This window comes from Fringilla coelebs (genome assembly GCF_963513975.1).
Source record: "Fringilla coelebs genome assembly, chromosome: 5".
NCBI lineage: Eukaryota > Metazoa > Chordata > Aves > Passeriformes > Fringillidae > Fringilla > Fringilla coelebs.
In genome coordinates, this window is record NC_140033.1 from 3,652,416 (window position 1) to 3,722,988 (window position 70,573).

General features: G+C 47.9%; 1 protein-coding gene across 4 annotated transcripts; it reads left to right on the top strand.

The window, feature by feature from the left end:
* Nucleotides 1-9,630: 9,630 nt before the first annotated feature.
* PFKFB3 (6-phosphofructo-2-kinase/fructose-2,6-biphosphatase 3) lies at nucleotides 9,631-30,097 on the top strand. 4 transcript variants are annotated; one of them, XM_084206542.1, is made up of 17 exons: nucleotides 9,631-10,358; nucleotides 14,708-14,833; nucleotides 15,132-15,228; nucleotides 15,459-15,525; nucleotides 15,659-15,733; nucleotides 16,037-16,093; nucleotides 17,731-17,855; nucleotides 19,287-19,494; nucleotides 20,332-20,478; nucleotides 20,606-20,710; nucleotides 21,713-21,842; nucleotides 21,987-22,049; nucleotides 22,207-22,271; nucleotides 23,774-23,944; nucleotides 24,997-25,019; nucleotides 26,790-26,840; nucleotides 28,180-30,097. In XM_084206542.1, the coding sequence occupies exons 1-17, from the start codon at nucleotides 10,280-10,282 to the stop codon at nucleotides 28,184-28,186; spliced, it is 1,596 nt and encodes a 531-aa protein (XP_084062668.1). In that variant the 5' UTR covers nucleotides 9,631-10,279; the 3' UTR covers nucleotides 28,187-30,097. The 4 variants fall into 4 exon arrangements, 3 of the variants coding, with proteins under 3 accessions (XP_084062668.1, XP_084062669.1, XP_084062670.1); XR_014616183.1 differs by lacking the exon at nucleotides 26,790-26,840 and having other exon boundaries at nucleotides 23,774-24,477; XM_084206543.1 differs by lacking the exon at nucleotides 26,790-26,840.
* The last annotated feature ends 40,476 nt before the right edge of the window (nucleotides 30,098-70,573 follow it).

Here is a 70,573-nt window from a genome sequence, read left to right on the forward strand (position 1 = left end):
CAAATTCTGTAGATGTTTTTAAACAATTTTAGAGTTTTTTTTCTTTCCCAGCCAGGTCTCCATGGCATAGAAAAAAGTAAATGACAGACACAAATGAAAATCATCTGCTTGGACTTAAATGCACTGAAATCATTGCCCTGTAAGTGGAAGAATTTTAAGAAAACCATGATAAGGAAATTTGGTTACTTAATTTCTGCATTCCAGCAATCTGTGTGATCTGATTCCAGTGATTTGGGTCCAAAACTTGGTTAGGAGAGGTGTTGGGAAATTGGAGGTTCCCTGGGAGAGACTGTGCCTGTAAGGAACTCCAGCAAAAGATACGAAAACAAAACTGGCCCTTACTATTCTAAATTTCAGCTTGCTGACCACACACTTTCCCTCTTACCTGTATTTCACAGACCTCCTAAAAGCAGTGCCTGCAGGTCTCAAGTTTAAAAGCACAGGGCACCACTCTGGAAAAGTGGGACACTTAGACCTCACCTTGTGGTTTCCACCAGCTGAATGGAGAGAGGAGCCCTTGGGGAGGCTGATCCAGGGAAAAGCTCAACCCCAGGGGTGGTGCTGGTCCCAAAAGTGGTTCTTCTTGGCCAGAGCTGAGGTGTGTGGGCCACTGTTGGGCAACCATAGTCTGGATCATGCCAGCCCCGTGAGGAAGCAGGTTGTCCACGGGGCAGACGCGCTCACAAAGGCGAGGTGTGCGTGGGAAGATCCTCGGCACGTACGCGATTTCAACACGCAGCTCCTCACCAAAGCTCTGCTCTGCCTCCCTGCATGGGGCTCTGGACTGGGCAAGGACTTGTGTTTTGGGTCACCTCGTGCTGGAGGGCGCTGAGATGCGTGTGGAATGGTTTTGGACACAGCTCTGAGGTTCCCTCCGTGCTCAGAGGACACAAACTCCCCCAGGACACGTCTCATCCTGGTTTGCAGTCAGAACCCACAGCAGGGCAGCTGAATTGTTCCCTGTGCAAGTGAGTGCCCATTTCTCTCCACAGGTGGTAGAAGTGGTCAAAGGTGACCAATTCCTTGCAGACACCCCAAAATTACATAAATCCTTCCCAAGCTCTACCCACAGCTTTGCTGTGGATGGAGGCAGCACAGCAGGAGCTGAGAGCTTCAACGCCTCCTCCCTGCTCAGCATCCCTCAGGGGAGCCTTTCCATCCGAGCCTCCCAGGCAGTGCACATCCTTCTGGGATGCTGCTTCAAAGGGCCCTGTATCAGGAGCCAAACTGATTATCAGCGGGGGTTGAGACCTGACATAAAAAAATACCCTTTATCCTGGGCTGTGATTAATCTGCTGCCCGCCGCTGCCTACAAGCACGTCCCCCTTGATGATCAGAAACACAAACCCATGCTCTCCCCCAGAGCTTCGTGTTTTAGGTTTTTCTGCATTACTTTGAAGAGATTCCCCAGCATCTCTGGGGTATCTGACTTCACCACATCATTGCCTGCAACTTCTTAGACGCTTCCCTGTCACCATGACGATGCTGAGGTTGTCACTGGCCCGGGCTTGTTACATAATGAGGTGAGTCAGCCGCAGAAAGGCCACAGCCTTTGCCATTGTTTGATTTAATAACCTGCAATGACGAGATAACGATCCAGGCTCTTAATGAAAGGTGGGTGGTAATGAGAAGTTAGGAAACAGTTCAATAGCAAAGTCCGCGGGATAATGACAGGCTGTGATTTCCGGAGGGTGATCACGGTCCGCCGTAAATGGGCTGAACAGACTCATCATCCGTGGGGGCTTCGCATCCAGCACCGAGCCCTGCAGGCAGCAGACCTGGAGAGCTGCATCCCACGTGCATCACCGGGCTGGGAATTAAGTTCTTCGTGAGCACAATCAACTGCAGCCACTGGGCACCTCCATGAAAATAAATCCTGTAACAGTGTGCTCATACAGGAGGGCTGGAATTCTTTGTTCTTCCCATCAGATCTCCAAAATGCTGCATTGCTTTGCAGCACTGTGCTGGTTTGGGCTGGGACAGGTTGATTTTCTCCAGACTGGCTGCTCTGGGGCAGCAGAGTAGCTGCTCTGTGACTCTGACTTGTGGCCAAAACAGTGTTGATAATACAGAGATGTTTTTGTTTTTGCTGAGCAGGGCTTATATAGAGTCAAGGCCTTTCTGCTCCTCACCCCACCCCACCAGTGAGGAGGCTGGGGGGGACGAGGAGTTGGGAGAGCAAGGACAGCTGACCCCAAACTGACCAAAAATATGCCAAAAAAAATCCGATTTTGTCGTGTTTAGGAAAGGAGTGATGGTGTTTGCCTTCCCAATCCACACTATGTGTGATGGAACCCTGCTTTCCTGGGGATCACTGGAAACCTGTGGGAAGTGGGGAATTAATTCTTTGTTTTGCTTTGCTTGTGCACGTGGCTTTTGCTTTGGCCATTAAACTGTTTGTACCTCAGCCCCTGAGTTCTCTCACTTTTACCTTCCAGTCCTCTCCCCCATCCTACTGGGGGGGGACTGAGCGAGTGGGGCTGAGAGCTCCCAGCCGGGGTTAAACCATTAAAATCCCAAATTAGGTCTGGTTCAGGTGTGAGCACAGGGCTGTAATTCTGCTGATTTTCCCGGAGAAGGCACTGTGGCAGCACATGCCAAGTTCTGCCGGCAGCAGCAGGACAGGGAACATCTGATCTGGCAGCCCTGTAAACACACACTTTTCTCTCAGAGCAGCAGGATTTTTCTGCTGGATCAGTGCCTTGTCGCAGGTGGTTGTGGCCTCTAGATTAGGGATGAGGTAACCTAAAGTCAAGTTCAACATCCTGTGGATTTACACCCTAAAGCAATCCCAGGATTTTCAGCGGGGAATTTCACACCTTAAAATAACAGTGCAAACAGGGAAGTGTTTCATGTAACTAAAAGTACCTGGGAGTAGAAGGCTCAACCCAGTGTCAGGCTAAAGTGAATATTGTCTTTTCAGAAGCTCTGACAATGCCAAAACCTGAATTGTGGCTCTCTGACTGATCTGCACTCTTTGACCCTTGCTATTAGGACCAAGCCTGAACTTCTGCAGCCAGGTTTTGTTTCAAGGAGAACCAGTATTAAATTCCTGAGATGGAATATCCTAACTTCTTGCCATTTAATTACCCCCTAACTACTTTTAGAAACCTGTCTTTCGTAGAATCACAGAATGGCCTGGGCTGGAAGTGACCTTTAAACTGATCCAGCTCCAACCCCTGCCATGGCCAGGGACACCTTCCACAAAAATAAGTTGCTTCAAGCCCTGTCCAACCTTGGACATGGATGGGGCAGCCACAACTTCTTTGGGCAACCAGTGCCAGGGCCTCACCATCCTCGCAGTAAAGAATTTTATTTATAATATCTACCCTAAATTTACCCTCTCTGCCACTTAGGGAGTCAATTATCTTGATGGTTTAGCCTATTTATGGGGTGAGTTTTGTTTTGTACTAGTCTTGTACGGTCAGGAACTTTCACAGGACATTGCTCAATCCTCCTGGACCAGTTTCTGAGCAGAGCTGCCAGCTTTGAGAAATGTCCCTGCTTTAATGGATGTTTGCAGCTTCAGAGCGTTATCTCCAAATTATATTTTTTGAGAATTGCAGAATATAATTATTTTTAAAAATTACAAATAAACCTCCTTTCTTAAATATGAACCTCCATCTGGGAGGCTCCTTTGGGATCATCAATCCTGGCTCATGGACACACATTGTACTCCTCCCCATTTTTGGTCTTAAGATTTACTGGGTCTTCCCAAGGATCATCCAAGACACCTTTGGAGGCAGCCACCTCTCTGAGGACAGCAGGGGAAACCTTGACTGATTTTGCTTTTATTTTGATGAACTGAGATTGAATGCAGGCTCTCATCCTTCCTTCTTCCCCATATTCATCAAAGCCAGGCATTGCATTTATACCTCCCATTTCCTTTCCTGCTACCCCTTAACTCAGCCAATTATAACCAAACACCTCTAGTTAGGGCACAAATCCAACCACTCAAAAGAAAATAAGGTTTGAACCCTTGTCTTCCTGTCTGAAGAGTTAAAAATTAAAAGAAATTAAACAAACAAACAACTTTGCAGAGTGTTGACTTCAGGAAGAATTTACTGTCCTTCAAAGAGTTCCTGCGTGGCTCAGAGTGTGGCAGTGAAACCACACAGGGAGCTCAGAGCAGAGGGCTGAGCAAAGCAGCGGGTTCCCAACCTGCTATCAGCTGCATGAGGCTGAATTCTGCATTTCTGCAACCCCTTCCTGGCTTTCCCTGTCCCTGGGCTGCCAGGAAAGCAAGGCCAGCCCTGGGTGCAGTGTTTGCCAGGGGCTGATAGCGGGGTGAGCGATGCCCTGCGCCTTTGTGGGGATTTCCCACAAAGCTCAGCCCTGCTTTCTCAATGCCAGAAGCTGAATTTCCCCCCTTTCTCTGCCTGTGGTTATTTTTAAGCAAAGCTGCAGCCGCAGGCAGGCGTGTGGCAGCCCAGCGGTGTCCCAGCGCCCGGCTGCCGGCAGCAATGATCGGAATTCCTTACAGCCGGCAGAGGAAGGAGTTTCATGAGCACATCAGGTGCAATTAGAGGGTGCAACAGGCTGAAAACTGCGCGGCTTGTCCGCAGCCAGGAAGGAGAACGCGTGTCTGCACTGGCGGGTGAGAGCAGGGAGAGCCCCGGGGCGCACGATGTTCCCTGCCCTGCCCGCATCCCGCACCCCGGGCAGGGCTCAGCCCTCCCTGCTGCCCCCCTGATTTCCCCCCCCCCCACCTTAATCCCTGCAGGAAACCCTGCCTGGGGTCATTTTTTGTTTGGAGAGGTGTCCTATTTGTGGCACAGAGTTTGTGCCGGCACAGGATCCCTGGCAGTGTCCAAGGCCAGGCTGGACAGGGCTTGGAGCAACCTGGGATAGTGAAAGGTGTCCTTGCCATGGCAGGGGTGGCACTGGATAATCTTTTATGTCCCTTCCGACCCAAACCATTCTGGGATTCCCTAATGGGTGATGTTGCTGTCTGCAAATAATATCACAAAGAGATGGTTTGGTTTCTCTTCCCCTTTGCGGCAGGAGGAAGAAAAGCAGCGTGAGACTGCAAGAACGGGGAGGGGGGGGTGAGAGGCGAGAAATGAGGAAGCAGAACACAACTTGTTTAGAGGAGGGAAATAAAAAACTCTTTTTCATGGCAGAAACACCTCGATCCATTACAGGGACAGATGCAGGAGCTCTTGGTGTCCCTCTCGGGCATCAGGAGCTGGGCGGGATGAGGGAGAGGGAGCGGTGGTGATACAGGTACAGTTCACACTTCGCTCCTTGTTTATTTATTCCTGTAACTGAAATACCTGCCAGGGGCGAGGGAGGCAATTGAAAACTGCAAGCGCAAAGGACCGTGAACTCCAGCTGCCTCTCCAAATCCAAACATCTTTATCAGCCTGATAAAAATCAGACATTTATCACCCTCCCAGCCACGAGGCTGACCCGTAGCAGCTTTTTCTCAAGTCCTTCCAAAGAAAGCGCCATCAGCAGTGAAAACTACTCGGCATCCAGCCGGCAAGGGGAGGGGTCGGGCAACCACTTGGTTTCCTTCCTGACATTTCTGAAAGCATCTAATTCCCCGAAAAATATTGCAGAGAAATTTCTTGGCTTCTTCAGTATCCCACCTTTTTTTTTTGTAAGTGCAAAATTTAGCGATTTTTGTTGTTGTTGTTGTTGCTGTTGCTGCTGGTTTGTTTGTTTGTTTGGTTGGTTTGATTTTTTTTCCCTGAAAACCATGTAAATTCCCCTTGGTCAGCCCAGAGGAATAAATTTTTCAGTTGCAAGAAAATGTCATTAACTCACTAATAAGAGTCTGGGCAGCTGCTGCCTGGCTTTTGCAACCACCCTCCCGGGGTAGGGAGCACTTTGGAACAGATTTAAACTGGATGAGAGTAAATTTAGATGGGATATTAGGGAGAAATTCTTTCCTGTGGGTGTGGTGAGGCCCTGGCACAGGGTGCCCAGAGAAGCTGTGGCTGCCCCTGGATCCCTGGAAGTGTCCAAGGCCAGGTTGGACAGGGCTTGGAGCACCCTGGGATAGTGGAAGGTGTCCCTGTCCACGGCAGGTGGTGGGATTGGACGATCTTGAAAATCCCTTTAAACCCAAACCCTGCTGTGATTTTGAACTTTGTGCCCACATTCCAGGCTGGTAAACCAAGGCCACACTGGAAAGTGCTGCAGATGAAGCTGCCCTGACATGAATGGAGCACAACGTGTGGCTGCATCCACACGGAGATGCACACACTGCTCCCAGCCACCCCCTCCAAATTCTAACCATGCAAAGAATTCCTGGATGTGTGACTGGGTTCCCACCAGGCATCTCCCCTTCCCTGCACATCCAAAGGAGAGGATGTGTGTTGCACTGGATGTAGGCAGGAACGTGACTGGTCCTTCCCTTCCAAGTTTCCTTTAGAGGGAATCAAATAAATAAATTAAAAAAAAAAAAAAAAAAAAAAAAGACATACAAAGAGGAGGGTGAATCATGGTTTAGTCAGAGTTGGTGCTGGCATTTTGATGCCGGGGGGAATGTCAGGGAAGGCTGGCTGGTGACCAGTAGGTTCTTCCAAAAGGGATGGAGAATGAAGTCTGGAGCTGTTATTTTGGGATGCATCCAGAGCCTAATGCCACTGTTCAGGATGGGTTGCTCCGTGAGTTTGACGTTGGAGCAGCAGTGGAACAAAAGAGGGAATTGAGAGGTTTTAGTTTTGGTGTTTTGGAGAAGTTTGAAGACTGTAGACCCCATAAGAGGTGGGTATCCCATTCTCACAGAAATGGAGTTTTCCCCCTTCCCTGCCAGACCTTCCCTTTTTGTACTTCCCTCTCCCACCCCTCTGGACCTGCTGCATTCATCCCTTGGACACTCATGGTCAATTTTTTTTTCCTATCTACCCCCAAGACTTTCATATTTCAAACCCTGGCATTACATCCATCCCCCTGTCCCTTCTCATGTATTGAATATCTGCCAGTTGCTGACTGCGGTGTGTATGGCTCCACCTCCAGCCTGGCTGATTCCCCCCTCCACCCTCTGTCCCACAGGGAGGCTGTGGGACAGCATCACGGGCTGTCCCATGTCCCTCTGTGCCTGTGGTTGCTCTCCAGGAGCTGACACATCTTCCTGACAGCACTCAGGCTGCACCAGTGACTTGATTTCCTGAAAAATCGCTGAGCTAAGCACCCCTTTGGGCTTCTTATCACAGCAGCTGCGAGCAACATTTTATTTACCACTCCAGGTGCTATTTTTAGGAAGCTGGGATTTTGCATAGCACAATTTGGGAGGGGGAAAAAAATAATCCTCTGAGTGCACCCAGTGCCATCCTGCTCCCTGCCCTCTCCCCGGGGTGCAAGTGCCTTAAAAATAGAAGTGCTTCTTCCAGCTGACCTCTCTCGGAGCAGCTGGGTGCTGGTGCCTTTGAAATCCAGGCCACTTATTTAGGAGTTGAAGCTTTCCGCTCCAGTTCTTTAGGAGTTTCTAAGCCAAGAGTTACTAGGTGGATCTAATTTGAAGCGACTGTGATTTTAATTCAGGCAGGGTTTCGCTTTCGGGCTCCTTTTCATGTCGTGGGGGTGGTGATTTGCGAGGTGGGAAAGAGCCGCGAAGAGGGGAGAGAGCTGCTGGGGGAAGGGGGATGATGCCTGAATTCCTTGTCCTGTAAAATCATGTGATTTTTTTTGTCCTCCTTCTGACTCATGCTCTAGCTGGGAACCGGCTTTCTGTTGCCCTACGTGTGAGAAGGATTTGGGGATTTTGTGCAGAGTGGTCCAGGGAGGGCTGTTGTGCCTGACTCCCATCCCATCCCTGCCAACTGGAGCACTCGCAGCTCTCTCCCATCTTCCTTCCCACATCCCAAATCTCTGGTTCTTTTCCAGCTCCCTCATAGTAGCTTTTAAAAAATTTTCTTTTTTTTTTTTTTTCTTTTTGCCTGTGAATATTTTTCCCTTGTGTAGGAGAGGGAAAGATTGTGCACTTTTTACTTCATCTTGGCTCCATGTAAGGAATTAGCCAGAAATATCTTCCTTCTAAATGTGTTATAAAAATACAAGCCTTTGCTGCCAGAGGAGGAAAATGCCCTGAGTAAAAAAAGATTATTGAACATTTTAGGTATCTGAGATGCTCCTTATCAGGCTTTAAATTTTGAAGCAAAATTTGCTGTATGAAACACCATGAAAGCAGATGCTCCCACCTCTACAGCTCTTCCCACCCGTGACACATTCCCATATTTCCCTGCTGTGGTAAATTCCCAAAATCCTTCCAAAGAGACCCCCTCCATGCCAGGTGGGATCATCTCCATCAATGCTGGGGGACAAGGGGGTTTGAGCACCTGCGTGTTTGGCATTTGGGCGTCGTCACAGGAATTTTCAGGGTGGTCCCAACCTCTCTGTGCTGCAAACAGAGGCTGTGTGGGGGTGTCAGCATTGCTGGGGTGCAGTTTGCAGCCTAATTTAGATTGGAAACATAACTTGTAGGAACCTGGCGAGTGGATTAAGACATTTAATAAACTAATAAAATAATGCTATTATTATCATTACTATTATTAACTTTTAGTTTTATCATTTATTGCATATGAACACGACATCATTAAGAACAATTAAATTATTAGGGAAATGATGAAATAATTAAAAATTCATGAAAACATTAAATAATAAACAACAAAACGAGATAATAATATTAAAATAATATTAATTTTAAAAAATATTGATTAAAAATTAACATTATGCGCCCGTTTGAGAGCAGAGGCTCCCCGCGGAGCATCCGCAGCGCCGCTGGCGGAGGGAGGCGGGGAGGCCCCGGCGCGGAGCGGCCCCGCCCGGGCGCGGAGCGGGGCGGAGCAGCCGCGGTGGCCGCGGGCGGAGGCGGAGCCGCCGCATCCCGGGCATCCCCTCCGGGGGAGGCGGCTCGGTACCGCATGTGCGACGTGAGCGACGTGCAGGAGCGCAGGGCCGGCATCCCCCGGCCCCTCGGGACCCCCCGGCATCCCCCGGCCCCCCGGGAGCCCCCGGCCCGAACCCGCTCACCGCGGAGTGAGGGGCGCAAGGGGCGCGCCGGCGGGCCCCCCCCCCCATCCCATCCCTATTGTACTCAGGGTTCTTTTCTCTTTTTTCCCCCCTCTATTTTATTTTTAAAAATTGTTTTTATTTTATTTGTCTCTAGTTATTTTTTTTTATTTTATTTTTTATCTTGTTCAACTTTATTCCCAATTTTTTTTTTAGTTTATTTCCTTTTCCCTTTTTTATTTTCGCCTCTATTCCCCATTTTATTTTCTTAATTAATTTTTTTTTCTCCTTACATCTTTTACTCCTTTTTTATTTCTAAATTATTTTTTAAGAAGTTATTTATTGTCGAGTTTTCATTTTCCTTTATTAAATAAAAAAACCCCCAGTAATTCAATTTTCATCATTTTACATCATTTTACATCGTTTTCCCTCGTTGACTGAAAAGACGCGAGAAAGGAAATCGAGCATTTATTTAACCAGAAATATTTCAGTCTGGGGGTGCCCTGCGCCCCCCAAATTCCCGCGGAGGGGGAGGGGTGGGTGCCGCGTTCCCCCCGCGGAACAAAGCGCGTCCTTTGTCCGCGCTGCAGCGCGGGGCGCGGCCGGCAGGGGGCGGCAGGGGCCGCGCCGGCATCCCCGCCTTCATCCTCCTCCTCCTCCTCCTCCCTCTCCTTCCCACCCTCCTCCTCCTCCTCCGCGGCGCCGCAGCGCCCGCCCGGCCCCGGCCCGTCCCGCCCCGCCCCGGAGGCGGTCCCGGCCTGTCGGGATAGAAAGAGGCGGCGCGGCGACTGCCGGCACATCGTGAGCGGAGCCGGCCCGAGCAGCAGCCCCGATTGCAGCAGCACTCCTTCCCCGGCTGCCTCGCGTGGAGATTCTCCTGCCTTTCTTCTCTTGCTATTTTTTTTTTTACCCGATTTAAAAGGGAGGCTTGTTTTTTATATTTTTTCTTTTTTAATATCTATATTTTTACCACCCCGTTTTCCATCGCGGTTCGCAGCGGGGCTCGCCGTCGCTCCTTCTCAGCGCGCAGCGGCTGCGCTGGGGCCATTCCTGCCCGGCTTTGTGCCCTGCAGACCCGGCCCTCCTCTTCCTCCTCCTCCCCCTCCTGCCGTAAAACCTTCACGAGGCTCGCAGCAGCATCCGAAAGCGCCGCAGCCGCTCGCTCAAACCACCGACTGTAACAAAAACCCTTTTTATTATATTTTTTTATCATTCATTTCCCCCACCTCCTCCCCCCCTCCCCTTTTTTTATTCTCCTTGTTCCTCCCGCAAACGCATCAAGGTGGACGCGGAGCGCAAAAAGACCTTTGTTTTAAAAATGCCCATGGAGCTGACGCAAAGCCGCATCCAGAAGATTTGGCTTCCCAATGACAACCGCCCGGCGCTGCCCCGCCGCTGTGAGTACGGGCACGGCAGCATCCCGGAGGGAGGGATGGCGATTGGCATGGAGGGATGGAATGGGATGGATGGGGAGCTCTCCCCTTTCTCTGCGCACCGCGGCGGGGCTCTTTGCAGCATCACTTCTCCTCGGCGTGCCCCAGCATCCCGGCGGTGCCTTCATCCCAGCCCCAGCATCCCGGCGGTGCCCGCATCCCAGCCCCAGCATCCCGGCGGTGCCCGCATCCCAGCCCCAGCATCCCAGCCCCAGCATCCCGGCGGTGCCCGCATCCCAGCTCTGCCATCCCGTGACTCAGTCTCGGCAGGGCAGGAAGGTGCAGCCGGCTGTCACATGGCCCCGCAGGATGCGGGGAGGTGCCGGCACACGCGTGGCCCCATTTCCATTCTCCGCTGCCAGCGCTGGGATTAAAAGGGAAGGGAGCAGGTTGTTCACCTCGCAGCCGGGGTGCCAGCTCAGCTGGATTTTCACCGTGTCAAGCGGCTCGCCCGGGGGATTTATTAATGGTAGAAGCATGAATGGTTTGGGTTGGAAGGGACCGTAATGATAATCTCGTTCCACAACCCTCCTGCCATGTGACAGGACACCTTCCACTAGACCAGGTTGCTCCAAGTCCTGTCCGATTAGTGTGTTAATTTTTTTTGGGAGGTGGAGGGAGTATTAGGACAGTGTATTTAGGGGGAAAAAAATCCCAGCCAGACACCAGCCGTTTGCAGTTTACAATTTAACCCTGAGGGGATGAGAAGGCAGGTGGAGGGGAAAGCAGAAATCAGCGCTGAAACTTCTGCAGTGCTTTCCCCTTGTCCCTGAGGCTCGGAATATAAAAATGTTTGGGTCATCCCGGTGTTACTATAAACCAAATTTTGAATCGTGATCCAATCAGAAAGCTCAGGAAGCTCCTTTAGCAGCTCCACTGCCAAGCTGCCAGTCGTGCGACTCCCTACTCTAAACGAGCCTCGCAGGAATGTGCGGAGCCGGGATGGAGGGGGTGGCACTCGCCGCCTGGCGAGAGATGGAAGCGGCTTGGGTGAATCAGTCTTTCCGCTGCTTGCCTTCATCAGGCGTTTAAAGTCGCTTCCGATGTTTATTTACCTTGGCTGGAAAGTTTCCCCTTCTCAATAATAATAATAATTTTTACAAACTAGATATGCAGTGAACTTGCCAGATGCTGTTGCCCGTGGCTGTGGGTCAGGCACCCTGGAGCAGATGTTGGGATGCGCAGCCTGTGCCGGGCAAGGGCAGCCCTGCAGCGGGAGCTGCCGAGGAAATGGATTTCAGCAACAGGCTGCACATCTGGGTAGCCGAGGGGCTTTGCTTAGAGTGGGGTAAAACGTCTCCCGGCTTAATGCTTTGCACGTGTGTCTCTGTGGCTGGATTTTTCTCAAGGACTGGCACCTTTGAAAGAAATCCCTTGTGCATGCAGTGGTTTTTTGCCACTTCGTTCGCCGGGTTTCTCAGCGAGAGCTCCCTTTTGGTAGCGGAAAAAACTAACATATTTGACATATTAAGGCACCGCGGGGCTTATTAATAACACAATGTGGCTTGTAATAATATTTTTTGGGGTGGGACCAAGCCACGCTGTGCAATGTGAGAGGAGGGTTTTTAGGCTTTTTTTAGGTAACTCTTTTTTAACTCGAGGTATTTCAAACGCGAGGTGCTATTAATTCCTCAGCAGCAACAAAGAGCGAGGGCTGCCAAGCCGGGTGGGAGGAAGGGAGGAATAACGGAGACCACTTCCAGCGTGATGCCTGGAGGGAGCGGGCGCATCCCGGGGAGCATCCTCTGGAAGGGCGCATCCCGGGTGTGAAATAACCAGTCCGATGGTGTGCTGCCTGGTCCGGGGGAGGCTGCAGGGATTCCTTCAGCTGCCCTTTTGACGGCGATCCATTAAATTGCTGTCACGCCGCACGTCTCTCACGTAGGGGCTGGGAAAGCGGAGCCGTCGAAGGCGCTGGCTGGGCAGAGCCGGGCGAGGGGAGGGGGATGCTCCGGCGGGGAAGGGGCTGCCCCTGCCTCTCTCCATCCTTGTCGCCGCCTTTTCCCGTCCCTCGGGCTCGGTGGGTGTGGGACACACGCCGGGGATGTTCCCGGTCGGGGTGGCGGTGGCAGCGGTGCCACGCGTGCCTGCGGTGGGCAGGGCAGGAGCAGCGGAGGTGCCGGGATTGCAGCGGGAGGAGGCTGGGAAAGGGCAATAGGACTGACAGAACGCGCAGTCTGGGGTTTTGGGGTACGCTTAGGAGGAGACAGTGAAAATGCTTGAAGTGGGAAGGTGGGTGTTTTATCCAAAGCAAATTTACTTCCCTTTTGGGCTGGGTATTCTTTTTTTTTTTCTTTCTTCTTTTTTTCTCCTTTTCTTTTACCCGTTGGTGAAGCTGACTTTCAGGCAGATAGCAAAAGTGATAAACTCCTTTTAAATACTCTCCGACTGAACCTGAAAGTCATCCCTGCCCTTGACTTACCTGGTTAGATGTGGATAAGGAGTAATGAATATGTATTGAAATCCCTGATAGCTTCCCAGCAGTGGTGAAAAGAAATGATGAATGAGGCCTTTGTGAAAGACTGGGAGCAAAACACTGGGTTCTGTTTCATCCCTGATGCAAAGTCTCCCTGAGACTTTTGGTTTGGGCTCAGATTCCTGATGAAAAGTTGCTCGCTGATCCCATGGTGTTTTGGGAGGTGCTTCCCAGGTGCCGGCCCATTCTACAAGGGCAGCAAAAATCCTGAATTCGGGGTGTTGAACTCTTGCAGCAGCTGCCTTTGGAGGTGACACGTGTGTGCCCACACAGTGCCAGCCCTGGGGCTGTCACAGCTGTCTGGAGCCACGGGGACATGAACAGTACCCAGCATTGTCCCTTTACTCTTGGAGTGCCATTTAATGGCCCCAAATCCTCTTGGCTCTGCTCTTTGAGATCCTTTGTCTACTGGCAGGTAGGGAAAGGAAGAGTTTCCTTATTCAGGTATTATCCCTTCCTCCTCCCTTTATCTAATAATTGTGTGGGGTTTATGCAAAACAGACTTGCACCTGTAGCTTGGATGAGGAGGTGAGATTATTAGAGGGGGAAAAGTATTTTTCTTGGTATGTTGCACTGCTCCCTTGTGCCCCAGCACAGAAAATTGGCACTTGCTGCCAAAAATCTTTGGGAGCTGCCCTGGGGTTTTGAAATGCAGCAGTGGGCAGGGGGCAGGTTGCACAAAGGGGGTGTGAGGGCAGCTCCAGCCTGGGGAATGAAAAAAAAAAAAAAAAAAGTAACTATATTTTAGGTGGTTTTTTAATCTCTTGCCTGCTGAGTTTGCTTTGGTAAGAAACTCAGGAAAATGATGGGTGGCTCTTCTCTGCCATCCGGGTACCAGTGCCATAAATCTTCTTTGTGGCCTCAATTTGGTTTCTCCAGCTGCTGGGTTTATTTATTTTCTCAGAAGGGGATTTACTTTGCACGTTCTGTGGGTACCTCTCAGTTTGCTGGTCCTTTCCTGATCCACACTGGCAAAAACCTCCCCCAGCCCTGTGTGCATCCCAGGGAGCCCCTGGCATCCCCAGGTCCCACCTTCAGGCAGCTGTGACAGGCAGGCAGAGCTCTCCACCCAGGCCATAATTAAGCTGGGTTTTATGGCTCTGCCACCAGCCACTGCATTCCTTTCCTATGAGCTCTCTGTGCTCACCGGGTGGATGGAAGGGTGGCTGAGAAATCCCCTGCAGGGTCCTGCAAATGCTGCCTCTGGGTTTTCTTTCCAGTTGTTTGACATGGACCCTCTTCACCACAGCAACAACAACAAAAAAACCCCACCAACACGAAAACAAAACAAAACAAAAAAAATCACAACAGCCCAGCTTGGGTTTATGAGGAAAAAAGGGATAAATCACTTGGATACCTGCCTTTAAGTGCTGCTAGTTCTGTGGTTGTCTTGCCTTGTTTGTCTTCAGAAAATCCAGTTGTGTGTCAGCTGGAAATTTAGTCACATATTTTGGGAGATGCTTTCTGTGGGTGAAGATCTGGACCAGAGCTGGTATTTCAGCACAGACGGGTCCAAAGTGCTTGGCTATCCTTGAGCTTTTCATGGAATTGCCAAGCCATTGGAATGTGAAGTTGTGCTTGTCTTAAAAAATTTTTAAAAAATTATATCATTTTGGTTGCAAATGAGGAAACTGAGGCACAGAGTCTCTCCAGAGACCCTGGCCCAGCTGCTGGCTCTTTGCCTACTTTGCACCCATCAGGATTTTCTTGCTGTGACTTTCACGTTTCCTCCAGCTGCTGAAGGACGTGGAAGGAGTCTGGATAAAAACAAGTGCCTTGTTGGGGTCCATGCAGGGTGAGCTGGAGATTTAACAGCTCCTGTTCTTTTTCCTTGCAGCCTGTGGGCCTCAGCTTGCCAACTCCCCCACTGTGATAGTCATGGTTGGCCTCCCAGCCCGTGGCAAGACCTACATCTCCAAGAAGCTGACTCGCTACCTCAACTGGATTGGTGTCCCCACAAAAGGTAAGGCCTGCACTGGCTGCCAGGGGCAAGCAGGAGGTCTGCTCCTCAGGAATTCCTCTAGATCAGTGCTTTGGGAGGTGGTGGGGGACCTTTCCAAGATCCCACAGGCCAAATATAAATATCTGTGTTTTCATATCCCGCATTCTCCTTCACTTTGAAGACCAAGGGATGCCCTGAGGATGTAATTTTGTGGTCCCAGCTTGCTTTAAGGGCAGAAGCTACACTGCTGGGTCATGGCCCTACACTGCTGGGTCATGGCCCTCATTTTGATGGTTTGTTTTTTCCTTTTCCCACCCAGTTTTCAACGTGGGGGAGTATCGCCGCGAGGCCGTCAAGCATTACAGCTCCTATGACTTCTTCCGTCCTGACAACGAGGAAGCCATGAAAGTCAGGAGGTGAGGGTTGGGCACCCTGACAGAGTTACCCACTTTGGGGGTGATGAACAGACAAGTTGGGCTCTGAATTTGCCCAGGACTTGAAATTCGAAGTTGGGCTCTTAATTTCCCCTGCCTGCTCAAGGAGGAGTCTGAGGGCTCCAAACTGAATCTGTACATGGTTGGTGACTTCAGGGTGACCTCCACACCCAGAGGACACCAGGGCCACACGTCTGTCCCCTCTCTTGCAGGCAATGTGCCATGGCTGCCCTGAGGGATGTGAAGCTGTACCTGACGGAGGAGGCCGGGCAGATTGCGGTGAGCTCCAGATGTGCTCCGGGGTTTGGCAGCTGTGCTGACCCCAAAGCTCCTCTGCAGTCCCTTCTCTGAGGAGGGGCTCTCTGGGAAGCCAGGCCCTTGTGGTGCTAATTGAGAGCTTTTGCTTTTAAAGGTGTTTGATGCCACCAATACCACGAGGGAGAGGAGAGGGATGATCCTAAACTTCGCCAAAGAGAACGGGTTCAAGGTCAGTGCCATGGGGCTGATGCCTGCATTGTGAATTCCACTGTAGTGTAACGTTGGTGTATCTTCTCTAACTCATGTGATATCCTCCTGCTGCTCCTGCCTGAGGGAGATTTCACTGCTGGGTTTGATTAAAAACAAGAAACTCTTCCTTCCCTGTACCGAGCCGTGGGGAAGGAAGGAATGGCAGCGGGGCAGAGGGAGAGCTCTCTGGTCCAGCAGGGAGGAGGTTGGGTTGAGCAAGGAGCTGGCTGAATGTTACAAACCTTGTTGGTGGCTTTCAGCTGAGCTTTGCTTTGCTTCTCAGGTGTTCTTCATCGAATCTGTCTGCAACGATCCCAACGTGGTTGCCACCAACGTCATGGTAAGTGTGGCATGGTGGGAAGATCCTGCTTTTGCTTTCCCCTCACAGAGAGGTAGGAATGGCATCACCTTCCCAAGCTCTGCTCTTCTTGGTGGGCTTCAACCACCCTGGTATCTGCTGGAGGGACAGCACAGCATGGCACTGCCAGTCCAGGAGGTTCCTGGAATGCGTTGGTGACTTCCTTCTCCAAGTGACAGCACCTCTCCTTGTGTGCTCTGTGTTGCACCTTGTTGTCACCAACCAGGAGGGGCTGGTGAGGAATGTGAAGCTCCAGGGCATCCAGTAGCTGTGAAGGAGATGTCAGGAGAGCAGATTTTGGCCTGGAGTACTGTGGGATAAAAAGCCCAAGAAAACTGGTTCATCTTCAAGGGTCATCTTCTCCAAGTTCAGCTGTGATGCAGCCATCAAAAATGCCAGGATGGACAAGGAGCACCTGGACAAACTCAAGCACTAAAAGGAGGCCTGCAGAGAGAGGATGGAAGCAAGGACAGGCAGCCTGGGAGGAATACAGAGATTGTCTTAGCAGCCGGGAATTGGGTTGGGAAAAACAAAGCCCTGACAGAACTGGGGGACTACAGGTGTTTGGGAAGATAATGGAGCAGATCATCCTGGAAACTCTGCTGAAGCACATGGAAGATAAAAAAGGTGTTTGGAGACAGCCAACATGGCTTCACTGGAGGCAAATTGTGCTACCAGCCCAGGGGTGAAGAGTGTCTTTTGCTCCTGCTGGGAGCTGTTATCCCACTGACCAACTTCTTGGGAGGTTGCATACAGCCTTTTCTACAACAAAATGCTCAGTTTGCTACTTCTTTTTCTTCCCCCAAGCTGGATTTTTTTAAAAGGATTTTAATCCCTTTATTTGGAAACTAATGCTTGAAGGGTGAGGAAATCAGCTCCTAGCTGAGCGTGGGATTTTGCTCCACAGGGAACTGCAGATGAATGGTGCTCTTAGTGCTGGGATCAGTGTGGAAAATACACCCCAGGCCTGGATGCTGCCACATGTGTTGATCCATTGTGTTATCCTGTTGGTTTCAGGACTGCTGGTGAATTTACCAGTGTGTAATGCTGCTGTTCAAACCCAAATCTTTAGGAAAAGCAGCCTGTTAGATTAGTTCAGGCAGGACTTAGTCCATGAGGGTTGTGGATATTCACACTGCCTGTTTCTAGGGTCTTTCAGCCCAACAGCTTGCAGCAAATAATGCACAGAAAGGGATTGAATGCTGCCATCCCACTGTCCTGCTGCTGAGCTGGGATAAGCATCTTGTCTAAGTCCATGCACTTCCCTTTCTCAGCTTGAATTTGAACCTGATGGGGTTTTTTTTAGCCATTAGGAACCTCAGTTTTCCTGCTGTTGTGTGATGATGTGCTAGCCCAGCTTCTGGGAGGATGGGAGTGGATTGATGTGTGCCTGTACTAATCATGCAATGGTTGATACCAAACTCTCCCACCTGATGCTTGGTTTTGGGTTTAATTTGCTTCTTTTCTGCCCTGTGATGAGTGATGACTATAAACCAGTCATCACTGTGTTGCAGCTAATCACTGGATCTTGGCAGGACTCTGAAATTCCAGATTAGCATTGTCTGGCTTGGAAAGCTTCCTAACCTCTCCTTGTGGCATGTTGTTTTTTTCTGTTGCAGGAAGTCAAATTATCCAGCCCAGATTACAGGGACTGTAATTCCACTGATGCCATGGAGGATTTCATGAAGAGGATCAATTGTTACCAGGCCAGCTACCAGCCCCTCGACCCTGATGACTATGACAGGTAAGAGACCTTGACTTCTGAGCTGCCTTGAGCACCTGCCCTCTCCCAGGAGAGGAGCAGTGAAGGGTGGAGCTGTGTTTCCCTCTGTCTTCAAATGCCTGACTGTGCTAGAATGATTTATGGCCCAGCCTCACCTTGAATTCAGTCCTTTCATAGGAAGATGCTGCTTTCCCCAGGCCCTGTGCCAGGGAAATGGGCACTGATGCCCTGCCAGGCTCTTCTGGGCTAGGATGAGCTGTTTTCAACCTTGTTCTGCAGGTCTAAATACAAAGGCTTTGGGAAAGCACTGGAGTTGGAGTGGTTGAGGTGCTTTTCTCATTGTCTCAGTTAAGGGAAGGGAGTGCTTGGCTCCAAGCACAGGATTGAGCAAGCCCTGTGGCTTCTGCCTGGTGGCTGTGTGCCTTGGAAGAGCTCTGCTGTCCTGCCTGACTCTGCAGGCACCTCCCAGCCCCTCCACTGCTCACAAACACTTGTGTATGCCCTGTGTGGATTGTCCCTGTCCTGGGAGGAAGGAGCATGTTCCCTGTGAGTCCTGGATAATCCTCTTTGCTGCTGTAAGAGGAGGGGTGGCAATGACACTGCTGCTATTCAGCTCTCCATGAATCCCCATTACCTGTTGGCTCCCTGCTGAAAATAGCCTGCAGGAAATCCTTTGAGCTGGGTGATTACATGGACAGAGATAACTCACATGCTTTGGAGAATGACATGAAAGCAGGGAAAGGCAAAAGTACTCCCTGGAGAAATTGTAAACCTGTGTGATACTGGGGAAACCAGAAGGAAGCAGCTACAAGAGAATCATGCAGGTTGAAATTGTGTGTGATGCTACATCTGGTATCACAGCCCAGATGTTTTCAGCTGGTGTTAACTGAAGTGACATTTATAGAGGTTATGCCTGTGCCAGAAGAGAACCTGAACATCCAAAGCAGAATATTGAAAAGAATATATTTTTTCATGTTGGCCACTCTTCTAGTATTTATATTAATTAATTCAGTATATTGTAATATTTTGTTTTGTTTTAATCAATGCAAATTATGTGGGACTGTGATTATTTTGATTTTAATAAATAATACTAAATAAACTGGAGGAATAAGTTGACATTGTGAAATTACTTAATTAATTTTCTTATGCTCCCTATCACAGAAGCAATACAGAGCTATTGGGCAAAAGAAATTGAGATCCCTAATCTGTGCATTTTATTAATTAAGATTTTCATCTCTGTTTAAAAATAAAATTTATTTTTTGTCCTTTCAAGAAAAATCATTTTATGGAAAAGAGGAAAGACAGAAGAATGAAAAGCAGAAAGTTGTTATTTTGCAGATTTGAGGGGGTCTAAGTTGGAATTAGACCTTATCATTACAGAAAGGATGAGGAGTTAAGAAATATTGGAATTATTGCATATATGTACAATAAAGAGTCTCTGTCTGTCCCCAGGGAACTTTCTCTCATCAAAGTCATCGACGTTGGCCGGAGGTTCCTGGTGAACAGGGTGCAGGATCACATCCAGAGCAGGATTGTCTATTACCTGATGAACATCCACGTCCAGCCCCGCACCATCTACCTCTGTCGGCACGGGGAGAGCGAGTTCAACCTCAAGGGCAGGATTGGAGGAGACTCTGGCCTCTCCAACAGGGGCAAGAAGGTGAGGGAGAAGGAAAATGTTGAGGCTGTGCCTTAAGTTAAATGTGTGAGGGATGGTTACTCACTTTTCAGGGTTTAGGAAGGTTTATTAAACCTCATCAAAAATACAGAAGACTCTATACAGAAAAAGGTTACGGCACCAGGAGCAAAGGATTTTCCCTGCCATGTGCTCAGCCCCCTCACGATGGAGATTTTCCCTTTTTAACCCTTTAACCCCTTCCAAAGTTCTGTCCATCAACCCCTTCTTCACTACTTTCCAACTTCAGAAACAGAAGTGGAAAAAGAGAAAAGTGACATTCCCACTGGTTTTGGCATTGTGGTGCAGTGAGCCAGCTTGCACAGGTCTGGATGTGTGGTATCAATGCACTTAAACTTCAGCTCCTGCAAACAGGGCTGCAGGTTCAGCTGGGACACAAACTCTTCTCTCTAGCTTTAAATCACCAGGTTTTCCATGATTCCAGCAGCCTGCATCCTCAGCAGTGTGGGTTTGAGGTTCATCTGGCCAGCCCTCCCAGGTGTCCCTTGATAACAATGCAAGGGGGTACAACATAACTATAAATCCATAAAACTTTTCTTAACCTGTATCCATGATGTTTGTCTGTTAATTGTGAGAGTCAACCATTGCATCACTCATCTGTCACAAATGCATGTTTGATGACAGCTGGGCTGCTGAGGGTCCATCTGTAGCTCTTGGGGGTCAATGGATGTGGCTCCCTTCCCCTCAGAGCAGAAGGTTGATCTTTCTGCCTGTGGAAGGCAGCTCTTACTGGGAATAGGGAACAAGCCCTGCTGGGAAGCTGTGGAATGGGAATCAACCTCTTCTTTCTATGTCCCACAGTTTGCAGTGGCACTGAACAAATTTGTGGAAGAGCAGAACCTGAAGGACCTCAAAATTTGGACCAGCCAGCTGAAGAGGACAATCCAAACAGCAGAAGCTCTCCAGCTGCCCTATGAGCAGTGGAAGGCACTCAATGAAATTGATGCTGTGAGTATCTGTGCAGCCACAACAGCTGGATGGGGCTGGCTCTTGCTGAGCAAGAGAGAGCAAGGTTTTGTCTGGTGGCTGTGCTGAGAGCATGTCCAGTAACCTGGTGCTTGTCCTGCCCTGGCAGGGTGTGTGTGAAGAAATGACCTATGAAGAAATCAGGGAGCAGCACCCAGAGGAATTTGCTCTGCGTGACCAGGATAAATATTACTACCGTTATCCTTCTGGGGAGGTAGGTCTGCAGAGACATCTCCTGCAAAGTCTGCAGGACTTGTACTTTAAATGTGGCCTTTGTTCCCCTCATTGTGTCCTCTGCTTTTGAGCAGAGGAGCAGTGGGAGCTCCAAGAAACTGGAATTAAAGAGAGCAGGGCTCATGTTTACCTCTACCTTGAGCTCTTGTGAAATCTTGGCATATGAAGATGTCACTAAGAAAAATGTCACTTAACAAACAGTCCAACTGACTTTATAGCAAATTAACATGGAAAGGTCTCTGGAGGTTTCTAGTCCAAACTCCATCTTTATATCTGCTCACATTTTTGTGCTGCCCTATTTTTCTTTCCTTTCATTTCCAAAAAAAGTAATTTTCACCTTGTTCTCAGTATCATTCCCTAAGGGTTGATGGTAACATCTCTGTTCCTGGCAGTCTGCTTTCAGGGTGTGACACAATGAGGTGGGAATTGACATCAGTTCTGGATGATACTTTAGGCTGTGAATTGAGCTAATTGTCCCCAATTTGAAAGTCACACCCATAGACATTTCAGAAAAATCTTTTGGGACATCCTCGTGACCCTGGTGGAGCCCAGTGGTATCTAACAGAAGAATATGTGGGGAGTTGAGACACCAACTCTGGGTGTCTGGGGCTCCTTCTGCCTGCCTGTCATGGTTTTTATGAGGTCCTTCAAAACCATGGGGTTTCTCAGGTTGCTCCAGACTTCTCAGAACTTTGAAATCCTGTACCAAATCAAATGTCAAGATGATGGAGAGGCTCTATCTTCAAAGGCCTTGTTGCTTACCTTAATTAATTCCCCAGGCCTGAGCTGTGATTCACTGAGATGTGAATGCCTCCTTCTCTGACAGGAGAATTAGGAGTTCCAGAGTAGCCTGGGGATGAGGATTTGTCTTCAGCAGTTTGTTGGTTTGCTCAGAGGCATGAAATCAGGAGTGTACCAAGACAAGGACTGTTGTTTCTTTGGGGTGCTGGTTGCATTGATCCCGTGCCTCCCCCTTTTCCAGTCCTACCAAGACCTGGTGCAGCGCCTGGAGCCAGTGATCATGGAGCTGGAGAGGCAAGAGAATGTCCTTGTCATCTGCCACCAGGCTGTCATGCGCTGTCTCCTGGCCTACTTCCTGGACAAGAGTGCAGGTGAGCTCCTGTCCCTGGGAAGAGGATTGGTCCTGCTGGAAGAGGGATGATGGATACAGCTCTGGGCTGTTCACATCCTGGAGTGTGCATCTCTTTGGTGTTGGGATGAAGGTGTCTGAGCCTCCTGCTTTGCTGTCTCTGCAGATGAAATGCCCTACCTGAAATGTCCCCTGCACACAGTGTTGAAGCTGACCCCAGTAGCCTATGGTGAGTGAGACCATCCTAAACATGCCATGAGGTTGGCTTGTACCTCCTGCTGAATCCTGGCTGGCTGGGAGAAAAGCAGGGATCTGTGGTGGGGCACTTGGGAACATCCTGTGCCTGTTGGGCTTGCTGATCACTCTCTTTGTGCTCCTCTCTGCAGGCTGCAGGGTGGAATCCATCTCCCTGAACATTGAAGCAGTCAACACCCACAGAGATCGGCCAGAGGTGAGTGTTGCTTTTCCCTGGAGCTGTCCTGCGGTGTCCCCCTCCTGTCCCCTGTGGTCACCTGGCAGTGGGAACTGCCAAATTATGCCTGGGGTGGTGGGCATGGGGAGATTGCTCAGCTGGGTGCTTGGAAGTGCTGCTGGAAGACTGGGAGCATCAGAGGTGTTCTTGCTCTGCTAAGTCATGGCCAGCTGAGGGTTTTCCAAGGGAAAAGGACTGTTGCATGTTCCTGCTTCCCAGTGTGTTTGTCCAGGGAAAACTCCTCCCTGGTCTCTGACTTTCACCTGCATGGTCATCCACTGGCCCAAGCAGGGAGTGGAGCTGTGGATGAAGAAGGTGACTTCTCCCAGGTCTCCCACTTGGCTGGCAGAGCCTGGGCTCAATGCTTGCCCTCCCTCTGCCTCTGAGGGTCTTTTCCTGGCATGCCTGTGGCTCTCTCCCATTCTGCAGGGTGGGAGGTGGCAGTGCTGGGGATGCTCTGTGGAGGAGACCCCTCCTGTGGAGAAAAATTCCTTAGGGTTGGGTCTGTCTGCCAAGTGCTCCACTGGAGCTCAGAGGCCAGAACTGGAGGATGCCAACTCAATGTCAGGGCTGTGCAGCCACACAGAGTGGGCCACACCTGGCAGCACCCATGTCCCAAGATGCTGGGACCTTTCCAGCTTGTGCTTAGTGGTGGAGCCCAAAATGATGCTGAACAGTTGGGGCTGTCCCCTTTTGGCCCACATCTCCTTTCCTTTGCTTCCCCTGTCAGGTGGCAGCACCTGAGCTGCCTGTCCCTCCCTGCAGCTGTGGGGGGAAGCCAGTCCTTCCCCCTGCATGAGGATACTGATGCCCTGCTCTGCCACCCTCTCTGGGGATGGCAGCAAGGCCTTGGGTAGGACAGGGTGAGACAAGTGCCAAGTGCTTGGGTGCCCCTGCTCAGCTTTGCCTCCATCCTCCCTTGCTTGAGTTGGAGCTTGGCGTGGTGCTGACCCTCGCTGGCTGCTCTGCCCCCGTGTCCCAAATCTTCCTGATCAGCCTGGGCTGGCTCATCTTCCCTCTTCTTGCTTTCACTCCTCTCTCTGGGTGGAGGGACCAGCTTCGAGGAGGAGACAGATGGGCACCTCTGTGTCCTGCAGAGTCATGGCTTGATTGCTGCTGGGTGTGTTCAGCTACCTGTAGGTACTTTTTTTTTGTCAGCTGAGACTCAGATGAGAAAATCTGTCTCATATCTGAGTGCAGAGCCATTTTTTTTCCCTCCCCTCCCCTTCTATGCTCTTAAGCATTTGCATCAGGGTTTTTATTTTTTTGGTGCCCAGAGACTTTCGGTGCATCCTTTGCTCATGGACAGTGACTGTGGGGAAAAGCAGAGGCCACTTTAAGATGACAAAAAAGACCAAAAAACCAAAACAAAGCAACTTGCTTCTTTTTTTCCCTTTATAACTGTCGCCTTCTTCCTTTTTCTTTATTTTGCTTTATTTTTTTATATTTACTTTTATTTTCTTTGTCTCACTTTAATTTAGGAAGCAAAGAAGGGACCTAACCCGCTCATGAGACGTAATAGCGTTACCCCTCTAGCAAGCCCAGAGCCCACCAAAAAACCTCGCATCAACAGCTTTGAGGAGCATGTGGCTGTTTCTCCTGCCCTGCCAGGCTGTGTTCCTCAGGAAGTGCCCACGCAGATGCCGGGACAAGTTAGTTGAACTCTTCTTTTTTTTTTTTTTTTTTTTTTTTAATTTCCTTTTTGTTTTTTTTACTTTTTTTTTTTTGTTGTTGTTCTCGTTGTTTTATTGTTTGTTGTCCTCCTGTCACTCCTGAAGCTGAGGAGCTGCTTGCACTTGTCGTAACCTGAGCTGCTGTCTGAGATGCATCTTCCTCCCACGGCTGCTGTCCCTCCCTGCCTTGGGTCCCTGTTGATCCTCTCTTGGGTTTTGAGAGTGTCATCAACTTCCACCAAGCTCTAGGCTGCATTAATCATTAATTTAATGCCCTCACCATCCAGCATCTACCTCCTGAGGGGTCTCCTCCTTGGAGTGAGCAGGAACAAAGGGCTCGTGCCTTCCTTTCCCCCAGGTGTGCTTGGCTCTGTTGTAGACCTGGGCCTGGCAATAAAGCAAATGCTCTCGTGCCTCTCTGAAGGAGGAGCTGCTGCCAAGACTCATCTTTGGTTGGAAGGGTCTCCTTCAGCCTGGAGCTGTAGGCAAAATGGACCAAGACTGAGTAGAAGGTTCTTGGTGTGGTGAACCTGGGTGAAACCCTGTGGGTAGCTGCCACGGTGCTCATGTGTCCTCTCCTGTGTCACCCACCCATGAAGGGACATAGGAGAGAGGCTTTGCTTGCTGCTCACTTTCCCAGGCACAAACCCCTCTCCTAAGGAGTCCTATATAATCTATAGGAGCCTTTGTCATGCTGCCCTTCCCACCAGCTGCCTGTTGGGTGTGGCTGCCTTGCCCAGCCCCTCTCCCTGTTTGTGTTGGTGTGATGATCCCCTCCTTGCCAGATCCCAGGCAGGTTAGGAATGGCTCTGTGCTCCACCTCTGCTCTGCTTGGTTGCTGCTTTGCATGAGCCTCCCAGGACAGCTGGGTCTGTGTCAGCTCCCAGGGCTCTGCTTGGGCTGGTTGAGCCTCACAAAAAACCTTTTGCCAGCTCTGGCTGCTCAGTGCCCCTCGCTGCTCTCCGCTGTCCTCTGCCCGGTGTGGCACAGAGTTACTGACACCTCTCTCTGTTCTCTCTGTCTCTCTGCAGCCTTTACTAGGGAAGGCATGCCTGTAAGTACCCTCTTGCCTCTTATTCTCCCTTTCCACCCTTTTTTTCATGTCTCTTGCCGTCCTGCTGGGTTGTTCTGTCGTTGCAAAATCAGGATGCGGTGTGGATTTCTTGGAATAAATATTTTTTGCTGGTTTGGGGAGGGATTTGTTTTAGGAAAGGTGAACAGGAGACTGTGGGTGCTGGTTTGTATCCTAGCTGGATGGAATGTCCCAGTTTTGTTGTGAAATTAAGCAAATTATGGCTTTCACTCTGATGGTAATGCTGCTGGGTTTTCCTGGAGCTGCCTCCTCTGTGATAGCATGTTGTACTGTAGGTGAGAGACCTGGGTGCTTTGCCCTTCCTGAGGGCTCTGAGTTGTGAGTGATGGCACCAGAGAGGTATCTGAGAAGCTTCTGACCTTCTCAGGAATGTGTTTTCTGGAGCTGGATGATCCTGGGACCAGCCATCTGCAAACTTGGATTTTGGAAACAGTCAGCCTAGATGTTGTGGGCAGAGTGAATGGAAATTGTCTTTCTCTAGCTCTGTTAAGAAAGCAAAACATCATGAGCATTTGATGCATTAATTATGAATACTCAAGGCTCTGGCAGTTTGGCTTAGGGCTGTTATATCCCCAAGGAACAGGACAGCCCCTGGATAAATTTGAAGCCTTTGGACTTGGTTAATGCTGCAGTGAGATGAGAGCAGCAGTTATGAGCTCAGAAGACTGGGAAGACTTTGGGGCTGAGCTGCTCCTGGGTGCTGTCCAGGGGGTCCTTGTGCCCTCTGAGGCCAGTTTAAATCAGCCTGTGAGCATCCCTGGCTTGGGTTCTTTTATGGGCTGAAGATGGAGGGATCTGCTCTACCATGGCCAGGCCAGAGCTTAGCCCTGCTTGAGCTGTTGAATCTCATATTTCTTCCCCTTTTAGAGTAAACATTTTTGAGAAAAGGGAAGTTAGGACTGTGGCACTTGGCTGTGCTGGTGGATGGGTTAGGTGAGATCACTGAGTGTAGAAGCTGAGTTGCTCAGCATGGCCTGCATGCCTGTGATCCTCCCCTTGCTGCTCATGGCTACTAAAGCCCCTGAGGAAACCTGATCCTCTTGGGTTGCTCTGAAAGCATTTTAGTTTTTATCCATCCTTCCCTCCACCCTTTTCACCTCTGTATTGGAACAAGAGGTACTGCATGCCTCGGTGCTGGGTGGGAGGCTGAGAACACACTGGGGTGTTGAGTTTGGGGGATGGCTGTGTCAGATTTTGCTGGAGCAGGCAGTGATGGTTACCCACACCAGGTGTAGGCTGGCAGCAGCAAGTTTAAAATCCCCAGCTGCTGGGAGTCTGTCTGCCCTTCCTAGTGTGGGACTTTGTGTCACCCATGGGGACATGCCAAACCCAAGGCTTGGTGACATTCCCACTGCTGTTGGCTCTGGGTGGCTGCTGCCTTGCACACTGGTTTGTCCCTCACTGTCACCACCTGTAAGGGGCTGGGGAGGTGGAAGGTGCCTCTATCACAACTTGAATCATGAGCCTGGGGTGGTACTGGGAGCTTCACTGCATCAGCCCTCACTGTTGGGGTCTGGACCCCCATCCAGGAGGACCAGGGGACAGCTGGGGACATGGCTGAGCACCTCAGAGTCCTCCTGGCTGTGGGATTGAGCTGGCTGGGGGTGGTGGGACTACCTGGCGTGATGATTTCTTTTCCTTTTGCTTGCTTTGTGATCCAAAGTGCACTTTTGAACAGTCACCTGATTCCCCCCTCCCTTCTTCTTCCCTTCACTTTTCATGCTTAAAAAGAAGACCCGTTTGTCACTTTCTCAAAGTTTTCTCTTTGCTAATATTTCCAAGGTAAATGGCTGTGGTGCATGTGGCTTTTCCTGACCCTCCTCCTGTCTCCTTAGACAACAGAGAGAACAGCTCAGCCCGCTCTGCCTTGTAGTCTGGCTGGGAGTCCTGGTGCTTGTAGGAGGCAGCTTAGGCAGTAAAAGCATTAAAAATACCCAACAAACCAACAAAAAAACTGCCAAAAACCCAAACCAAACAAAGAAAACAAATTTTAAAAAAAGAGAATCCTTCCTAGCTGTTTCCTAGTCCTTTTTTCCCCTACCTTGTTTCATGTAGTTCTGTGAGTTGGGCAATGTCCTTGTGGTCCCCTGGGCTTTTCCTGGAGCAGATCTCTCCTGGGGGCTGCTCCTGCTTGTGTGTAGCTGGTTGTCTCTGGTTTTGTGGTCCTCACCACGTGCTGGTGGGTACCTGTTGTCATCATTCTGTACCAGGGCTGTGTTTGGAGCATCTCTTGGGCCCATGAGGCCCATGGAGTGTCACCAGGGGAGTTGTGCTGCTGCTCTACCTCTGGTGATGGGTGCTCCTTGGCATGGCCAGCGGGAGCTGCCTGTTCTTGGCATTGCCAGGGATGGACAAACAGTGGCCTCGTCCTTGGCAGGCAGGGGGGACACTGCCCACCCTCAAGGGGAGCGAGAGAGAGATGTTTAATTGGGCTGCTTGAATCACTGTGGTCCCCTGTCACCTTGCCTTGACCACAGAGCAGCTTCAGAAGTGCAGGCAGGGTGGGGTGGGAGGGTGTGGATACTCTCAGTTCAGTCAAAGAAAGAACAGAGAGAATTTCTCCCAGGCCAAGCCTGGGAAACTTGGAGAACAGAATTAAAACAATTATTAGCTCTCCTTCTGCAACTGTTGTTTATAGCCATGGTTCTGCAGAGTGTGCTGTTCATAGTCACCAATAGTGTGACATATAGAAACACAGAACAATGAGGTTGGAAGAGACCCCTAAGATCATCAGATCCAACCTGTGCCCTGACACCTCAGCTGGACCACAGCACCAAGTGCCTTGGCCAGTCCCACTACCCTTCATTAAATTGCCTTCTGACCCACCTTCTGAACACTGGAGCCTTTCATTCTGTGCTGGACTCAACAGCATCAGGAGGGGTTCAGCTCAGTTTTAGGGCTATCTAAATTGTAATCCCTGTAATCATAGCCAGGCAATGCTTGAGGAGGGGCTGAGCAGTGAGTCAGTCACTGCCTCTCCCCTCGGCTGGGCAGTGTCCTCCCCTCTGTGATGGGTGCTTTGTGGTGACCCGTGCGTGGCTTTGTCCCCGTGTTCACATGTTCCTGAAGCTGCTGCTGGGCTGGAGCCTGACCCCAACACCTCCTTCCCCTCTCATTCCAGAACATGAACAACTCCCAGAAGCCGTCGTGACTCCGTGGGCACCGCTGTGAGGCCGCCGGCGCCGCCAGCTTCCCATCCCATCGCCATTCCCGAAGCTTGCTTCCAACCCAGGTGGGGCTGGCTCTGCTCCCCCTGCCCCAAACCCAGCACTGCTCAGCGGGGAGGGATGCAGGAGAGCCCAGGAGGAGCCCAGCTCCCTGCCAGGGTCACCACCAGCTCTTCAGGCTGCAGCGTTTGCTCTCCTCTCCGGCATCCTGTTAGGTCGTAGCGAGCTGTAAAGTGCTTCTGTAGTGCACAGGAGTTTAATTTTCTTCTCTTTTCAGTGGTTTTTGATCTTCTGTATAGATGATTGGTACCCACCTGTCTCTGGGTGGGGTGTGTATATATGTGGATGGTGCGGGGTTAGTAGAGAAATAGGGGGAAGGGGGGTGGGTAGAAGGGTTTTGCGTTTCTTTTTTAATTATTAATGTTGTTAATTACTTTTGAATAAGCCCCTAACATGCTGTGCTGCAGTCCCTCACCCACACTACAGCTGGTCACACATGCCAACCTGGCTCATGCAGATCTGTGAGCACCAGGAAAGCAGCTGTGTGAACTCCTTCACTGCAAGAACTGCTGGGTTTAATAAAGAAAAACCAACCCATTCTTTCACTTTTTTTAAAAAAAATCAACATACCTTAAAGGGGTTTGCAAAGAACGTAGATCTGCTGCTAAAACTGGTGAAAATATGCCTGCAGTGCATGAGGAACCATGCCAGCAGGGGCTTGGGTGATGCTTTCATCTTGGGGAGCACCCAGGGACAGTCTGAGTTCAGGCATGGGATGAATTCTGGGGAGGCTGGGCACTGTTTGAGGTGCTGTGCTGGTACTTCATCTCCCCTTTCTTCTTTTTTAGATGGAAGTGGAGGTATTGGGAAGGGTTTGAATCCCTAGGCTTAGATGAATTTTGTAGACACACAGGTCTCATGGAGGTGGCCAGAGGTCTGGCTGGGTTGCAGGAGTCCCTGTCTGACTGCAAAGAGCCACAAGAAGGGACAGTTTTGTCTGTATTTTTTAAATTTTATATATACATGCACACATGTGTATGTGTATACTTAGAAACTGCTTGGTTTTTGCACTTTATTTGTGGCAGAAGCAAAACTACTTTATTTTTTTTCCTAGTTGTGCCCCTTAACGGGGGAAGCCTGAATACAGGCAAATTTTCTGTTTGTTTTTAATTGTATTTTGCATGCTGAAAGCTGGGACTACAAAATAATAGCAGTTACAGTGTTTGAGGTGGAGGGAAGAGCGAGGACCTGACTGACTCCATCAGCCAACTCCCAGTGGTTTGATCCATAAGATCCCTTCTTGGCAGCCTGTCCTGAGCTGGGATACAGCAGTTAAAAATGGCAATTAACCACTCATGCTTTGTGCAAAAATCTGTGGATTTTGGATTTTTTAATTTTTTTTTTTTTTTTTAGGGTTCTGGGTTGGGTTTTTTTTTTTTTCTCCCACCTATGTGCAGCATCTTCTCCATGCCCATCTCATGGTTTTGGTTTTTTTTTTGCTGGAGGTGAAGGGAGCCCCCGCTCCTGCAGCACTAGGCTGGGGAACTGGGGGTGGGCAACCCTTTGGATTCATCCTTCCCACGGCATCCCCCAGTGTCCTGCCTAGGGAGCACCATCCCCAGAGATGGGACTGGAGAGGTTGGGTGGAGAAATGATCTCCTTGTGAGTGTGTGCACGTTTTGGGGGTGGGTTTGGTCTGTTTTTTTTTCCCTTTGGGAAAAGGTGAACCACAGTGCCTCGCGCTTCGGCCTCGCGCTCGGAGCGGCACCGACGGCGGGAGGGCTCAGCCCGTGTCCCATGGGGTGACAGTCCCTGCCTGTGTCAGCTTGTGCATAGGTGTATCATATTCCTGTACAGATAAAAAACAAAGAACACTCCCCCCCACCCTCTGCTTTATTTCTGCTTTAACAGCCTCATTAAAAGCAGACTTCTCCCTCCCTTCGTGCCCTGGGTGGCAGCTGCGCTTTGGGTTTCTCTGCCTTTCAGATAAATGAATGTTTTGGGGAGGCCACTCACTTGGCTCTTTTCAACTTCCTCCTTCGTGTGGGGAGTTTTATCTCTCTCCTCCCTGCTGCTGCAAAAAGATAAGCCAGCAAATACAAACGTGACGTCTGGCTGCCCCGAGATCAATCCTGTACACGTGTAATTGCGCGGATATTTTGGTGTGTGTTTGTGTGTGTATATATATAAATAGATATAAAAAAACAAAAATGAAACAAAACAGAAAAAAACCCCAAAATGGCACTAAACTTTCATCCTTTTGTAATAATAGATGTCTCAGTAGGTCTACCTGAACCTGAAATTTGAACATGGTGTTTTTTTCCAGCATTGGGAAAACTGCTCTCCTGAGTTCCTCTTGTGCTGGAGGGGTTGGTGGGATGGTGTCAGCCCTGTGCCATCACAACTGCCCCAAAGAAACAGCTGTCCATCTTTTTGGTTAACAGAGCCAAGGACTGGGCAGTTGATGCCACAGCCAAGGCAGATTGGCAGAGAGGACATGTCAAACCACACCAATGATTTCTTCCCCCACCTTTCTTTTTTTGCTCTCTGGTTTTCCTTTGTGATACTTGAATTTATTTTTTTAATTTTTTTTTTAAATAGCAAAGCGCTTTTTATTTATTTAATGTATACTGCAAAGCTTGGAGAGAAGGGTGTAGTTCCTTGGGATTACTTTTTTTTTTTTTGATTTGTGGTATGTTAACTGTTCTGTATATACATCTGGAATAATTGCCTGATATAAAGCTGTGCCAGCTTAAAACAGGGTATGCCTTTCAGAAGTTTGTATATTTTGCAGTTGCTGGACCAATAAAATATCTTGTTGAAATACAGATGTGATCTGGCTCTTCCTTGTGTCAGAGTTGATGCTCTCAGGCCCTAAGGGTCACTCTGTGCTGCCTCACACATGTGTTCCTGTGCCTCATAAGTAATAATTCTCATAAAAGAGAGATTATGGATGCTTCATGCCTGGAAGTATTCAAGGCTAAGTTGAAGTGGGCTTGGAGCACCCTGGTCTAGTGGAAGGTGTTTTTCAAAACACCTACTTAGAACAAGCAAATGCCCCCCAAGCTCTACATGCTCCATCACTCTTGAGTAGAAAAGTGATGTACTGGGACTTGTCCTGCCTAGATCTAAAGCTAGGGCGCATATTAGGCAGGACCAGGCATTTATTCAAGCCTAGTCTAGTTGTTGAAATTAAATACCTGGGTGCTGAATGATGGGCTGGACACAGCTGTCCCCTGAGATAAGGTCTGTGCCCTGAAGGCAGGAAAACAGCAGCTGCAATTTAAGTTCCCTGTAAACCTGTGTGTGGGATTTTTATTAATTAATATAATATTAATTTATTGTTCCAGAGGAAAAAGTGGGAGAAGGTAGGGAAAGGTGTAATTTGATGTGATATTTGGGAGCACAGCTTGGGTGGATGCCTGCTCTGTGATTAGAGGCTTATCCCACCATGGGAGTTGTATCTATAAAAGCTTGTGGGGAGCTAAAGGGGCTGAAAGGTGGAGGGTGCTGTGCATCCCAGCTCAGCTGCTTGGTTTGGCTCCTGCTGGTGAAGTGCAGCCCTTGCTCTGCTCTCCCCTGGGAGCTTTTTGGGGTGCACAGGGATCACCTCCCTTCTCCCAACTGCTCTGTACTCCAGGCCTTCTCACCAAGGAGGGTGTTCTCTCATTTTAAATGAGATTGAGGCATCTGCAGTAATATTTTTCTATGCTGAGGTGTGAGATTGTGGCCATGCTCATCCCTGTGTGCATCCTGAGGGCATGGAGGACCTGTGCTCTCCAGGAAACCCAGCAGTCACAAGATTTTAATTAATATTTTTAGACTTTTTTTTAATCTCTAGCAACCTGGCTGTCTCCTTGAAGCAGGCAGAGACAAAACACTTGTTTTAGGGCAATGAACATAGCCTTGCACCCACCTCACAGGGAGTCTGCAGGGGCTCTGATAACACTCTGATAACACCTCCAGATGGGGTGGGCTGAGGTCACACGAAGCCACAACATCAGTGCAGCTCCCCTGCCCTCCCCAGGGCTCTTGGGAAGCCCTGATAAAACCTTGTCCTTGTGGGAAGAGCACGGGGAAAGGTTTTGTTTCCCTGAGAATGGCTTTGGGCAGCATTTCTAAGGCTGCTCTGTAAGAAAATCCCTCCAAAATCTGTTCTTTTTTTCCATGTGCTCGATGGGGCTTGTGTCACACCACCCCAAAGTGAGGGAGGGGAGCCAGTGCCACCCCTGGCAGCAGCATCTTTTATTTTCCTTCCAAGCGATGCATTTTGTAGCAGCATCCCAGAGAGGAGAGGCTCCTCGAGGCAGTGCAGCTTTAAAGGTTATATTTGACAGCAGGAACATTTCTCTGCTCCCATTCAAACCCCATTTCTATTTAAAAAAAAAACCAAAAAAACAAAACAACAACAAAAAAAAACCCAACCCAAAATAAACCCCAAAAAAACCCCCTGCTGGCAAACGAGGCGAGAGAACTTGTGATGGCTAAAAAAAAAATAAATAAAAAGGGCAGACCAGTCACGCTGGCTGACTCAGCTCTGATTGATGGCTCAGGAATGTGTCTGGGATTAACTCAGCCACGGGCAAACCTTTACAATGCAGCACATTGGATGGAGCACAGCCGGCACCGCTCACCTGCCCCGGGCTGGGGAGTGGCTGCCCTCACATCATGGGTTGGAGGGGTTTTTCTTCCTTTTTTTTAATCCATCTGTGAGGAAAAAAGATAAATAGAAACGGCTGTTTTTCGGAATTGCTTTGCAAGGGGCTCAAGTAGGAATTATTTGCAGTATTTCCAGTGTTTAGGTGCACTTGTGCTGTTTTGTTGCAACCAAGATGTGCTGGGAAAGAATATATTTATGTTGAGATATGGCATAAATCATCTCCCCTTTCTTTTTTTTTGGATGGAAGTGGAGGTATTGGGAAGGGTTTGAATGCCCAGGCTTAGAGGCATTTTGTAGACACACAGGTCCCATGGGAATGGCCAGAGATCTGGCTGGGTTCTAGCTCTGTGGAAATCAGAGTCTTGCTGCTCCTAAATTCTGCCCCATGTCAGGGTCCCTTCCCCATGCCCAGGGGAGCCCCTGTTGCATTCACAGTTAATGGAAAGCAGCGTGGGTGTGAATATTTTCCCCTCACATTTCTCTTGTCTGTGTGTCCAGCTCTGTCCCCTTTGAGGCTGAGTGGTGTGGTGAGTAGAAAAAGTGTATCAAAATTGAATTTATTTGTCATGGATGGAGGAGTGGTGATAGGAGTCAACACCAAAAGCATTGACATAATCCCATAAACCTGATCTAGCTGAAGATGTTCCTGCTTATTGCAGGGGGGTTGGACAAGATAACCTTTAAATGTCCCTTCCAAACCCAAACCATCCTATGATTCTATGCTAGGAAATTAATCTGCAGTGCCTACATCAAGGTTGGCTTCATCTCTCATGCTGCCCCTGGAAGTGCCCTGCTCTGTGGTCCAGCCCCAGGAGCTGTGTCTGCTCTGGGGAGGACAGGGGAGTACCCAGCAGCTCTCAGCTGATGGTGAGATAAATGCCTTGAGAGGTTTTGGATGTTATCTCCCACAATCCTAAGGAAAATCTAATTTACACTGTGACAACTGTTACTGAGTCTGGTGAGCTTCAGGGCAAGCCAGATAAAACCCAGCTGATGAATCTGTCCACCCAGCTTCCTGCACAGGGAGAAGATTTTTTTCCTTGCTGATCTAAGATTCAGATCTAACATGGTCTGAAGGGACAGCATTCAGGATCCCCCAGGCTTTATGAACTGCTTCTCCCTCTAGTAGAAGATGCAGACTCTGATACTGCACTCCTGGCCAGACACCAGCAAACATTATTTGATCTTTAAGAGGCATCTGAGTGCTCTTTGTACTGAATTGATGTTGGTGGCTCAGAGAAGAAGTTAGAGAAGTGGGTGGCAGCAGAGGTTGTGACCAAAAAATGCAGCTGAATTAGAGCTACAAAGGGAAACAGTAATTAAGACCACACAAATAATTACCATGGGGGAGGACAGCTCAAGAATGAGCACAGCCCCAAATCCAGACATTTCTAGCTGCAGCTCAAACACCACAATTAAGCTGTGATTTTGGTCATTATGAGGAGGTATTTTCAGAGCTGGGTCTTGCCTTTTGCTGCCTGCATCCACCCAAATGACTGCCTGAGCATCAGCAGAAGGACAACCCAGCATTTTGATAAATGTCATCCAAACCAGACTGGAGAGCCTGTGTTGGATGCCTCCACCACAGCTGGGTGCCAACCTGTGGGCAGAGCTGGAGATGAAGAGAGGAGAAGCTTTCTGGCTGGCAGGGGACGTGTTGCTTTAGAGGTTGGTGGCACCTAAAAATACCGATGTCCTCCCGTGGGAGTCGCACCATGCAAATGTCACCTTGCATTTCTCTGGTCCTTGCCCCATCTCCACCCTCTCCTTACCCTGGGGCATTGATCCACCAGTGGCAGAGGGGGACAGGAGGCTGTGGCTCTCACACAGGTGCCTGGTCACCCCATGCACTCTGTGCTGCGTCCCCCTGGGTGTCACCTGCATGTCGGGGTGGTGGCACCAGGCTGATCTCCCTCCTGCCTCTCCCCCTGCTGCTGCTGCAGGGACTGAGATTTATCCTGGCAGTCCAGGGCTGCTCTTCTCCCTTTCAGACAGAATTAATGTCACCCTCTCCCCTCAGTGACACCACAGTGGTGTCCTGACTCACTCACTCCTCCTGCCACCCTTGGCTCACCTGTGACAGCTTCAGATGTGCTCTCCTGCCACTCATCCACCCTCTTCTCTCTGCCTGCCTCATCCTTCAGCATTGTTTTGGTATTTTGTCCCAGTTTCCTATCATCCATTTGGGCCCTTTGTCAGTGATGTTTTTACACCATCACAGGTGTGGATGAGCCCACCTTTTTGAAGTGACTTGGTACAGGGAGGTTATTATCTGGCTATGAATTACCCAGCAAGGACTGGCTGCTGTATAAGCAAGGCATAAGAAAATAATTTAAAAAATCTATTAATCATAATTAATTTGTAATAATGACTGGGATGCCTTTCCAGACTTGTTAATTGGTTTATGGTGAATATTTCTGGGCATGGCCACTGCACAGAGACTGATTTAAGCCTCTTTTTTGGCACAATTTTGCCTGTGATGGGGTCTGTTGCAGAGGGGAAAGAAGTCCACCTGCATCCCATAAATACAATCACTTGCAGGAGTCAGCAAGCCCTGGAGAGAGATGGGACTGGGAAGAAAGTGAATTAAGCAAGAAAAGTTGTAATAAAAGGTTTGAAGGACTCATGGTTACAGCTGGACTGAAAACCAAGGATCTTGGTTCACCAGAGATCTTCTTTTTAAAATGTAAATAAAAATAAAAATACCTTCCTGTCCAAATGGGATGGAAACTGATATTTTTCAAAATTTCTGAAGCTCTTTTTGACCTCATGAACTGACATATCATTTTCTCTGTTTTGCTGAAGATGTTTTTAAAGAAGTGTTGGCCTTTTTTTGAAAAAAAATATTCCCTTGTTGGAAAACGCTGCACTGGAGTAATGCTGGGGGAAGAAGAACCAGTGACGGGAGAATGGGAGTGACCTTTCATCACACATTAAAGATGAAATGAGGTTCTCACTGCCCTTATCTTGCACAGGGCTGGACCACCCCCAGGCATCTCCTGAGAGGAGCCACTTCAGGAATGCAGATGTGACCCAGCCTGGTGTCTCTGGTGTCACTGTCATCCCTGGAAATGCTCTCAGCAGCTCTGTCAGCAGTGCCCCAGACTGGGAGAGTGGCTGGGAGCTCTGGGCTGGAGCACAAAGCCCACCTGTCTGCCCTTGGTGGCTTTACCAGGCTATTAATTACCTTCCTATGTGCTAAGCTGATCTGAACCTGTCTGCAGCTTCCTCCCCAAGCCTCTCCTAGCAAAGCTCTGCTGCCCTGTGCCTGCCCGGCTGCCCCAGGGCTGGGAAGGACGGGCTGGAGGGTGATTAGGGCTGTGAAGGTGTCAGCCAGCCCGGGATGGCTTTTTGCCTCAGCTGGGAAGCTGATTCTCCTGCAGAAAGGCCGGCTCAGCAGAGCTGGGAGGGTTAAGCTAAGCCAGGCAATGGCAGGGATGCCACAAGGTGAGCCCATGCACGTGTTGGGTTTGGCTGATGGGCTGCCCTTGCCGTGGTTTGGTTGTGTGTCTGAGACTGGAATTTGAGTTTTGCAGCTTCTTTAGGGGCCTCTTCAATTTTTTTTTTTTTTTTCCCCACAAATGCAGCTTAGGGATCTGCCCTCAATGGCAGCAATGCATTGCAAAGCATTTCTCTTTCTGGGTGCCCTGGGGGAGTTTTGTGCTAGCCTGGGGGAGAGGATTTGGTTTCATGGCTTGTCTTTGGCACAGCCAGGATCTTTGGAAAGTGTGTTGTTTGCCAGGAGCATGCAGGACCCCACACAACCCCAGTGTGCAGCCCATCCACTGGCTGTGGATGGAGGTCTCGTGTCTGTGCATTTCTTGCAGGCTATGGATCAAAGCTGTAGAAGTGTAGAAAATCTCAGGTTGGAAGGGATCTGTATGGATCATGACATCAACTCCTTGCTCCTCACAGAACCACCTAAAAATGAACCACCAGTGCCAAAAGTGTCAAAAGAAACACATCAGTGCCAAAAGAAACACAAGCAACAACTAATAAACACCAGCTGCCCAAAAAGTCAGTGCTGAAGTGCTAAGTGAGCACAAGCAAACTGTCCCTGCTCCAAAAGGGGATGTGTTTGCCCCTGTGCAAAGCTAAAGGGAAATATTCAGCAGCTGCCAAATTCCTCTATTGTTTTGAAGAGCTGATTTGAGATAAACAGCTGTGGAATCCCTCTCTGGAAGGGGTCTGTGTCCAGTTTGCAAGGGTGGAGTCCAAGGCCAGGCTGCGTGGGAGATGCACTCTCACTCACAATCCCCTCATGCCTCAACAGGCAAATGCCAGAGATCAAGGTACCTCTGGAAAAGGAAACATTTCCTGGGAGGGCTTAGGAACAAATCCACCCAAGGAAATGGACCTAATGGCTGTATCAGACTCAGGCCTGGTGTCCTCAGGTGACCTGGACGTGTTTCAGACTGATCCCATTAGCTGCAACCCTCTCTGGGTTATCATCCCCTCTGCTGAGACAGGGTACAGCACTGAAGCCATCAAAAACTGAGATATTCCAGGGTGGAAATCCAGGAGCATCCTCCTCTAGATAATTAATCAAAGGGCCCAAGCAGCTATGTGCAAAGAGCAAATTAAATCACAAGTGTATTGGTCATGCCTGCAGTAACTAAATCTGTCAGGGAGGTCATTCCTGGTGCTGGCTGGGATTATTTATAGCCACTGTCAGTAGGAGCTCATCTGAGCAGGCAGGGATCATGGCAGGGCTGTGGCTGCTGGGAGAAGTCAGCTGTGTTTAAGTGAGGCTGGGAATGCAGGCAGAGCCATGCAGGATTCTTCTGGGCGAGCTTTTTCCTGAGAGGAAAATACTGGTTTGTCAAAAATGGAAGCTCTCTGCATCTACATGCCAGGCTGTGCTTATACTGCCAAACCAGCAGGGTCAGGGCAGGGGTCATCAGTGGGGTTTTGCTGTGTCCCTGCTGTGTGGCCTGGACTGAGCAGGAGCAGTGCAGGGGATGCCAGGGCTCAGGGATGCAGCCACATCGTACCCATCACCCAGCCTGGGCACGTGCATCAGCTGGGGGTGTCTGCTGTCCAAAGCTCCTCTCCCAAAATAAACCAGAAGCCTTAAACCACCTCCTTATTTCAGGCACACTGAGAAGGATCTTGACCACAGGTGCAGCCTGTGGAGCACAGGGTTGTGTGGACTGTAACTGCAGGGTGTGTGAGCACAGCTGAGGGCAGCATTCTGCTGTCAGGGGGACAATGACCATGATGGATGAACTGGGCAGCACTGGGAGCAGCCGCAGCCACGTGAGCATGAGGCACTCCATGGCCACAGCAGGCACAGCCCCTGGAAAGTCCCAACACTCAGAGGGATGCTCCATCCCCACCACTTGCACATGGAAGGGGACAGCTCTGGGAAACCACCTGGTTTTGCACAGTTTTTGGGCAGAGGCATAAAATATTTCCCCCTTCAGCTGCCAGCCCTGGTTGTTGAACCACTGAAAGCTGCCTATTTTGCTGATGTCTGTACGTGTGCAAATCACCCCAAGGCAGGTCTGGCCTTGATAGACAGAAAAGTTGTATTTTTAAAATTTCTATTATCATTTTTGTCTTTGTCACTATCACTGTTGTTATGTCTGGGAGTGGCATGAGCTGCTCTGTGCATCTTGGGGGCCAGGAGGTCAGAGAGGGATCCAGAGAGTGGATTCAGAACAGATCTCTGGGAGCTCAAACCCTGTGTTTGGTTTATTTGTCCAGGAAGAGTCTGACAGAAGTGGTGAATGGCCTCATTTCTCACTCACTGTGATCCCCAGGGGAACTTCAGTGATTCCTGGAGGGATAAATTTCTGTCAGAGCCTCTAGGAAGAGTCACACACCTGCCTGGATGTCCAGCAGTTTGAGTCATGAACCTGTACGGGAAGAAATCAAAACCAGGGCTCAGATGTGGAGCCCACTCTGCTTTAGAACATAGCCAGGGCATCTCCCAAAAGAGAGACAAGGTGGAAACACATCCTCCCTGTCCTCCAGAGCCAGCATCCCCCTCCTTCCTCCCCCACGGTCCCAGTAATGGATTTTCTGCACTCCTGGCACCTGCTATCGGGCAATCCCAAGCTAGCAGTGTTCCCACAGGGCACACAGCCTTGTGCTCTCACCTCACTTTGGTCACTGCCTTCAAGTTCAGGATCTGCTGGGGTCAGGGCATTGCAGCAGAAGGGATGGTGTCTGATGGGGCAGATGCTGGCAGAACCACAGGGTGGCTTGGGCTGGAAGGAACCTTCTAGATCATCTTGTTCCACTCCCTGTCATGGGCTGGGTCACCTTCCATGAGACCAGGTTGCTCCAAGCCCCATCCAGTCTTGCCTTGGACACTTCCAGGGATGGGGCAGTCCCAGTTTTTCCAGGCAACTTATTCCAGTGCCTTGCTACTCTTTGAGTAAGAATTTCTTCATAACAGCTAATCCAAATCTCTCCTCCTTTAGTTTAAAACTGTTCCTCCTTGTCCTATCACTATCTCTTCATGGACCAGAGGAGTCATAAAGCACAGGAGAACCTCTAACTGGTGTCCAGACTGGATATTTACTTCCTTTAGCTTCTTGCCATTACATTTATTGGTGTTGATGCTTTGATTTAAAACCTGTGCCTTGCTGACAGCCAGGTGTTAATTGTTGCATTCCTAACTCTCCACCGGGTTGGAAAAGGTTAACAGCAGCCAGCCTGAGCCATAAAACTGCTGGACTTCAGGTGCATTCTGTCCATCCATTCCCACCAAGGGCAGGAGGCAAGCAGGTTTGGCTGCTCCCTGGAGGCAGCCAGGGGCTGTGAGAGGTTATTTCTCTGGTGAGTGCAGACCTGTCACACGTGGTGTGAAAAATGTGTACTTTATGATTGGCTTTTTGCAAATATTAAAATGAATATTATATGTGTTGTGTTAGAAAGTGATGCTGTACTAATTCTCTTAAGTAGTGTAGTAAATATAGTTTCAGGTTATAACATAAGGTTAAAATAGAAACTATGCTGTGTAGGATACCCAAAGAAAGGACTGGCACTGAGATAGCAGCCACAGGACACCCGAATCTTTCAGAGAAAGAGAATTTATTGCCCCATTATCAGGAGAAATGAACTTCTTCCTGCCTCGCTCAGCCCTGAAGGCGCCGTCAGGATTCAGAGGAAGAAGCTGACACTGCCCAGCCAGAATCCTGTGTGTGAATGGAATTGATGCATCATGGGTGAGGTGTGTGAATATGCAACAGGCTGTTGTTTTTAAGGGTTAATCCTCTGTTAACATGGGTCCTTTTTCGGGCTTGTGCTGCCCAAAAAAGGAACCTGGACATCCCTAACTCTTTGCTTCTATTGTCTCATATTGTCCTAATCCAAACTGTCCAAATTATTATTACTCTAATGGTATCACTATTTTTATAACTATTAAACTTTTAAAATTTTAAAAATAAGTGATTGGCGTTTTTCACAGTGGTGAGTGCAAGGAGTGACTGAGATTTGCATTTTTGCCTGGCTCAGCTGCTCCGGAGTCACGGCTGTGTTCACACGGGGGGAGAGAGGAAGCGAGGGGGAGGATGTCACCACATGTCACAGTCAGCCTTTTCCAGTAATTGCCGTGTGCTTAGGCAAAGCTCATGTTTAATTTACCAGCAGGCAGATGGTGGGGAGCTCTCCCACTGCTTGGTCACAGGGCTTGAAGCCTCCTTTTCCTTCTCTGCTGTTGAGAGGGCAGAGACAGCCAGCAGCGCTGGTCTTGTGATCCATCCCTGGTGTGGCCTCCTGGTGAGAGGGTTCCTTCCAGTTTACTCACTGGAGTCGTGACTGAAGGGCATCCTGGGCTGCATCACCAGTGTGGGCAGCAGGGGAAGGACAGGATTCTCCCTCTCTGTCTTAGTGCAGTGAGACCTCACCTGCAGAGCTGCCTCCAGCTCCAACAGCAGATTTAGATTAGATAAAATGAAGAAATCATTGGCTAAGAAGGTGGTAAGGTGGCACAGGTTGCCCAGAGAAGCTGTTGCTGCCCCATCCCTGGAAGTGATGGCCCTACCACTGCCCCACATCTAAATTGCAGGAGATGGGGTCAGGTGCTTTGGGTTACCTGGAGTGGGGCTCCTGGCACAGCTCCTTCTGGCTTTGGGTTACCTGGAGTGGGGCTCCTGGCACAGCTCCTTCTGGCTTTGGGTTACCTGGAGTGGGGCTCCTGGCACAGCTCCTTCTGGCTTTGCTCAGCAGATGGATGTCAGAGGTCCCAAAGTGACTCCCTGACTCCAAGGGCACGTGGTTTTATGCAGAGCCCAGAGGCTGCACTGGGAAGGCTGGGTGGGTGGGCAGGAGATGAGGAAGCAAACCATACCTATTGTTTAGGTGCATCAATGTAACAAATTCCCTGCCAGCTAGAGTTTCCTTTACAGAACAACCTGGGAACAGAGTTCATCAGCTATGCAAAGCTTCTTGATTATGAAAATAAAGTCTCAGAGAAGTCAAACTTACCTGTCATGAAGCAACAACAACAACAGAAAAGAAGGTTTTAGAGAGAAGCAAAACCAGCTCTCTGCTGGGAGAAATGGCCTGGTTCCTAGTCCAGGACTGTGCATCAAGTCCTATCTCATCTCCCAGACAATGCACCCGGTCCTCATCTCCTCCTCCTCTTGCCCACGGGATGTTTTGATTCCAGCACTGAGCAAAGAGAAAGGCATATGTGACCTAAATCAGGTTTTACTTCTGCTCACATCCCTGCAGCTGGAGTAAACAGCAGAGGATGTGACTGAGAGCACATACGGTGCCTTGTCAACGCCTCCTCTGCTCCAGGTCTTCTTCTCCATTTGCCAGAGGTGAGTTTGACTCACTCTGTATTTAGGGAGATGCTTCTCCTTTCCCCACACTGCTCATTAAAGCTCCCTGCTGAGTTGCTCTCCAGCCCACCTCTGCAGCTTTTCTTGTCACACAGAGCAGCCCTGTCAGCCCCTGCCTGTCAAACCCCACCAGAGGGCTGGGGAAGGATGGGGAAAGCCCCCCCAGGAGACCGACAAAACAAACACAAAAGGAACTCACTTGATCAGCCTGAGTGCCAGCCCCACCCTGGGGTGTGGAATAAACACTGGCAGGTATTTATTTATTGCCAGTCAGCATCCAAATATTTGTTTCGGTGTCACAGGGGCACACACTCATTCGTGGATGATGGATTCCTTTGATCCCAGCAAACCTGGGCACACTTTCATCTGCTAAGGCAGGGGAGGAAAGGAGCTGGCAAGATTTGTTATAAATATGCTGGGATTTCTATCAATCTGACAACTAGGTGCACAAGATTTCTTTTTGGATATCTGAACAACTCTTCTGCACCACACATTTGTCTATCCATTTCTCATCTTGCACTCAGATTAGAACACTCACATATTCATGTGTGTATGCTAAAGCATTTAACAGACATAAATCTCTATCCACCCACGTTCACCTACCTATGAGTACACAGCGCTGGAAATGATAATCTGGGTGTCTTGGCATTAATGATGCATAAATCAGATGTTTGCAAGAGTGAATGCATGACAGATGATGCCATTTCAGTCTTGGCACACACACACATGTGCATCTTTTCTCCATCTGACTAGTTATGAACATTTAGGTGTGCTTAGCACCAGCATGGGCTTTTATGGGAATGTTTCTGGGATGGATTAAGTTAGCACACTGCACTGGTTATCCCAGCCAGAGTAAACCTCAGCAGGAACAATTCATTAAAAGTTACAGAGTAGTCTGGGTTGGAAAGGAACTTAAATTCCATCTCATTCCAACCCCATTTCCATGGGCAGGGACACCTTCCACTACCCCAGGGTGCTCCAAGCCCCCATCCAACCTGGCCTTGGACACTTCCAGGGATGAGGCAGCCACAGCCTCTCTGGGCACCCTGTGCCAGGTTGCCAGGGCCTCACCACACCCTCACAGGGAAGAATTTCTTTGTAATATCCAATCTAAACCTAGTCTCTTTCAATTAAAAGCCATTCCCCCTTGACCTGTCACCACGTGCCCTTGTTCCTGTTCATAAAGAAAAAAAAAAATCATGCACCTGTTGTACTTTGTAGAATCAATATGGATCCAGTGCAAGCATCAGTGTCCTGATCATCTCAAGGTAACTGCCATGAGAAGAATGAAATGACCTCATGGGACTAAATTCTAGGTAAATTCCAAGGCTTGATCACATGACTGCTGAAGAGTTCCATCCAAGGTCTGATTTAATGAGGCTGCAGGTAAAACCTGGAGGTGTTGCAGCTTCCCCTCACTGTGAGCACACACAGCCAGGTGATAACTGTCCTGTGATCTGTCCCAGCTTTCTGGATGTCAGGAAATGTCTTTAGCACAAGCAAGGTGGAAATACTGACCGTGGAGATTAGATAAGGGGTGTTTAGTGAGAAGCTTAATTTCCTGTCTAAAATGGTCACAATGACCTGAGATGGGATGAGTAACCATGGGCTGCTGGAGGTCAGGGAACTGGCCCCAGGGGAAGGTTTTTTCCAATGTCTACCAGGGTGTGAAAAAAAGGGAAGTTCTCAGCTATCTTGAGTATTTTATGGAGCTGGGGTTTATTCTGATGTCATCCTTGGGGTATTTCTCCACTGCCCTGGTGAGGCTCCAGAATTGGAACGGGTTTGAACTCAAAGAAGCATTAAGGGTAATGTGGAGATTCTTGTCTGGCCCAAGTCTGGTTGCTCCTGTCCTCACAAGCAATTAAGGACATATTTTATCCTTATCTACTTTTATAGCCTTCATGACACCAATTTGCCAGGAACACACAGTACTTAACTGAGGTGTCCCAGCAGGGCCCATATTGCAATTTAACTCCAAGGGAAATGTGGGTGATGCCCAGCTCCCAGAGCAGGTGTGATGTCCAGTTTAGACTCAAAAAAAAAAAAAAAAAAAAAAAAAAAAAAAAAAAAAAAAAAAAATCAAACAAAAAAACCCATTTGCCTTTGACTCAAATGATTGGACAGGGAGCCAGGATCAGGCAGATCTGTCCATCTCCTCTGCTGTCTCTGAGGTACAGAAGGCACAGCTCATCTGAGTCACACCAGAAAGTGCTTCAATATGACACACGCTCCACTTGAAGTCATCCTTCCACTGCTCCTTGCTGTGGGCACCTGGAAATGTGTGTTTCTTCCACCCACCAGTGGAATAGACACAAATTTGCATTTTTTCAGCTAAGAAACCTTTGTGATCCCAGGTCTGATTCACCACGAGGTACAACCTCCTCCAGCCACACCACCACATGTATATCACCTACAGAGCAGGCCAAAGGAATACTTTCCTCTGCTTTTTTTTTTTTTTTAAACCCTCAGAGGAGGAGGCAGGGAAGTCTGGGAGGTCACAGCAGCCTTTTTTCAATCATGTGTCAAGTTCCAGCTAAGATACAGGGTGTTCTATCAGATAAGAGGAAGTAGGATGGCTCCTGACCCGGGAGCTGTCAAGTCCCCAGGGGTCTCCTGGTGACAGTGGCAGACAGTGCCTTGGAGCCACCTTGCAGCACTTCTATAATTGGAGGCACACTTCTGAATCTATAAATGTAAATTGCCCCTGGAGAGATTACTGAGATCAGAGCAAGGAGCCATCAGCTGCTTTGTGGCCGTGTGGAACACTCCAAATAGACTGGCAGTGGAAAAGGCTCCTGTCCAAAACCAGGGATCTTCTGTGGTCCCTGGCTTGTTGCCATAGTCATCCTCCCAGTTGGACCCTCTGACCATCATCCACAGCATGTGGTCTCGAAATGCCCCAGGTTTCAGTGGCAAGGTCTCCCTGTGTTCTGCTGCAGGAGGGGAACAGGGTGGAGGAAGGTTTTTTTGGGAAGCCCTACAAGGTGGGAGTGGGCTGATCAGGGCTCCCAGATGGGCTCCAAGACCTTCAGCGCCATCTACTGCCATGCCACGCCTTGGCTCCTTGTGATCCCTCCAGGAGTGGGTTTGGAGGATACTTCCAGGATCGTTGGATTGAATAATTAGTAGCTAGATCCTGTTTTTATGGGCTGACTGCAAATTTAAAAAGAAAAAAAAAAAAAAAAAGCCAGTGCCTGAAGATAAAAACCTGCCCATTTCCCTTCAAAATTAATAGGAAAGGAAGAAAAAAATACCTAAGGACTGTTATCTGAGAATGAGCAAACTCCAGGCAAAAGATACTGACTGGGAGTTCCAGTGCTGCTCTTTCTGGTCTGTGTGTGCCTATAGGATGCTCTCCACTGTCAGCATAAACTTGGGAAGATTGAGCAGATCCTTCAGTGAAGGTCAGAGGGAAACAGAGATTTGTTTCCCAGAGAAGCTGGAACTGCCCCTGGATCCCTGGAAGTGTGCAAGGCCAGGCTGGACAGGGCTCGGAGTAATCTGGGATTAGTGGAAGGTGTCCCTGCCCATGGCAGGGCTGGATGATATTAAAAGTCTCTTCCAACCCAAACCCTTCTGTGATTCTCTGACAGAGAGGTTATCAAATATGGTTCATTGAGTTATCTGAGAGCAGATACAAAACAGATTAAACAGTGAAGAAATGTTAGAGGACATGTGCAGCAATGGGTCTGTCTCTATGTCATGTTCCAATCTCAACCACCTTAAATCAAATCAGTAGAAATCAGTGAAGACATATTGAATTTCCAGCTCCTGTATTAAGAACAGAACTTGATTGTGCTCTTCCCAGGACAAAGAACCCTAGAGGGTCAAAACTGTTCCAGGCCTAGGAAAGATCAAATTTATGGAGCAAGGCAACAAGTAATTTCTGATGTGTCCCAGGATTTAACCCTTGTGAGCAGAGCCTTGACAGCCAGCCCCAAAATCCATCTCTTCCACCATTTAGGAGCTGGAGTTGTTCTAAGGCATTTTGTGGGTGTGCTCCTGCCCTTCACTCTCAGGAGTAGCAGGGATTCAAAATACACACATTCATCTCTACCTGCTCAAGAATGTTGTTATTCATTTTATGAAATAAAGACCCCAAACTGATTCTGTTCAAAACTCCTGCTCCTGTAGATGAAGGCAAAGGCTGTGCAGAAACATTGGCATCTCCCAGTCCTCAGCAGTCCACACTCAAGGCAAAGGGGAAGATAAAGTGTATTTTACATCATCTATAAAACCATCAGAGAGCATTGAAAGGGTTTCAACATAATGGAAATGACCAGCACTCAGGTCTCCTCTGGTGTGAGCAAAGATGTTCGGGGCTCCAGAGAAAACATCAATAATTTTTAGTTGAAGTTGCCCTTATTTATGGAGTACAAAGCCTTTCAGATAAAAATGATGGATTTCAACTCATTGACTCAATCAATGACTGATTTTGTACTCTTTGCCAATGGCCAAGATCAGAGAATTCTAGGAAGGTTTGGTCAGAAGGGACCATAAAGATCATGCAGTTCCAAACCCCTGCCATGGGCAGGGACACCTTCCACTAGACCAGGTAGCTCCATACATTGGTTTGCACTTAATTCTTCTGGTTAGTGAAACCATTATTAGGAACTTGGATCAGTTTGACCAAATGGGGAGGTCTGTAGGATGACACCAAGTCAGAGTTTTGACAAAATGTGCACATTCAACATTATATTCCCCTTCTGTGAGCCATTAATAGGCCAGGGAATCCTCCAGGTGGCCTGGACATCATCTGACATCTTGGTTGACAGATTTGGGAGCTGATCTCAGCATGCTCCCACACCAAAAAACAAACACTTTGCTTTCCCCAAGGTCTCATATGCTGTCAGATTCTCAGGGTCCTGGAAAGTGGAAGGAAGCAGCTTTGGAGGAACTTTTAAACCAAAAGGAGGGTAGATTTCAGAGGATGAGCTGGAAATTAGAGATTATTAAAATCAGTTTGCTTAGTGACACCAACAGTCATGTAGGAGTTAAACACCATGTCAGGACCTCTTGCTTGCTCTTCTGGTGAGGATCTGATCAATCAGGACATCAGTAGATATTAGAAACAGTTGGGAGGCTGCCATCGATGAAGGTTCAGAACATAGCCCGGCATAACTGCAACCTAAAAGCTCCAGCTGGTGTTGATTCACCACCAGCCTTCTGCTGCAGATGGCTGGGTAAATTAGGAATGCTGTGCATAGCAACCTGTAGGCTTTTTCCAAGGAAAACAAACAAACAAAAAAATCTCAGCGTAGTTTCTGCAGGAATGGAACTCCAGCTGAAACATTGGCTTTGTCACTTTTCCGAAGACCAGTCCTGGAGACCAGGTCTAAAAGGACATGAGAAATGCAGACTCCTCTCAATCATGCATGACTTCCTGGAAAAAATGTGTTTTTTACCAAATCCTGAGCAGCATCTCTTCTAGCTGACATGCTTGTGCTGCTCCTCCTGGCATGCTGAATGTCTGATAAAGGTACACTTATGCAAACACACCCAAATTCCTCAGGGGCATTGCCCAGGTCTCCAGCTGGGAAATTTGACATGCAAAATGTGACCTGGATCACATGCTGAATGCTCCAAGGATGAGGTGTTGCAAGCAGCCTTTCTGGGATGGCTTGTAGCCCTGTGATAAGATTAACTGGTGTTCTCACCCACCTTTGGTGTCCCTTTGGGTGTCCACCCCCCTTTGGCACCTTGGCATGAGGAGAGCTGGGTTTCAGGAGCTCACAGCAACCTCTCTGATCCCAGACATGCCTGTGACTGAAAAGGACAGGTCTGGGGTTGGGTGATTTGGCTTTCCAGTGCTTCCATTTATGTAGATGTGAATTACTGATAAGGAATTCTTGGAGATCTCTGCAAACTGCATCATGCCTTGCTTATGTAGGAGTTAATTATTCTAATTATTATATTCCTTTTGCTACCAGTGATTCAGCAAAAGGAATTTACCTGAGGTGATGGGACAAGGAGCTTTTGACAGTGCTCCATCAGCAGGATTTGGAGAGGAGACATCTGAGCTGTTTCTGAATCTGAGCCTGAGACTCCTCCAAGACCTTGGCCAGGATGTTCAAACACCTCTGTGGCTTGTGTTACCTGTGTGTTAAACAGGAGGAACAATGAGGACTCTGCAGGAGGGATGAATTCCTCACTGTCTGCAGCTTGGCTGGAGAAGCCTTGAGTGCCAGAGAATGCAAAGGTCCTTGTCATTTTCAGTTTGGGACCTCAGCAGCCCCTCCATCGTCTGGAGTGGCCTGTGATGGCAAGTTTGGGTTTGGGTTATGACAACCAACAGGAACAAAGGGATCCACACCTCTGGTAGAAAATGCTCCAAAATCAGGGGGAAAAAGTAAAAGCTTGGATTACTCTTCCCTATTCAAGGCCAGGCTGGATGGGGCTTTCCACCTGGCCTAATGGAAGGTGTCCCTGCCTGTGTCAGGGGGGTTGGTCTAGGTGACCACTCTAACATCCCCTTCCAACCCAAACCATCCTGTGATTCTGTTCCAAACACACAACAACAGAGTTTTTTAAAGCTTTGTGTATTAATAGGCTCTAACTTGATGAAGAAGTGACTCTTCATGAGTAGCCACAGCAATCAAATTCTGCTGATACAGGCTCTGGTCTGAGCTAAGGCTGCCTGTCATATTGGCTCTGCCCTTGGGGTGGTGTCCACAGGGAATTTTCTCCACTGAGAAGTTGCTTCTCTTTTACTCCAACACAGGTTAAAATAGTCAGATGGCAACTTCGGGCTCCTTCTCAGAGATGTGGCTATTTCCAGATTTACAGAATAAACATTTCCTTGAAAAGAGTTGAAACCAGTGAAATTTTTCTCAGTGGAAGAAAAGGGAGATGTTTATTCTTATCCACCACTGGATCATCTCATCCTTTCATCCTTTGCTGTCAGTATTGCTCTAGCTTTTTTTTTTTTCTTTACTTCCTTTTCATTCTATTTTTTCAGGTTCTTGTCTACTCTGAGTAGAAGACATGCAAAGAATATTTTGTAAGAGTAACAAAACCTCCTGAAGGACACAGTTGCCATGTCTTTCACCCATCCTCGAGGCTGACCTGGAGCAGAATTGCATTTTCAGTGCCACTTTACACATGGATTGAATGAAATTGTGGTGATTTGCAGTGCTGAGGGGAATCCCACCGAAATAGGGAATAAAGATGAAAGATAAATAAGGAATAAAGATGACTCACTCATGTGGTACAAAGTTCTCCAACACAAAGAGTTTCCATTATTCTCACCCCTCCTTCTTGTTTAGAGCCTGCTAACATGATGATTGAAATAATAGTGAACAAAAACAGTTCAGGGACCAGAGCCTCCCAGGAGTTCTAAAGCACCTGAACGTTCTTGGAATAAAAACAGATTATAAGGGCAACTATTATCAATTATTTTCATGATTATCAGTTTAAATTCTGCTCTCCAGGCATCTGAAGTAGCAAGATCCCAAGGTCAGGGCAGAAGAGAGCTGCACACCACGTGCAGCAGTGGAACTTGATCCCTGCTGCAGGGTGAGCTGCTATTTGGACTTTGTACCACCTCAGACTACATTTCCAGTCACAAGTGGCTTACAAGACTTGAAAAATGGAGTTTTAAAGCAAGCAGATAATTTGTCAGCCCAGTACAAAATCCCTGAGATTTAATTCTGATATGTCCTCAAAGACACAAGGCAAAATAACACTGTTAGCAAATTAATCTCTTGGTGTGGGAGCTGACCTGGACTTAGACAGCTCCTGGAATACTGGAAAATTTTATTCTTTCAGGCATTATTGGTAAAATAATGTATTTCGTGTGCGGTTTCCTTTGTTTATTGCTTTTGCTTTCTTTTCCTCCCACATTGGAAATCTGAAGAAATAAAACCAAAAGTAAAACTGCATTTGGCAAATGAGGAGCTATATGTACCCATTCCTGAGCCATGATCATGGATCAAGGAAAGGCTCCATGTGGGCTGCATTTTGGAGCTCGTTGCCTGGATCTGAGGACTACTGGAGACCTTGCCTGAAAAGTGCTCCAATCCCACATTGCAATTGCCTCTGGCTGCAAAATTAACAAAAAAAATATTTAAAAAAATGCCTTATTTTGACTCATTGACCGGAAATGCTTTCTCTTCAGTAGGAACGCTGATGAGTTTTGCCTCTGGCTCTTCCTCTTGAGCATTGCACAAGACCCTACAAAAAAAAAAAAAAAAAGAAAAAAAATCAGGTTATTTGGTCTCAGACACCACCACGGTGAGTGCACTGACTGCCTGCAGTGAGAAGTGAAAGCCCAAAGCTTCTTTTCCTCTGTGTTGTCCCCCATGGAGCTCTGGAGCTGGCCCAGCTCCCCTGGCTCTGTGAGAGCTCCCAAAGTTCAGCATGGTGGGAAGAGCCAGCTCCTCCCCTGAGATAACCAACACGTGGAAGGGTGATGCCTCTGCCTGGACCTTGTGCCTGACAGAAGAATTCTTCTAAGAGAAATAAAACCCTGTGACCGTACAGCAACAGCAGGGCGATCTTCCCATGGGCTTGCCATTCCCTTGGGCCCAGCAGAGCTCAGGAGGAAGGCTTTTCCTTCCCAAAAACTCCCATTAACACCCAGCAGAGCTCAGGAGGAAGGCTTTTCCTTCCCAAAAACTCCCATTATCTTGGTGAGAACAGCACTGGGCATAGAGCTGGTCCTTCCCTGGTGAAACCTTTCAATCCCCCTCCCCAAAACCTCCACAGGGACAACTCCAGGTGGACATGTGGCTGGATGAAGCCCCCATCCCTTCTGAGGAGGAGCAAACCTGTCACCTAGAGAAATTCAGTGGAAGATCTCTTCAATGATCAGCTGCAGTGAACCTCTGGGACTTACAGCCCTGCAGAACAAGGGGAAGGCTAGAGAAAGCAAGTGAGATCCAAAGTGGATCCTGCAGCCTGGTGGTCTCAAGTTATTGCTACACAGCTGCTTTACTTTGTGCAGGGGCTGCAGATTTTTTTGCATAAGAAAATGAGGCAACATAAATGAGACTTAGTCCCCCAGATTTTTGTTTTGAGTTAGTGTCACCCAAAAAAAATGGCTGGATTCTGCTTGGCTGACCCTGAAGGCTGGAGAGGGACATTTTTGCAAAGGCACGCAGTGATAGGAGAAGCAGGGATGGCTTTAAATTGATAAAATAGATTTGAGTTGGATATTTGGAATAAATTCTTCACTTTGAGAGCACAGGTTGCCCACAGAAGCTGTGGCTGCCCTATCCCTGGAAGTGTCCAAGGCCAGGTTGGACAGGGCTTGGAGGAACCTGGGACAGTGGAAGGTGTCCCTGCTCATGGCAGGGGGTTGGACTGAGGTGATCTTTAAGGTTCCTTTCCAACAAAACCATTCTGTGCTTCTACAATGACATTTCTATCACATAAATTCTTTTGGGGCCAGGTTGCTACTAAAGCAGCTGACAAGGACAAGATGGTGAGGACAAGTGACAAGACTCATTTTCTCATGTTCTTGGGAGCTATTTCTGCCCAAAAGGAGAGGGCCACAATGCCATCACCTGCTGCAGCCCCAGCCTTTGTGAGGCCTGGGAGGAGGTGTTGATAATTAGGCTGTGACTCATGCCTTGGGTGCGAATTTCTGCTCTAACGCTCCGCTAATTAGCGCACACTTCCTGATCAATGGCGGGGTAATTACGAGATTAGGGTTAATGGGTCAGAGTCATGGAAGGCTCCCTCCTCTCTGTCAGATTAGTCCTGCTGTCATTAGCTTTACCTTTCCAGGCTGCTGGGTACAGACAGAAGGAAGCACCCACAGGGTCAGTGATGAAGCTCCAGGGATCGAGACCTTGTCTAGGGAGTTTTGCTTCCACAATTGTGCCAAAAAATAAACTTTAAACATACCGAGCTCTTCCAAGTGATGCTTTTCATGTATCCACGGATTCATTTGCTTCTGTGCTAGAAGGCAGGCAAAAATGGTTCCTCAGCAGGATTATTGCAGTGAAGTGGTGTGAGGGGACCTATTTTGCTTCAGCAGGCTCTGTTCAAGTAGCAGCTTGTCTGAGAAACAGATATTCACCACACAGCCTGGCAGTGTTCTGTTCTTGCAACCAGATCTGAACCAAATCCTGACATTGCACTGACAGTTTCAGTCTTTTAAAGTCATTTTTCGTGTAGTTTTAAAGGTTTAAAGAGGAGTTAATTGATCCTGTAATGTCATTGAATCATAGTATCATTAAGGTGGCAAAAGACCTCCAAGACCATTAAGTCCAACCTTCAAGCAAATGCCACCATGCCCTCTAAGCCATTTTGAGAAGTGCCACATCTACAAAGTTTTTTGAACGCTGACAGGGATGGTGACTCCACCACTTCCCTGGGGAGCCTGTTCCAGATTCTTTTTCACAATTCCTCAAGATTTTTTTCCAACACCATTTAAATTCCAAAATTATTCAGTTGCCTTTAAAGCCTCAGATTTTTTTTTGTTGTTGTTGCTGTTGTTGCTGTTTCCAGGAGTCACAGCCTCTCTTCTGGGATATTTGCAAGCACTAAAACAACCAACATACCTGGCAGCAAAATCTAAACTCTGCCCATGAGGATGTACAGCTCTGGTGTGACAATTTTGGGGACATTAAGAATTTTTTATCCAGCACATCAAACATCTTGATTCACCCTTTGGTGCTCATGCAGCAGGATTATCCTTCACAGAGTTATTCCAGTAACACAGCTCAGCCAAAATCCTATTTATTTGATAGTTGAGGTCCCATTAGACATCCCCAAATAAATCTGACTCTAGAAAAGGAACAGTGTCAGCATCTGGGGCTTTTTTCTGGGCTGTGTGCTGCTCTCCTGTTTCCCTGGGACCTTCACCCCTCTCCTGGTGCTGCTCTTGGAACTGCAGCACCTTCACCTCAGTCTTTTTAAAGCACAGGAGAAGGAAAAGCAGAGCTTTGTGTATCCACAGATGTTCTCCATCGCCAGGGACATATTTTCCATCACCAAATATGCCATGGACAGAGTCCTGCTGCTTTCAGGGTTTTGAAAGTTATTTGCACAAATTCACTGGGACAGCATTCAGGAAAAATGTGACCATGTGTTTATCTTGTCATATTTTCCCTTAGATCACTGCTGTAAACCAAAATTCTGGGCTAGATGGCCCTTGACTAGTCATTTTTATGTTGTTTTCAACAAATAACTACGAGACTTGTGTTTGCACTCTCTGATTCCAGCCCACAGTGCACAGGACGAGCACAAGAGTGGGATGAGAGAGGATCAGGCCAGTGTCATCCCTCAAATGAGAAGAAACAAACATGTAAGAACAGGATGAGCATGAGAGCAGCTGTACAGGATCACACTGATGGTCCACACGAAGCACTGCCAGCAGTGACTGAGCACAACATGGGAGCCTTCTGCTAGGACAGCCTTGCAGTGACCTGTGAGTCACAGAACACTCATGGGAGAGGCTAGGTTGGAGGGAAAGTCTTGGTCTGAGCAGCTTGGAAAGTGAGGTTCATCACCTCTGGACATATCTGCTGGCTGTTCTGGATCCTGTTCCTTCCACACTGGGTCTCAGCTGTTCAGTGGGAAGGTCTGACCTAAACATCAGCAAGGAAAATGTGCAGAAATTCATGAGGACCTGTAGGAGTGTGAGAAACAGGTGTTGAGGTGGTTGTGTAGAGTAAATCAAGGCAACCCCCACGAAGGGGAGGAGTGATGCATCTGACTCCATGGATATCAGAAGGTTAATTAATTACTTTATTATATTTTATTATTCTATACTATAATACACTACACCTAAACTGAATCTGCACAAGCACTCAACTCTACTGAACAGAATCTCGTGACTGTCGCCCAACAGTCCCGACACATACACATGGATTGAATTGGTTAATGAATCAAAACACTCACACCAGAATCTAATTACCAATTCCTTTTAGGTAAATAACCTTTTACAATGTATTTTACTTGTGAACAGCAAGAGGAGCAGCAATTGAGATAAGGATTGTTTTTTTTTTTCCTTGAGGTTCTTCGCTGCGATTCTCAGAAATATTCTTGGGAAGTTGTGCCTCGCTTTTCCCAGTGAAGAGAAATGTGGCCACAAAAGAGACACTGGAGAGGATAAATTGGGAGAGCTGAGAGGGCTCAGGGCAGAGGGCAGGTTCACCTCTGCAAGCACTGAAGAGGTGTTTGGTCACCTTCAAGCCCAGTCCCAGAAATGTGGGAAGCATCTGGGGGAAGTGCTTCCACCTGCATCCATGGCAGAGGGGCAGAGGTGCTGCTGATCCATTTTTGCCATACCTGGCCAATAAACCACCAGCCCTGGAGGAGAAGCCAGCCCAAAATCCCTGCCCTGAAAGTTTGATATATGCCAAAACCTCTCCTTGAAATGCTGGGCAAGATTTCCCTACCTGGACATGTCTGCTCTGATCCCTCAACCCCAAATTCCCCAAATAGTTCAGACATTGAAAAAGCGCCTGTTTGCATTTGCTTAGAACATTATTTCCACCTTTTATGAGCAGGGTGGCAGTTTTCACAGAGAAATAATTCCAGACAGAGTTATTAAAAGATTAAAAAACACACCCAAAAAGGAAAAAAGAAATAAAAAAGAAGAAATCCAGGCTGAAAAAACAAATATCTCTACCAGTACTTCAGGGCGTTTCTCATAACATCTTGCTTATGTTATGAAGTCTGATTTTTTTCTTTTTTTTTCTTAAAGGGGGTGAGGTAGATTCAATTACTTTGCTGAAATCCATCTGACCTGCTGATAAACCAGATTAAAAGTCACCAGTTGAAGCCTGGAAGTCCTGCAGGATCCTCCCCAGCTCTGCAGTCTCGTTGGTTCCTGTGCTGACAGGAGAATGCCTGGGTTGAATTTCCAGCAGGTTCACGCCTTGTTCCTGTGCCAGCTCAGAGCTCACCCCCTGTGTGGACACGTGTCACCTGTGGCCTGGCAGGTCCCTGGGGCTCGTGACTCCTGGCAGAGCTGAGTCACAGCCCCAGGGAGTGCTTGCAGGTGTGTCACCTTGTCCTGGCAAGGAAAGGTGATGTGGTTGCAAGCGGCTCTGTTTGAAGTCTGGCTGAAGAATTGAGATATCAGGGAAGTGAACCTGAAAACCCTGCAAAAATTGAAAAAAAAACCCCACCAACAACCACCAAAAATAATATTAAAAAAAAATTAAAAATACAGAAAAGCTGTGATTTTGAGTAAATCTCAGTGGAACCTCAGAATCTCTAAAATGATGAAGGATTTTAGGGCACTTGTTTCCCCTAAAATTTGCTGTGCTGAAACCCTCTATAAACAGCATCAGTGTTACAACTTTCCATGGAATTGCTCAAGGCCAGGAGGGATAGGGCCCTGAGGAAGCTGATCTAGTGGGTGGCATCCATGGCAGGAGGTTGCAACTGGGTGATTTTTAGGGTCCCTTCCAACCCAAACCTTTCTGTGATTCTCTGATATTCACATTCACTCCTTCACCTTGCTCATGGAGGATGAGATATTTGCTCCTTTTTAAAGTAAAAAGTGAATGTACAACATCAAGCAGGGAAAGCAGATGTATTTATTGAGTTACTGATGTTTACTTGAGCCAGCAGATGCTGGGCATGTCTGAAATATCTTCACTGTTTTGTTTTGTTTTTTTTTTTTTTTTTTTAAGTCACTGAGTCTCCTGGAGATGAAGTCACTCTCAGAGGTGACTTCAGGACACGGAAATCACCTCGAAGCTCTGCTGGACCTTTGCCTTATGTCTGTACCAGGTGTTCTGCAGCACAGTTTGCTTTACACATACTTCTGCCTCTTGAGACACCCAGGACCAAAACAAAGCCCTGTGATCTCCTTGCTGTCCTTTGGTCATTAAAATCACGGTGATTCCTTACAGCAGGCATGCTGCAGCTCAGGTCTAAATATGGTTTTAGAGGAAACTCAACATCCTCACTTGGAAAAAAAGCCAAACAACCTCTGCCCCTGCCTCCCACATAATTAGAGTTTGAAATAACGAGTGGTGTTTGTTAACTTCAGCTCTCAGAGCTGATGTCACCACCGAGTTGGGGTCCGGGAAGTCTCTGAGTCATGAGGAAGGTGCAGAGCCAGGAAATGTCAGCAGAAGGAAAAGGAGTAAATATTAAGGTGAAAGAAGTTAGAAGCTGGGCAGCTTCCTGTGGGAAGCTGTGGGAAGCCTGGAGAGTGCTCAGAACAAACTGTGGTCGTGGGTGAAATGTCAATATTCAGGCTGGTTGGCAAATTAAGGCAGAATATTTGCCTGTGATGATTCCCTAAGGATGTAAAAGAAAAGGGAGGCTACATGCTCATATGTGACTCAAGGCCCTGTATTGTAAACTGTCCTTTACCTTCACCACTTCAGATAATTGAGGAAGCAATCAGAGCCTCTGTGGGGGGATGGGAACCCATTTCCATCTCTGTTCATTTTCCTGTCAGACCCAGCCTTGCACTATGTGGGTTAGGACTGGGCTTTGGTGTCCCTGTGACTTTAAAAGCTCAGGACTTGGGCTGAGAGGGTGGTCTTGGCATGAATCAGAGCTTCAGATGGGCAGAAGCTTGCTGTGGATTCTTCATGAATTCAGCAAATGATCACAGGCAAAGAAGATTTTGGAAACATAATTTTTTTAAATCTGGGGTGCAGACATCTTTTAATAGTCAGTGTCTGCTAAAATCCACACAGTTTTAATTTTTCTTCTTCATTTTTACCCACTGCATTGGTGGCAGGTGTTTTGTCACTAGATAAGTAGAAGAAAGGGGACAATCTTGGGGTGAGAAGAGAAACCAAGGGCCCATGAGACCCTGATGGTCTGCACTGAGTATAAATTCAGACTGGGCTGCCCCTGTTCCAGGTGGCTTGGTGGAGTGTCTGAAAGGCAGACTGTGGCTTCTGAAAAAAGTTGAAGTAAACCCACAGAACCAAACCACGAACAAAACCCCAAGGCTTTTTTGTTTTTAACTTTTCTCTTACTTTAAATTCCAGTTTTCCTTCATGAGGTCATGTTAGTTACAGGGGTGCAGGGCTTTGTATGGACAAGCAGAAGACAAGGGAAGAAAAGATTTGTCCTCTCCTGTATCAGTGAAAAGAAAATGTCTGTCTGATGACTAAAGGTGAACCTGGTGTGTTTCTGCTTGATCTGGTGAAGAAATCTGAGTTTCACTTCACTGTGGGAACTTTGTCTGTGATCTGAGTTTGCATAGTGTATTTTTTGATACAAAGCTTAGTTTGCCTGTGCTGAAGCACGGCAGAATTTAATCTCTCTTCTGCAACTGCAGCCATGGCTGGAGAAATAGAGTGTGAGCACAGGGAGAGACCAGGACTTTGGTTCCTACACTTGATGTGTCTGGCCATGTGTCTTGGTTTGGAAAGACAGGTGCCTGCTAAGGGAGACAGGAGCCTCCCCTGAAATGGAGAATGCAAACCCTCCCCACCCCTCCAAGTTGCTATGAATTTTAAATTAAGGGGCTCTCAGGCAAAAGATATGGGAGCAGGAAATAACAGTTCTTTAATAGGGAAGGGAAAAAAAGATAGATAAAACAATGCAATACACTAGAACAACACTGACAGAGTCAGAACTCAACCTGACACCCTGTGGGTCAGGGTGTTGGTAGCAGTCCAGTTGGAAAAGGGGCTGCAGTCCTCCTGGAGTGTCAGGTGTGGTTCTGTTGGAGCAGGGGGTCCTGTAGGAAAGGGGTGTATTCTTCCTCCACAGATCCATGGAAGTAGAAGCAGCTGCTGTTCCTCTGGGGAGTCCAGTGCAGAAGAGCCATGCTGGTGTGTCAGAATCTCCAGATTATATCTGGGTAGGAATGCTTGGCTCCTCCCTCTGGGCGGAGCATCTCACAATGGGATGTTATAGTTCTTATCAGCCATGTGGTGACATTCAATAGCCCCTTATCAGCAGATATTCCCTGCTGAGGGACCCTGATTATGCTCACTCAGGAAGAGAGATAAGGAGAATTGCCCACTTGACACCAGACACATGCCATACAGATGGCAATAGAATACACCTTGCCTTGCAATCTGGAACACCATGGAGCAGAAAGGTTCATTCACACTTTTCTCTCCACCCCTTGTATGTGACAGCACACTGCAGCCTGTCATCAGGAGGAAGATCCTGGTTTAAGTTTCCTTTCTGATGAGTCCTTTTACAGCATGATCATTTTGTGCCCATCTTTGCCACTTTTCAAATAGTTTTTTTGTCTAAAATAATAACTCTTTAGCCAGGAAGAAGATCTCTTGCCTCTGAGGGATGTGTGTGGGCAGTATAGAGGCGATGGAGTGGTGTGTGAACAAATTTAAGAGTGATGTCCCAGTGGGATTAGCCTGCACCAGAAATCATGAATCTTTTTTCCAGTTCCTCTAAGTTACTGAGAGAAGCTTTTTTATAAGAACATTTTTATAATGTCCAGCCTCTCAGAAATCCCAAAGCTCATGCTGTGTCTAGGTTGTCATCTCTTTTAAACTGAACTCTCTGGATGTAAATGGGTTGAAGCAGATGGGAATTGCAGGGGCTGTTACCAGACCATGCTCTCCTGCTGCTCCATCACATGTGGCTCCATCCCTCACTGCAGCTGCACTGTCTAGACAACCTGCCCTTCCTCAAGGTTCAGAGTCAGAGGATACAGCTGCACTTCATGTGCCTTTCTGCTCAGCCTCATGCATTTGCATTTTTTTATCGTGGATGCTTCTTGCCTTTTGTCCTCGTTCTGCTCTTTTGAACTCTCTCTGACCTCCTTCGAGGCTTATCTCTGCCTCATGCCAACTTGTGATATGCTCTGGGAAGCTGGAACAGCTGACTCTGGATAAGGCAGTGAAGGTTGGCATAATCTCTTGTAAGTACATCTGGAAATAAAAACTTTGAATAAAATAAGAATTCAGGTGTTTGCAATTTCCCTTTTCTTGGCTAACTCTGAAGAAATCTTTGTCCTGTTTTAAAGCACAGTGAAAACGACTGGAGGTGCTGCATCTCTTCAATTCATCCTATTTGATAGAATGAAAGTGATTTTAAAATCACTCCCAAAGGGCTTTATTCCCCCAAAAGGCTGGGATCAAAGCCTTTTGCAGAGTAATTCCTTCGAGACTCAGATTAATGCTATTTACAAGATGATTAATGATTAAAGGACAAGTTTAGCATTAAGCTCTCTGGTGCATTAATGACTTCATGTTGCTCCAATATTTTGGCAACCCTGCAATCTCAGTTTTATCTCTCATTACTGTAGCCCAGTTGAAAAAAATAGAGCCATTGGGAGACAGCAACAGCATTTGTGGTTGTTGTCTCTCTAGTAAAGAGCCTAAAAATGTGACACGCCCTGTATTGATACGTGGTGGGAAGGTGAAACCAGGACCTGACTGGTCACAGCTGCTCATCTGTCCTTCTGGAAGGATCAGCCACACACAAGGGGTTCCTCAGTGCTTTTATTTAGCCTGCAGGACACTCATATTTCTTACCACACAATTTTTGAAATAAAATCAGCACCCATAAAATTGTGCTCTCTGCAAAAAAAAAACCCCAAAAACCACTGAAGGCTGAGCTCTCCTTCAGCCCCACCAGATCTTCAGGTCTTTAAGTGGTGACACAGCGTGCACCAATCCAAGTTTAGTTTCTGTTGAACTTTTTCCCCTTGTTTTGTTTCCATTCTGGGATGTGTCATCCCAAAACTGACACTCCAGTGTCTGTTTTAAGGAGGTGTTTGAGTGAAGACCTGCCAGACAGGGAACAGGGTGTCCTGAAGGAGGAATTGGGGTGTGGATGGAGGCATGGAGTTGCTTTATTCCTGCAGAAAAAGCTGTGTGGTTTGGGAAGGGTAAGAAATGAGAGCAGATGTGTAACCCTGTGTGAGAACATTATGCAGAAGTTGAATGGAAGCTTAAAAATCAAAGGAAAATGGGCACCATAGGATGTGTTTTTAGTGGAGAAATCTGGGGGAACAGGCAGGAAGAGCAATAGGGATTCACACTATCTTCATTCTGATGTCTAGGACTTATGTGTCTACTACAGAACTATTTGTACTTTTAGTATAGGATTCTGAACTTCTACAGATATTTGCTCCAAAGTGGGACTTCCCACCTTCTTCATCTGCTCCTGACCTCCCAGAGATGATGTGTCACCTCTGCAAGTCCTTTGCAGATGTTTCTGTCACCAATGGGGGTCTCAAATGGCCCTAGGTGTCTCTGTGCTGTTGGAACAAAAACTACACCAAGCGCCTGGATTTGGTCCCAGCCAGCTCCACAAGGCAGAAGGGACCATAAGTGGGATTTTTGTGTCTGAGAGCCTCAAGGCAGCTGTGCTCTCACACAGCCATGGGTGAGCAGAAATAAAGGGCAGGAGGGAAGTGCTCTGGCAGTCCAAGCAGTTCTCTACACTCGTTCTGTGATTCCTTCCTCATTTCACCTGTTTCCTGTTTCAAGCACTGGTGCTGATACCAACATGGACCATGCAGAAAACTGTGTGTTTTGGGCCTAAAGTTTGTGTTGGAATGACAAATTTCCTTCCTGCCGGTCTGTGAAAAAGTCAGAGGAGGACGCAGTGCAGAAAACACCATCAATGGACACCTTCCCCACTTTAAAGAGTCATCCCTGCTATTCAGTGGTTCTGTAAAACCCTGGAGGGTTGCACTAAATGTAAATTATAGCTGTGACACTTAGATATGTTGTGCTGTGGCTGTTGTTTGAAGGCTGGGAAATGGAGCCTGCAGGGCAGAAAAGTTGAAATCTCACATTTGGAGGGCACAGGAAGGTGAAGCACACACAGATGAGTCTGGGCCAGTTTGTAGCTTATTCCTGCCCTGGCTGGGAATTGGGCTTTTCCATCACTGAGATGCATGATGGAGAATTAAAACTAAGTTAATACCACCCCTTTTTGAGGACCTGCAGGTGAAGGTGCCAGCACAGCTCGTGGGGATTGCTGCTGGCAAGGCTTTTGCCTTACTTTTGTACTCACCAGCTCCAGCTGAGTTGCCCAATTGCTTAGGGATGGGGTTGGCAATAATCTCACCCCATTTCAGGACCTTGATGGCAGCTGGATGCCAGCCAGGTCATGTTGGTTGACACTGGGTGTCCCCTTCAAGGGACTTCCCCACCATAAGGGTGGCAAAAGTGGAATTCTAAGGGCTGGATCCACAGGGATAACAAAGTGTGGTGTCTCCTCTAGCACTCAGCCACCCAGAGGTCTTTATTGAGGCTTTATTTGACTCACCTGCACCCAGAAAAAAGTGCCTGCTCCAGCTAAAGCTGAGAGAATCTGTCAGAAATGTCTGAGGAAGCTGCCCAGGAAGCCCCAGGGATGTCTGGCACATCAGGAACAAAGTGTGAAAAGGCAATCTCTGCTCTGAACTGATGTACATGGGGCTTGAACATTGGCTTTGAAAAATGAGGCTCCTGACCTTTGTTACAACCATCCCACGAATTTAAAAAAAAGAAAGCTACCGCTGTAATTTAATAAAATAAAGCTCCTTCTTTCCCTCCTTTTTTTTCCCTGCTCCTAGCTAAATTGCTTTCCTTAGTCATCTCAATTTTCTCAGACTTTTCAACGCAGCAGCTGAGAGCAGTTTTCATATTGAACCATTTCCACTGACAGTACCTTTCTTCCAGTGAGATCACAGCACATTCCCTTTGTTTTCAGACTCGTAGACAATCACATTTATCTGCTCACTGCCCTTCAATAGCAAGCAGCTTCTAATGGATTTCTGCATGAGGACTGTACCCCCTACCCACTCATTGAAATGCAGTGCACAGAGTCACATCAGTGCACTGGGTGGTGGAGAATATCAATGCACACAGCCTGGAGGGGGAAGTGGCAGAGGGAATTTTCAAATTTTCAGTGCCCAGCAGCAAATGGGAGAGGGAATTCCAAGTGCATCAAACCACTGGAATATAGTCACGTGCTTCAAACCTTCCTCTGAGGATCCCAAAATGTAAATGGGATGGACATCTGTCCTCCAGTCACTTCAGGAGTGAGGCTTAGGGGTTTAGATAAAGTGAATGTTGGAAACTTCACTACTTTTCAACCTCTGGTTATGGAAAAAAAGCAGCTTTCAGCCAGCAGCTGGAGTGCACTGACTCCTGTGCTGGATCTGAGGATCAGAGCCTGGGATGCAGAGCTACACCTCCTGGTTAGAGGGCCTGCATTGAGGGTCAGGAGAACTGGGATTCATTCCCAGCTCTGCCTTCTGGATGGCCACAGGTATCTCAGCTGCCCTCTCTGTGCCACACTTCCCTCACCCATGAAACAGATCCTTTTCCTGTGGAAAGTCATTTGGGATGCTGCTGGAAAACAGTCACAAGAACAGCTGAGCTCATAAGAAAGATGATGAGAGATTTTTAAGACCCAACAGAGAAGGATGCACTGGATGGAAGGGATTCCTCTCAGAGGATGTGGACACGATTCAGCTTCCCAACAGAAGTGTCCCGTGCCATATGTGAGGACCTCCCACATTCCAGCTGCCACTCCAAAAGGGAATAATTTTCCTGAGGCTCTTATGCCTTTTGTTTTGTGTTGCTAAGCTGTTTCAGGACAGCCAGAGCGCCTCACCTGGCTCTTGGCAGCACCAAGTGCTTTGTGGAGCCCTCTCTGTTGGCTGTAGCAGGAGATTGGGAGACACCTGCAAGTAGAGAAGGATCTGCTGCTTAAACAGAGGTGTCTGTTGTCACTTGAGATGTCCCCACATGGGGCAGGCAGATATGACAGAGGTCTGGGGCAGATCCATGCCTCGAGGAGGAGCAGCTGGAGAGCTGCTGGGAAGGAGTGATATGGAAAGAATTACATATAATGCTTATATTAACTCAGTTGAGTCCTTGTGTCACCTTAGGCACTGCAGGTCCCCCCAATACTCTGGTGCCCTCGAAAACAGATGCCTGTTTTAAAGCAGTCCCTAAAAACACCAGCTGGGCTGTGATTGCCATGGAATCCCTAAGGAGACCAGCCCAGCCAGATGCCCTTAGTGAGTCTCCTTGACCTTAAGAGATGGGTTCTTCTGGGTCAGGTAGTCCAGGCAGTGACATCTGTAAACAAAACCACCCGTGACCAAACTCCAGTTTAGAAGAAACCAGGTTTCTGCTCCTCTGAACTAGGCAGGCTGAGCTTAGGGAGATCTTCTGGTAGGTTTTTGGGGTGAGTTGCTTCATCTCCCTGTGCCTTAGAAGGAGAAGGCAGTACTTCCTCTTTTTTATCTACTAGGAGATGAAAGTTCTTGATAAGAGGAGCTCTCAGATAGATGATCTGGGCTGCACTTATCAGAACTTTCTTGCATATCCTGAAGTCCCCTCTCCTTGTACACACAGGGTAACCTTGCTGTTACTGAAAAGGAATATTTTTAAACATTTTTGTTTATTTTTGCCCTGGGAGAAGGGACCATTTCTCACAATATTTGCAGACAGCCCTCGCTAAAAGGAGTTCTGATCTCAAGCACGGTCTCCAACCAGAACTATAATTCGAGGGGTGATAATAATAATAATAATAATAACAAACACAGCACCAATCATGCCCAAATATAGCCCTTGGCACCTCTTTTCCTGTTCAAATCCCAGTTCCTGTGACTGTCATTCTTTGCACGCTTCCAAAAGCTGGCATTTGGAAATGGCAGCCGCTTCCAACAACGCCTTTTTGTCCTAAAGAGATTATTTCCAGCCGAGTGCACTGCAAACTGCCATGCTGCACTTCATCCCTCCAAGGTAGGGATGGGGACAGCGTGTGACTCATGCCTCTCATATGACCCTGGAAAGGGAATCGTTGGTGCAGGCTTCAGCTGGGCTCTCTAATTTCAGCTTGAGCCTCCTCCCTTCAGACAAAGATGAGTCCACTCTCATGATTTCATCTTTTGGCTCTACAAGCTCTCCACAGATCCTCTTTCCCCATTTTTCTTGCAGTGCTTTCCCCAAACCTGCTCTGTCTCTTCTTGCACCCACCAGGACAGGAGCCAACCTCCAAAGAGCCTGGGCAAACTGTGTTTCTCATGAAAGGTGTGGATTGCCCAGTTCCCAGAAGGTCTGGAGATGCTGGATGTGGGGCTGCATTACAGGCAGTCAAACCAAGAGGCAGTCAAACCAGTAAAATGCCATTTTTTTCTTCCCAAGTTAGTTAAAAACCAGTCTGAAATAGTCTCATTTCCAGAACAGCTGTCCCTCTCTTTAAACATGTCTCTGTAAATTCCTTATTTTGGTATTTCTAGTCCAAAGGAAATATTTTCAAATTCCTGGACTTAATAATATTTCTGTTTGTTTGGGTTTGGTTTGTTTTTTTATTTTTTAAAAAATTATTTTTTTTTGTTGTGGGTTGTTGTTATTTTTTGGTGGAGTATTTTCCCATAACAATTAACCTGAATCTTTCTGAGCTGTCAGAGACCATCTGTGTTTGGGTTTAATGATATCAGGCTCCCCTCTACCCCCATCCAGGCACTGCATTCCCCTTTTTTACTGGATGAACATGGATACTATGCAAGTCAAGGTCTAGGGCGTACCAAGGAAAATGTTGTCCATCCTGGAATGTTGCCTCCCAGCTGAATAAAAAGGTCTAAGACACTGGAAAACACTTTTGTGAAGTCCCTGTATAATGAAAATAGGCAGAACATGAGGTCAGCATGACCCAAGCAAAATGCTTCATTTCTGCTTAACAAAACAAAACAAATGGGTTCAAGTGATTTTAAGCAGAAATGAAGTGGTTTGTTTTCATTTTCCCCAAGGGAAAAGAGAAAACTGTGCGTACATGTGGGAATTCAAATTTGCTGGCAAATTATATGAACCTCCAGCTATACAGAGACTGTATTTTCCATTAACCTAATGCACAGAAATGGGTAGAAAATCCTCAGGCTGATGGAGTGATAGGATTTCTCAGACATGCTTGGTTTCATGAGCATTCAAGAGAAATTAATGAAAATTCAAAAAATTAAAAAGCCTCTTTATCCAGGAAGAAGAGCAGATTGCCAGCCTCCCTTGCAACCTGGAATGCAATTAGGAGAAATAAAATTAAACCAACACAACCTCCTAGATAGGTGGGAATGTGAAGGGCCAAGGAGAGCAGTGAGGAGGGAGAGGAGAGTCTAAGAGGTTGAAGGAAGAAATGGGAGGGGATGGACCCAAAGACAAATCAACTTCTCTCCCTGCACTGTTTTGGATAGGATTTACTGGACAGATAAAGAGGCATGGACAATGCTAATGAAGTTTTCATCCCTTTTTCCCCATGTGGCTGGTGTAGCTCACACTGACAGCATGGCATGGTCACACAGACCCTGCTCTGGGCTGGAGGGAGAGGATTGATCCTTCCCAGGACTCACAGACATGAACTCCCTGTGGTGTTGTGGCACTGGAGTGCCTTGGCCTTGCTGTGAGGCAAATGGAATCACAGAATGGTTTGGGTTGGAAGTGACCTGAAAAATCATTTAGTTCCAACCCCCTGCTGTGAGCAGGGTCACCTTCCACTGTGCCAGGTTGCTCCAAGCCCCATCCAGCCTGGTCTTGGGCACTGCCAGGGTTGAGGCAACCACAGGCTCTCTGGAGAACCCATGCCAGGCCCTCACCACCCTCATACTGTAGAATTTCTTCCTTATACCTAATCCAAACCTGCCCTCTATCAGATTATTGGCCACATCCAACACACTTATGACTTCCAGGTTTTATTGTCTCCCTTCTCAATCCAAGCATTTTCAGTGCCCAAAACCATTGGGCAGGTTCTGGGCATGATGCTGTGATTACAGTCACCCTCCTTAGATCAAGGGAAAGCAATGGTTTAGTTTTTGTTGCTATAACTGATATTCTGGATGTCAGTGAAACAGCACTGGCTCAGACATGTCTTTGCACTTCAGCACTGAAAGACCAACCCATCAGTGTGGGCTCTCTGACCCCTTTTGGAATGCTGGTTTTTAGATAGTCACAACTTTGTAAGCCAGAAAGGAGCATCATGATGCTCTAATCTGGCCTTCACACCTGTCAGAAGACAAGTGACTCCACCTGGTGTTTTCAATCCTGCAGCATGGCGTTAGATCAGCATTCCTTGGCATTGCAGCTGAACCCATGGCTTTGTCCTGGATTGCCAAGCAAATTGCATTCTATTTGCCATCTGTATGGCAGTTGTCTTCTGTTCAGTGGGCAGTTTGCTTTATCTCCTTGACAACCACTCCTCCCTCTAGGGAGATATCTGCTGATAACAGGCCATTGAATGTCACTGCAGGGCTGATAAGAACTGCAGCATCCCATTGGGAGATGTGAGCCCAGAGGGAGGAGCCAAGCATTCCTACCCGGATATAATCTGGAGATTCTGGAACACCACCATGGCTTCCCACTGGATTGCCCAGAGGAACAGCAACTGCCTCTTCCACTGGATCTTCAGAGGAAGACTGCACCCTTTGCTACAGGATCCCTGCTCCAGCAGAACCACCCCTGACACTGCAGGAGGGCTGCAGCCACAATTCCAATGGGACTGCTACCAACACCCTGACCCACAGGGTGTCAGGTTGTGTTCTGACTCTATCAGTGTTGTTGTAGTATACTGCATTGTTTATTTTGTATTTTTATTTTCTTCCCTATAAAAGAACTGTTATTCCCATATTTTTTGCCTGAGAGCCCCTTAATTTAAAATTTATAGTAATTTGGAGGGAGGGGGTTTACATTTTCCATTTCAGGGGAGGCTCCTGCCTTCCTTAGCAGACACCTGTCTTTCCAAACCAAGACAGGCCTAGAAGAGGAAAGTTCTCTCTCTCCAGGAATGGAAGAATCAGAGAAGAAATTTGAAGGCTTCTCCTGACCTCTAACCTGGTATATTCACCTTCCCAGGAGGTGAGAAGGAATTTTGGACCACAAAAGCTGAAGTAAAGAGACAGAGGTTTTCTTTTCCTTCTCTCCCAATCCCACTGCACCCACATGGTTCCTATCCCATCCCAAGAAGAGGGATCCCCACTGAGAAGCCAGTGCTGACCACACCTGTTGATTTTACTCATGTTGGGAAGGGCTGCCTGCTGTCCTGGGTGAGGGAACCCAAGGGATGTGGGGGGCTGGCTGGAAGCAAGGACGAGTTAGACCTGCTTTCCAAAATCTGTGGATCTGTGGGAATCCAACAGGACAGTGCCTGGAACCCAGCTGTCCAGCTCCCACCTGTGTTCCCTTCCAGGGCTTCATTTTGGTGAGCACTTGACTCTCTGCACTCCCAGGAAACTACACACACCCAGGAAATGATGTGTGAAAATGGAGGGGGACAACATTCACATTCACTTCACAGACAACAGCTCAGTGTTAAATTGCACTTGCAGAGTCTGCTGTGCAGATGTCACCTCGAGTTAACCACTGACAGCTTCTTTCTGAACCCCTGGGAGACATCAGGCACTTGGAAGTGTGATTCATTTGCCCTACTGAGGTTCAATAACCTTCAGTCCAGACAGTAAAGAAGCAACTAGCTCAGATGTTGATAGATCTGACTGTGTTTGAGCTGTTGAATCCCATCCCTGCACCTTAAACCAAGCAGGATATTTTCCTACAGAGTGCCCAGCTCTATCAGGACAGCAGAGCTGAGTCACTACCAGGCTGATGAGATGGTCACAACGACCCCCTTCAGGCTCCAGCCTCTGTGTCTGTGAATAATCACTGCTGAGTAGCAAACTCAGGGTTTTAATGAGATCCAGGGTTGCTTTCTTTGGCTCTCAAAGGTCAGTTGTCGTCCTGCATCTCATCCACCCTGAGTGCAAGTTACACTCAATAACTGCAGAGCTGAGTGATCAGACCAGCAGTGGCAAGATCCCTCCTCATTTGTCCCTGCTCTGTTAGATTTACTGTCCATGTTTATACAGGGAGAAACCTCAAATTCCAAGATTTTTGCCTTTTTTTTTGTGTGTGTGCTCATATGTGGTTATTTTATTTTTGCTGTCAGTTTTTCTGCATTAGGAAATTCCTTTAAAAAAAACTCTTTTTCTTGTCTTATCTGCACTGTGGGGTGTTTGATAGTACTGACTTTGTCCATAACCACCATCAGTGCAGGCCCCACCAAAGGCTGCTGGATTTATCTTCCTCTTGCATCAAGTCCTGGATCTGACAGTGCCTGACACTCTAGCATCAGGTCAAACCAAAACCTGCCATCTCCTTTCCTCACTTGTCCCTCTCTTTCCCCTTTTCCTGGCCACTCCAGATGGGTTCAGCTCCATGCTTTGGCACAAGTGTGACTCTGGGCAAGCAGACCTCTTGCCTTGCCTTTCATTCCCCAGTAAAACACAGAATTTCAAATCATCCCAGCTCAAATCTTGTTCATCACCATTGCTGACAAGTTTCCAGTTACTACAAGCTGCAATTCCTACATATTTTTTTGCCTTTTCATTGTTTTTTCCACCACAGCCCAATCAGATGGGGATGGTTATTGCTCTGCATAAGAAGGCAGTGTGTCAGGAGCAACAGGGAAGCTCAGGTGAATTGTTTTCCTGGATTTAGTGAGGAAATCTGGAAGTTCTTCATGGTAGCTGGAAGAAATTCTGCATGACTTGTTTACTGAGATTTTTAAAAAGAAATCTTTCTTAGGGCAAGAAGGGGAGTGGTTACAATGACAGAAAACAATGATAGAGGAAATGACATTAAGAGCGGTAGAAAAGAGCAATGAGATTTTTTTTTCTTGCTACTTTAATTTTCCAGGCTGCTAAATCTCCGCTTTAAATTAAGCTTAACCTTTACTTTCAGAGACAGCTGAGGAAATATATTTTCAGCTGAAAAACAGGCAGTTGCTCTCTGAGACAGGCTTCCCCTTTGGGGCTGCCAAATCTCAATGCAGCTCTCAGCACTGTCCTCACTTAACCTCTCCCAGAGCCAAAAAATATCCAAATAACTGGCTGCCTCCTGGCCTGGCCATTAACACAGCCCACACCAATCAGACAAATTAATTCCAGTGCATTTAAACAAAACCCTCCTGTGGCTGTCAGACAGCCAGTGGAGTCTCCCAGTTTTACTGGAAAGAAAGTGGGAAGGGTAAATAATTCCAATCAAAAGTCCTCTCCAAGTGTGTGAGTGTGGCTGTCCTGGGAGTCCTCTGGAGGTGGAGATCCACAAGCAGGGGGGACTTTGCTGTCGTTGAGGGACACATCCATGCTGACCTTTGCTGTGCCAAAATGACCAGGACACACCTGGATTTCAGTGGTATGGCCACGAGTTCTCTCCTGGAATCACTAAGGGTGGAAAAGGCCTCTAAGAGCATCGAGTCTTCTTATCATTGCATTTATCAATGTTAATACACCTGAGATCACAGTGTGAGCTTTTCACAAAATTGCTTTTCAGTACATGGCATCTCCTAAGTAGAGATACAAGGACTAAACCTCTTTTTTTTTTTTTTTTTTTTTTTTTTTTTTTTTGTATCTACATGTTGTGCAGGAATGGGAAGAAGAATGTGGAAACCCCCTAAAGGCTTCTAGGCAAAATGTTAGGGTAAACCCTAGTTAGAATCTCCTTGATATAAATAAGTCTCCTGAAAAACAGTGAGATGTCCATGGACACACACATATATACAGATAGATATGTAGATAAATAAATAGTTAGATATTTACACATGCTCACTCTGCATGGGTCTATATATAAAAATACATCTGATTGTGGTTAAATATCTGTAACATATTTCATTTCTGATCAATCTATAAATCTAATAATATTTTAAGCCCCTGATGCAGTAGATTTAGTTCAAAGCACTGGATTCCTAATAAAACTTGTGTTTTGCATGTGGTTCCTGCAGACTGATGTCTGGTGTGACCCAGAAAGAAACATCCATCATCTCATCTCATCTCATCTCATCTCATCTCATCTCATCTCATCTCATCTCATCTCATCTCATCTCATGCCTTTTTAAGGAAGAAGAAGCACTGCACTGAAACTTAAAATGAGGACCTGACACAGAGGAGCATCAGTTCTACAGCTTTCAGCAGATGCTGCAATATGGACAGCCTTTCCTCAGCAGAGAGTAGACAGAGAGTACAGAAGGGCTTGTGTGCACTCTTAGAGGCCCTAATGACAATGAGCTACTGCAGACATAATAAAATGGGAGAGATAAACTATAACCAACATAGATAAGGAGAACATTGCCAGGCTTTTGGCACTGGTAAAAGTCCATGTACAAACTTGGGTTTGGGATCACTCACAAGGACTGAGGGAAACAGGCACTGCTGTCCCCAGGGATATGTTGTCCTCCAGCACCTCACTGTGACTGCATTGGCCAACCCCACTGCAGTTCCCCCTTGGTTTTGTTTGGTTTGCTGCCTGCTCAGAGGTCACCACCCGCCCCTGGGACAGAAACCCTGGCAGGGCTGAGCAAGTTGCTGCCCCAGCCCAGCATCCCTTGGCGAAATGAAGCTGTGAAGTGGCACAGTGCCATCTGCAGCAGATGGGCACAAACATGTTGTCACCCCTAATGCAGACCCATGTCTCTCCCAGGGGAGCTCTGTGGGAGTGCCAGGCTTTGTCTGGGATGTCACCTTCTGTCCATCCATATGCTGGTTCTGCACTCACTGAGTTACCCCAGCTCAGAATAAACTGTGTTGTGTTTTGCCATCCTGAGAGCCAATATTTACATCCCAAGCACTGTGGAAGAAGCTAAAGGTCCAAGCAGATGGTCTCCAAGGCTGAAGGCAGCTCTGCCTCTTCCCTCAGCTCCTGCTCTGATTTAATTTCCTACCCTCTTCTCCAATCCTTCTGACTCACTGATGTCACCTGCAGCTGGGGCCACCCTGGCTCACAGTTTCTGTAGCAATCTTGGCTTGAAGAAAACACACAACATGGAACCTTAGTCCCAATGTTCTTCCAGGTGCTCTTTTATCCATAAGACCTTAGGGCCAAGGACATGTCCTATTCACCAGGGCAGGGAGCTCTGTGACAGCTCCTCGTCCAGCCTGGGGAGTGGGGAAATTGATCCTGGTGAAAAACAGGTGAAAAACAGGTGAAAAACACACCAGCTTTTACAAAGAGGCTGTAGAAACTGAAGGTGGGGATTGGATTATGGGAT

Bases quoted from the DNA above. Each gene is read 5' to 3' on its own strand.
- PFKFB3 (XM_084206542.1), top strand. From the start codon at position 10,280: ATGCCCATGGAGCTGACGCAAAGCCGCATCCAGAAGATTTGGCTTCCC. The intron at 20,479-20,605 runs GTGAGTATCTGT...CTGCCCTGGCAG, and splicing joins CACTCAATGAAATTGATGCT to GGTGTGTGTGAAGAAATGAC. The intron at 22,272-23,773 runs GTGAGTGTTGCT...ACTTTAATTTAG, and splicing joins CCCACAGAGATCGGCCAGAG to GAAGCAAAGAAGGGACCTAA.